The 72,089-nt window shown below is 35.3% G+C and overlaps 1 protein-coding gene across 1 annotated transcript; it reads left to right on the plus strand.

Moving 5' to 3' along the window:
- Positions 1 to 31,885: 31,885 nt before the first annotated feature.
- Positions 31,886 to 37,995, plus strand: LOC149224744 (transcription factor MYB1-like). The gene is made up of 3 exons (XM_089388273.1): positions 31,886 to 32,051; positions 32,141 to 32,291; positions 37,839 to 37,995. The coding sequence occupies exons 1-3, from the start codon at positions 31,886 to 31,888 to the stop codon at positions 37,993 to 37,995; spliced, it is 474 nt and encodes a 157-aa protein (XP_089244399.1).
- The last annotated feature ends 34,094 nt before the right edge of the window (positions 37,996 to 72,089 follow it).

Raw genomic sequence — 72,089 nt, forward strand, 5'->3', positions numbered from 1 at the left:
AATGAGATGGAATAGGATCCTGAGTGAGTTGTAAATATTAGCTTTACTTTCAAGTAGTTTATTAAGTTCTTGTATCATGGAACTCCATAGCCATGGCCTATTACAAATGTGTATATCACCTATAGGTTGGTTACAAGAGTCCTTGCAAGCCCATCTTGTGGCCAAGAGTATGGAGGACGAGAAAGAGTAGAGAGTTGTGAAGGATTGGATTTGTTGTTGATCTTGAGGTCGTGGCCAAGGGATTGAAGGCCATGATCTAAAAGTATATGGTAATTCCCATAATTAAATCGATTTCCAACATATAATGAGGTTCTAGAAACCACTGCCATGCTTGGATTTTTTCCCTCCAAACTATGGCTCCATTGGCAGAAATATCTCATCCTTGGGCTCTCCAACGTTTAATCTATAGTTTAGAGAATCTATATGAAATGTGAGGTCAACTCTCCAAATGATCAATACATATAAAAATTATCATACATATAGAAATGAGAAATACAATTAAAGTCCTAATTTAAACCCCCACTTAATTGTAAAAAAGTCATATTCAATTCGATGAAAATAACATGTTCTTCCCTAATTAAACTCACACTTCTAATAAGAAAAACTTATTTAGATGCACTCCTTTAGTTACTTATTGGGTGGGGGTAGAGGTAAAGCAATATATTCTTCCAAATATTAAGTTTAGTTATTAAAATATTGGAGCCTAATGTAGAAATTACTAAAATGGTGAGAGGAAAGAAAGTGCTCAGAAATCCTATTAACTTCGATTTGAAATTGAATCTCACCATCACACCTAGTTGGTTACCCCTCCTAATATATCTTTTACCAGGTCGGTCGCATATAGGAATTGTTAACACATCTAAACCTTAATTATAATAAATCATTATGAATGTTAGGGTTTGTGTTGTTCTGGTACTCTAACCCTGTCGAAGGACCCTTTGATTCCTACCATCAGACAAAAATTAGCAAAGGAAATGCTATAAGTGGATATTTATATTTAAAATGGAAATCAATATTTCCAAGGGCTCTACAACCCATGAAAAAGCAAATTATATTGGAAACATTGGAAAATGACTTACAAAATGGTTCTGCCACAAGTTTGCAATCATAAATTATGAGAAATGTGTCACAAAATGTGCATTAAAAGAATTGAATTTTATTTCCATGTAGCTGTGGAATGTAGAGGAATTTACAGCATCCTTAAGCTCCATTCCTAAAACTCAATTCATAATATTCTAATTGTGCCCTTGATATGATCTCTTCCCATGTTGGGGCATAGTAAAAAACTTCATCCTTCTTTGAAGTCCCCATCTTCTTAGGAAAAACCTTATTTGACCACCGCTCTAGAACTAGAAGCTCCATGACATTTGCATCGATGGAGTCTTGCTCCGCTTCAGCTCAGGTGGGGTGCAAAACTCGGACCTCCTCCATTCTACTCAGCATGTCCACCACAGTCTGCATTGTCAATCAAACAAACATAGACACAGCAAGAGATGCAAAATAGGAGACTTCGTGGAGGTCCCCGTTATTTAAAATACACAAGTTCCCACTCTGTTATAGACATTTTTGTGCCTAACAGCATGAAGCATGAAATGTCAATAATCTGAGGGATCCAAAGTCCCTAAACATGTTTTTCCTACCCCTAGAGGAACAAGGTCAGCAAACCACAGCACTAAATATCAGTTCTCCACCTGAAAACACTCAAAAACAAGCTAATTCTGGATCATGTCAACTGCTCCACTGAGCATCTGCGCTGAATGTCAACTGCTCCACTCTGTACCTGCACTGAATGTCAACTCTAATGAAGGCTACCTGCGCTGGGCGAGATTGGCCAAGTGGCACAGTCATTCTGCAAGGTGTCAAATGCCCAGGAAGCTTCCAAAATGACACTTGGATCAGGGATTTCGCCTTGTGATGAGTAAGAGGATCTAGATCTCCAAGTGGAAGCATGAACCTCCAAGTGGACTCAAGAACTGAAGAATAACTGAAGTGGGAGAGGACACTAGTCAGCTCCATGCCAAGCTCAAGCTGACTCATCCTTTCTCCAAATCTCCTATATATAGAGCTCTCTCATGAGGTCTAGGGAGGCTGGAATCTTGTGAATGTAAGGAAGTGATGTTGGTTTGAGTATAGAACTATTGGGTGATTGCTTTGAAGGAGGTGAAGAGGAGATTTCTTTCTGCTAGGAGGTGTTGCTGGATTGGGCCTCTTATGGTTGTAACACTCTCAGAACTTTACTTCTTCCATTAATAAAGCATTTGAGGTTCTTCTATATGCATGTGTCTCTGTGGCGTATTGATGCTTGTATATTTGATTTATTCTAATCCTTGAATCAATTATGGATGTATGGTTCTTGTAGTTTCCTTTTCTTGTGCTTTTGCAGGATCTTTGTGTAGCTGGGCCAGTGAAAGAGCAAGGAGCTGGGAGCAAGCAGCAAAGAGGGAAGATTGGATCAATCATTAGCGGAAGATAACGGTTAGTGGATCTCTTTCTCCTCTCTCTTACATCTCATAAAGAAGTAATCTTGAATAGCTTTGCTTTGATTGTTGCTGAGGTACTATCACCCTTAGAGTGGGATAGGGTCATTCCGTATTGGATACTTTTCCCAACAACAAATTGGCGACTCCACTGGGGACTGTATCTTGTTGGTTGTTTGTGTTTTTTGCTATTCATTTCATAAACACAGGGAGTACCGAATCGAACTGCATTTGGATCTTTCAAATGCAAAGTAGAGGGCAGCTACTCTAGCTCAGTTTCTGGGCAAGTTTATGATTTGAAGAGCTGATCCACAAGGACTCTAATAAGCTCTTAGTGATAGCTTTTCATCCTCCTTGTCATCCCTTAGTGTGTCCTTGACTGATAGCTTCTGATTTGGCCAAAAACTGTGATTTTTTGAGCAATCTGTGACCCGGAAACCAAGAGAAACGAAAGTTTCGTTCTTCAGTGCAGGCTGTGTGAAGGCTGTCTGCATTTCAGCGCAGTTCCCAAAGGGGCTACCTACGCTGAAGGTCAAACTGCCTGTGTACCACCTGTGCTGGACCAGTTTTGCCTTGTGCTACTGGGGTTTCCTGCTGTTTCTTGCCCTGTTTTCACTCTTGTTTTTTGCTGCCTGTTACCAGTCAATATGCCTATCTGAAACCAACTTTCCTTGCCACTATTCCGCCTCGGTTGTATAAAGAAACTGTGTTTGTTCTTTGTGTATTTCTTGTATCATTTACAGTTTCCCATAACGAAAGTGAACTAGTCTTGCTGTGGCCTCTTAGATCTAGACCTGTGATTAAGTGTCGTTTTGATCTTAAGAGTTAGTTTATTTGCTGTTCATAGCTGATTGAGCTTTCGCTTTCGTCATATGGTTTGAATTTATATATTTCTAGTATCGAAACAAGTAAATCTTAAGGTGTCTTTTGATTTTGGACAAGCTTGTTTTCTTTCACTTGAAATTGAATTCAAAGTTATACAACAGCTTTCTTTTTGTGTCGTACAAACATTAAGAAAGAGAAAAGAAATACCTGCATTGTGCATGTGCATTATGACAGTTTGCATGTTGATTTAGGGGAAAATGCATTAGTGTGTGCTCTATGATCTGTGTGAAAAGATGTTATCTTTCTTTTCCCTCAGTAGTTAAGATTTTCAAAGTTGAAAGATTGAAAAGCTTGCTTATCATCTTAGACTGCATTTAGGAGTGTTATCATACATCTCGTGGTGATCCATAAAGGCAAACTGCTAAACAAGATCAACCTTAAAATAAATTGAATTTACATAACAACGCATTGAAACATAACGCAAACACATAGAGGTCTAAGCTAGAGACGTGTTCCGGCGTCGTTAAACGTGATATCTTAGCGTTGAGTGGTTGGGTGATTCCTCCACGGTGAAGCAATAAGTATCAATACGGACTTGTGCTCCCACGTACCGTCGCGTATATATTGGGAGACCCCTATAGGAATAAAGCCTTTATCCAATAGGAAACCGTGTCGGCCGCCCTACTGATCGCAATGCAGTGAACACAGCATTCACGAAGATCGACCACTCGTACCGTAAAACGTATTCTGTGGTTTTGTGAAAAGTTTGGCACACCCTCTGCCTAGAACTCCAGAGCAGTTTCTTTTGGCCTTTTTCAAACTCTATAACTGAAAAAGTCCATCCGAGCATTTGTCACTTCGGGCTCGTTAAAACATCGAAGGAGACTAGAGTCATCTTTAGCTTTTTCTCGACTCTTAAAAAGTGAAAAAGCAAGTTGTGTCTAAGCGTCGTTATAAAATTTATTTTAAACGGAACATAATCACCTTCTATTCTCGCATTGATCTTAGGTTGAGAACATGGAACGCCCCAACCAAGGAATTCCACATGATGGAAATCCTAGTCCATTCTCCTCTTGGGGAGAAGTTGGTGCGCCCCACATGGCCACATTGTCACTTCCAGGACTGACAATTGGCCTGCCTATTTGGCTATTCTCAACCAATGTAGTTCAGACCACCATGGTTCCTGAACAGTCGAGTCAACAGTTAGATCAGTCTAGAGCTGCCCACCAGCCTTCTACTTCCTATAACTCTTCCTCCGATCCTTCATCTTCGCAAGGTAGAGCCGGCAAGAGCCAAGCTCCCATGAAGAAAAAGGAGAAGAAGGAGAGGGAGAAGAAGAAGAAGGAGCCTAAGGCGCCTGGGGGCAAGCAAAAGACATCTAACAAAAATCCACACACAGCACAGACCGGGCCTAAATCGCCATGTGTCATATGTAGAGGAGACCATTTCCATAGAGATTGTCCCTGTATTCCCCGGATACTAAGGGACTGGTCACCTCGTTTGCACAATTCGGGAGCATCAACCTCTGATAGCCATGTTGAATGCTTACCGTCAACCAGCGAAAGTGAAGGTTCAAGACAAAGAGGGGGAGCAATATCCCCCTGCAAACTGTGTAAAGGCGATCACGCCATCCACCTTTGTCCCTTCTTAGACGAAGCGAAGAGAGTTTTGGAAGATCGTCTGGTTTCACCGGTAATGCTTCCTCCTGGATACAAAAAACTCATGCCAAGTCCTTTGTTGGTTGAAAATACAGCTGGCCCGCTCAAGTGGTCAGCTGAAGAGTCAGTCATTGAAAAGGAACCTACTGAATCTAGACCAGACGAAAGTCTAAAGGTCGATACGGCAGTTGACCCGGTTCTTCCTTCAGAGGTTTCATCCTCAAATGACACCGTCACTGAAGATTCATCTTCAAGTGACACCCTCACCGAAGAGAATAAGGATGACACCATCCAGATTCTTTTCATCAACACAGATTCTGATGAGCATCAGGGAAATGCGCCCATTCCTTTATCGCAGGAAGGAACATCGTCAGGGTCATATCCAGCCGTATATTCGGTCCCACCACCAAGCAACCTGGTTGTGTCCTTTGATTGGAACCAACTAGGCAGACCCCGGTTACCAGCCAGTATACCATTCAGAATCATAGTCCAAATCTACAGAATGGTAATGGCTGGAACTATCATTGATGAAGGGGCATCTGTGAGTATCCTTTCCTCTATTGCTTGGAAAGCACTGGGTTCCCCGGAGCTTTTGCCTGAGATAAGAAATCTCTCGGGTTTTGATAAAGGAACCAGTCGACCATTAGGGATCCTCCCCAATGTACCTGTTACATTGAAAGGGAAGACCGTTTAGATGAACGTGATGGTTGTTCAAGGACCCTTGGATTATAACCTACTCCTTGGACGAGACTATATATATTGCATGGGAGCTATAGTCTCCTCACTCTTTAGAGTAATGTGTTTTCCACACGAAGGAAGAATGGTCAAGCTCGTAGACCAACTTTCATTTCCAGGATCACGCATCACAAATAGTCAAATACCAACCCTCAATGGTCTGTTCACTCAAGAAATGTCTCCACCCCCAATCCTCCTTCCCGATGAGTGCGAGTGATGCGGAAAGATGGGACTGGAACCCAGGGGGCATGCATCCTGGTCTGCTTCGGGCAGAAGAAACCTTGGGTATGAGGTGGAATTTCCGCGAAAGAATATGACTAGGCCGTACCCCGTCCGTGGATGGAAGAGGGGTTGTTCTAGAACAAGATTCTTCTGTTAAGGTTACTTGTTTGACAACAGTCATTCATCATTGTCTATTTCGGTAGACAGTGCCGAGGAAATGTTTTCGTTTGATGGTGTTAACAAAACAATCTTTGGGTAACCAGAAAGAGGCAAGCCTCACCCTTTAAAACAAATGTTTTATCGGATAAGTAGGGGCAGCCTTGAAATTGTACTTTATACCTGGGGGCATGCAAACCTTTTGGAGTGCAAGCTAGGAGCGGTTATTTATCTATTTTTGGGATTAGCCGTTTCCGAACTTGCATAAAGAAAGGATGAGAGGGAGCAAAGCTTAGTGAAGATGAAGCTCTATAAAAAATAGAGATCTCACAGGAGACATTTCTTATCTTATGACTGGTATTATCGAGCAGTTTTAGCATAAAGTTCATGCTCGTTAAAAAATAAACGCAAGATCCGAGCAGTTTTAACGCGGTCTTCATGCTCGTTAAAAAATAAATAAAAGCAGTGAGCAATGTTTCCCCCAGAGTTTAAGCTCATTTTTAAATAAAAAATGAACCTATTCCGGTAAATAACCATTGTGATCGTAAATTTATTAGCCATAAAAGCCTTGGTCGTGTTTTCACTTGCCACCTCCACTCCATTTGGCCAATCGTTCACCCCCATATGATTGTTTACCCATTTTGAGGAACAGCTGCGAAGAGTGATTTCACTTAGCCATCCTTGTGACACTGCCGTGATTGGAAAATTCCAACCTGTACCTGGAATCTGCTGCTATCCCTGTTTATCACTCGTTCCTCAAAAGACGAGTCTTCTTTGAGCTCTTTTCATCTGACTCGTAAAATATTAAAAGTTTGCCGAGTTTTGGCCTTCCAGCTCGTTAAATTGACCGGAAGAGCTATCCCTCCTCTAGATTTTAATCTTTTTGGACCTGAGGGATTATTGCACAAAAAGGTCGAGCGCTTGTTTTATTCGGCTCGTTAAAGTTATCGAAAACTCATCCCTTCTGTATTGTTTTATACTTTTTCGGACTTAAGGGATCAGATGACGAAAAAGGAATTTTGGAGTTAACTTTCTGTACCTTTTCAGACTCTCTAAAATGAAAAGGACCGAGTCTTCTTTGTCGTTAGACTCGTTAAAATGATTAAATAGCGACAAACTTGTCTTTAGACGAGAACGAGTTTCCCTATCGCTAGGCTCGTTAAAACATAGCAATGGGCTTGCACGAAGGGCAGGTTATAGAACAAGCATATGTTATCCTCCTCAAGCTTGACAAAAATAAAGAGGTACTGGTCAGAAATGACTGGGGAAAAATTGGGAGAACCTCAAAGCTTTAATGGTAGCAAGTCGCTCTTGAACATGACACTTTGTCCTCCGTATCACATCGGGTTGGGTTGTTTCATTCACCGGTCTCATCACCATGGTCCTCGCCAAACCATCCACATTTGGGGTAATGCTACCGATCCATCACATCAGTGTCGTTATATGTTCAAGAGATGTTGTTCAGAAAGAGTCAACCGTGTCCCATCCACTGCCATACATTATCCTTCATGCACCCATGATCGCCACCCTGAATCATATTTCACAGATTGTTTTCACCTCCACTAAAATCATTAGCTCCGTTCCGTGTCACTGATGTGGGATTCATTAAGGCCCTCCTTTGACGGATCGCTTCTTGTCGACTTCAGCTCATTATCCAAGAAGTTGATCTAGGGACAAACCCCCCAGTACTTTGAAGCTTGCATGCCTCAATGGCAAGTTTCTCACTTCCGGCGACAGGTATACATTAATGACCTTCGACCAGAAGATTTTGCGTGGTGTTCGACGCCAAGTCCTTTATTCACACCACGTGAATTGTACTGCAGTACCTTGAGGGTCATTGTCATTATTGGTGATTCCTCTCGCGCTTGTTAACGATTTACATTATTGACCGGTAATCAAGCGATGTCTTTCCATGTTCGACTTCAGCGCAATTCTCACATGGATCGACTTGTACTTAGAGTGAAGATCGAACGAGTTTGAAGACCCCGGATCTAGTTTCATCCATCCGGGCTGCGATATATATTCAGGAAAAATAAAGACATTTGATATGTACATTGTTACAGCAGATGATCATCCTACTCAAAGGATGATAATTTCAGCAGAGAATTATCTGTCTACCATCAGACGATCGTCTGTTCTATGTACCAAAATGAATTTATAAAGCTGAGCATGGGAATGCCCACCTCAGCTAGATCATGAAAGCAGAATGAAAAATAATGTATTGTATTGTATTTATTACAGGACACCTCTCAGCGATTGAATGAACTTCGGATCCTCCTGATAAATCATTTCACCCGATAAACGACCTCATACTTTAGGGGGCAACTGTTATAGACATTTTTGTGCCTAACAGCATGAAGCATGAAATGTCAATAATCTGAGGGATCCAAAGTCCCTAAACATGTTGTTCCTACCCCTAGAGGAACAAGGTCAGCAAACCACAACACTAAATATCAGTTCTCCACCTGAAAACACTCAAAAACAAGCTAATTCTGGATCATGTCAACTGCTCCACTGAGCATCTGTGCTGAATGTCAACTGCTCCACTCTGTACCTACGCTGAATGTCAACTCTAATGAAGGCTACCTGCGCTGGGCGAGATTGGCCAAGTGGCACAGTCATTCTGCAAGGTGTCAAATGCCCAGGAAGCTTCCAAAATGACACTTGGATCAGGGATTTCGCCTTGTGATGAGTAAGAGGATCTAGATCTCCAAGTGGAAGCATGAACCTCCAAGTGGACTCAAGAACTGAAGAATAACTAAAGTGGGAGAGGACACTAGTCAGCTCCATGCCAAGCTCAAGCTGACTCATCCTTTCTCCAAATCTCCTATATATAGAGCTCTCTCATGAGGTCTAGGGAGGCTGGAATCTTGTGAATGTAAGGAAGTGCTGTTGGTTTGAGTATAGAACTATTGGGTGATTGCTTTGAAGGAGGTGAAGAGGAGATTTATTTCTGCTGGGAGGTGTTGCTGGATTGGGCCTCTTATGGTTGTAACACTCTCAGAACTTTACTTCTTCCATTAATAAAGCATTTGAGGTTCTTCTATATGCATGTGTCTCTGTGGCGTATTGATGCTTGTATATTTGATTTATTCTAATCCTTGAATCAATTATGGATGTATGGTTCTTGTAGTTTCCTTTTCTTGTGCTTTTGCAGGATCTTTGTGTAGCTGGGCCAGTGAAAGAGCAAGGAGCTGGGAGCAAGCAGCAAAGAGGGAAGATTGGATCAATCATTAGCGGAAGATAACGGTTAGTGGATCTCTTTCTCCTCTCTCTTACATCTCATAAAGAAGTAATCTTGAATAGCTTTGCTTTGATTGTTGCTGAGGTACTATCACCCTTAGAGTGGGATAGGGTCATTCCGTATTGGATACTTTTCCCAACAACACACTCCTCCACACGGTCACATGGGTGTTGATCCAAACGTAATCTTGTTAACCTGGACAAGTCTCCACAACCAAACTGCCTCACACGTTGCTACACACATAACTTGATGCTTTGCTTCCACTGAAGACAAGGAAACTATGTTCTGTTTCTTGCTGCTCCATGTAATCACCCCAGATCTAATGCTGAATGCATAGCCTATTATGGAGTTGCGATCGTCTACATTTCTAGCCCAGTCTGAATATGTAAATCCTGTTAATCTATCATCAGAGGAATCAATATAAATAATAACATAATCTACAGTACCTTGTAGATACCTCAAAACACATTTCATTGCATTCCAATGAATTTCAAGTGGCTTGGACATGTATTGACTTAGCACACTGATTGCATAAGCCAAATTTGGTCTAGTAGTGGTCAGGTAGATTAGGCTCCCAACCAGCTGTCTGTAAAGTGTCGCATTTGCCTCTTTAGAGCCATCCTCACTCTGCAGTTTGATGTTCTGCTGTAATGGTACTACTGTAGCCTTACACTGATCCATCCTGAATCTTTCTAATAGTCCTTTGACATACTTTCCCTGGGACAGAAATGTTTGTCCTGAATCTCTCCAGATCTCAAGACCCAAACAGTATCTTAATTCACCAAGGTCGTTCATTTCGAACACCTGTGACATCTTTTGCTTGATGTCTTTGATTAGAATAGTAGCATCACCTGTAATAATTAAATCATCTACATACAAAGAAATCAACACTATGCGCCCTTGTTCATCTTGCATGGTATATAGATTAGGGTCGTTTTTACTTCTGTTGTAGCCAAATTGCAGAAAAAATGAATCAATCTTTTCATACCAAGACCTGGGTGCTTGCTTTAGTCCATAAAGAGCTTTCTTTAATCTATAGACTAAATCTTCTTTCCCTTTCTACACAAACTCTTCAGATTGCTCTAAATAAACCTCCTCTTTCAATTCTCCATTTAAAAATGTCGACTTTACATCTAGTTGATGAATCATCCAATGTTTCTTAGTAGCTAAAGCAATCAACATTCTAATGGTATTAAGTTTAGCTATAGGGGAAAAGGTTTCTTCATAATCAATGCCTTCTTTTTGTGAATACCCCTTTGCTACCAATCTAGATTTTAATTTATCTATGGTTCCACCTGCATTAATCTTGGGTTTATACAACCATTTACAACCTATGGTTTGTTTCCCTTTAGGAAGTTCAACTAGTTCCCAAGTGTTGTTCCTGATTATAGATTCATATTCTTATTCCATAGTTGTTTTCCATTCACTACATTCATTTGCTTCCTTCAAACTAGAAGGTTCAACAACATTCATCATACTAGTTATAAAAGCATTTTCCCTATATCTTGCAGGCAATTGAGCTTTCCTACCTGATCTCCTGAGTGGTCAGGTGGCTTCAAACCTTGTCTGATCATCATTTTATTTTTCTTCTCGTTGTTGTTGTTGTTGTTGCTGTATCTAATGTTGTTCATCTTCTGCCTTTGTCTGTTGTTGATCCTGATTGTTTCCTGTTTCTTCACTTTCTTCTTCCACCAAGAATGGAATATCCCATTCCTCATTATGCTTATCAGATTCTTCATGATCCTGCTCATGGAATATGACATCTCTACTAACAAAAATCTTGTGAGCAAAGGGATTAAATAATATATAAGCTTGATATTGTGAACAATACCCTATAAAGGTACATCTGATGGCTTTTGGATCTTGTTTTCTTCTGTCTTCCTTTGGAATATGGGCAAATGCTTTATACCCAAATACTCTTAAATGTTTTACTGCAAGCTTAAATCCATATAATGCTTCATAAGGATTTTTAAACTCAATACTCTTTGTAGGACTCCTATTTTTCAAATAAACCACAGTATTCAATACTTCAGCCCAGAAACCATTCGAAAGATTCCTACCTTTCAACATGCTTCTAGCACATTCCACCAATGTTCTGTTCTTTCTTTCCGTTACTACATTCTACCGAGGAGTATGGGGTACTGTGAATTGTTGTAATATCCCATGGTATTTACAATACTTGATAAGATCATCCTTCCTATATTCTCCCCCTTGATCGAAGTGGAGAATTTTTATCTGCTTCCCTGTTTTCTCTTCAATCATATTTCTGAAATGCTTAAAGTATTAAAAAGTGTGACTCTTCTTACTCAAAAAATATACCCAAGAAAAATTTATGCAGTCATCAATAAACAGTAAAAAATACAGTGCAACTCCTAATGATTTTGTTCGCATCGGTCCACAAAGATCTGTGTGCACTAATTCAAGTATATCTCTCTATTTCTTCTCTACTCGAATAGGGAATTCTTCTCTATCCATCTTTCCTAATGTACATGCATCACAATCATTATGCACTTGTTTTAACATAGAAAGATCTCTTACCATTTCCTTTTTCTGAAGTAACAACAAATCATTGTAGTTGATATGACCAAATCTTTGATGCCACTACTCTTCTATAGTCAAACCCGTTTTTGTTAAAGCTTGAACTAGTCCTGGTCTTACATCCAATTTGTACAGACCTCCTATTCGAATTCCTGTAGCAATAATCTTCATGCCATCTAGCAGATCTTTAATATAACAGTTAGATTTTAAAAATTCAACTTTAAGATCTTGATCTGTAATCATGGATACAGAAATCAAGTTCTTTGTTACATCGGGCACATACATGACATTATGAATTTGTCTTACATTACCATTAGGTAAAATGACAGAAATTTTCCCACACCCTTTGATTTGATGACTTCTATCATCACCTAGGTAGATTTGCGCTCCATCATTGATCTCTTTAAAATCTTCAAACCATTGCTTGTTCCCTACCCTATGGGTTGATGCTCTCGAATATACATACCAGATGTCTGCATCAACATTCTCATCAAAGTCTACCATGAACAATCTGAAATTCTACTCATGATTATCATTCGCGAGATGACTTGCATGTCGTTTATGCCTCTGCTATTCTTCATGATATTTCTTCTTCCTTCACTCCCTAGCTATATGACCAAGTTTTCTGCAATAAAAACATTTAATTACAGAGTTACTTCTATTCGAATTCATACCTTTGGTCGTATTTGGTCTTTTCTGTGAGCTTCCTCCATTTTGTTGTTGCAGATTTCCTTTTCCTTTGAAGAAGTTATTTTTTGCCATCAATGCAAGATCGGCACTCTGGGGCTTCAGAGTCGATCTTCTTTCTTCTTCTTGCAACAGTATTCCTATCAATTCTTCAAACTTCAGGATTTTCTATCTCGCATTTATCCCAATGATGAACATTTGGTAGTCATCAGTCACACCATTCATGGTAATTGTTACAAGATCTGTATCTGCAACTATTTTTCCAATGTCTAACAATTTATTCTTCAGATCCTTTATCCTTGCTATGAAGGAAGCAACTGTTTCATTCTCCTCCATCTTCAGGGATAAGATTTTGCTCTTCAGAGACAAAAGACGTTTTGTATTCCTGATCTCATACAAATCCTTCAATATTCCCCAGATTTTGCTTGTTGATTTGCATTCTATGATGTGTGGTATGATACAATATTTCACTGACATCTTCTGCAGTGTCCTTGTTTTACCTTCTCACTTCTCCCAATCTGGGACTGCAGCTAATCCAATTGTTGGCTTCTGCTCATCCCCATTTGCAATCGTCCAAGCACTCTGCACTTCTAGCAGAGTTTGCATCTTGAATTTACAATTCGTATAATTAGAGCCATAAATCTTGTTATGCTCATTCAAGCATGATTCAAACATTTGATTATTCCCCTTGGTGATTAAAAAAAATTGACAGGTAAAAAAAAATGTTAGATTTACCCCAGATTTGTGTTAAAGACAGAGATCGTTGATCTCCAATATTCTTTGATCTCACAGCACACACGCAGATCACCGTGGCTTCCTTCACGACCTCTACCACGACCTCCTCGAAAAATCGCCTCCAGGCAACCTTTTGTCATCAGCCACTGCCAGGATGCAACCTTCTCTCGGCCTCCACGCAGCCCCTCACTTGTTTGCACAGTCGGCACGAGTTAGCACCACGGACTCACGAAGGTCTTCACGATTGTACACTTCAAATCTCTGATGGTAGATTAAAAAAAAACATGGAAAAGGTCTACAGTGGGATCATCGCATTTGTGCACCTAAAACTAGCGATGATTTCGGCTCAGTCGCACCCTCCACTCAGCATACAGGTTCCTCAGCGTCGACGCTCTGATACCATGTTAAAAATGCAATGTTCTTTATTAAATAAAATGAAACCCACTGGTCAGCTCTACGAAAGAGAGTCTGAAGTAGGAGAGTCTAGCTCTACAAAATGCTCTACATTGTTCATGTACATCACACATTATATAGTAGTCACAGATTTAGGGAAGTTATAACCATAGCCTAAAAAATAGAAACTAATTCCTATCCTGAGGTGTCGTGAACCAACTCATTATTCTAAGATATTCTCCATTATCTCTAACAAATATATATGTACGGAATTCAAGAACACAAATCGAAAAGAAAAACTTCTCATTCCATTCAAAATTTTAAACCTTGCAGATATATAGAAAAGAAATAAGGCATTTTAAACTTTTTTTTTTTTTTAAACTAGTAGAAATAAAAAAAAATACATTTTTTTAAGGAGAAATTTTATCTCAGCATTTCTGGGACATGCTAGAGCCCTCTTGTCAGGTTGTGAGTGGATCAATTTTGAACCCTGGTCCCATGCAAGTCCAAGGTCCAGGGTTCCCATTACTAATTCCTTGTGCGTGTTTTGGAATGAATCAGATACTTGATTTTTCTCCACTCATAAAATTTGAGACAGGTATCCCTTACCACAATTATTAACGAATTTCATTTCAAACTCAAATTCATTCCTTCTCTACTACTTTAAACATTTTATTTTCTCCACGAACAGGTGAATGATATTATGTGAAGCCTTCAAATCAAACCATTATTTGTTAAGAGAATTAACACTTCATCCCAAGCTTAATCTAGGAATTCAAATGACCCAGCATGTAGAGATTTACAAACAAAAACGATTTACACACACATAGGTTCTCTCTTAAGAAATTTAATGTAGAATACTATAGAGTGTGCTAATACCCTCAGAGTGAATTTTCATTGTTCTCACTTGCACACTCGTGAGGTTTGTGGGTTACAAGTTTATATTTACAAAGAGAATAAAATATGTCAAACATAATGGGGAGGTTTCTTTCCAACCATGCCTCTACCGAAATTACATTTGGCTTTCCCTATGAGCCGTCTACTAAATAACTGGTGCAATTGTCCCGTAAGGGACACTTAAGAATAACAAAAAAATAGACATAGGTGCAACTATCCCATAAGGGACACATAAACATAATATAAAAACAATATATTTACAACGATTCTTTTCCCTTAAGAGGAAAACAAAATTTGGTAGGACACTCCTTCACGAGACTCCTTTGGAGCAAAAAAAATTTATGGACTCATGTCTATGAGTTCTTTCACAGTGCAACCATGTTTATGGATCTTTGTTGCATTCATTGAGGTTGCAATATCCCTTGGGAGTCCTTTCCATTTAGCGAAATACCCATAATGATCATTTTTCCTGGTCTTATTGACAAGCCTCTAGTCCAGGATCATTTCCATTTACATCTTTTGGGATATAAGTAATCAATCCTTTCATTTAATATTCTGTTTATTTTATCCATCTTATGCTTCAGATTCTCTATAGGGATATAAGTCTGAAACATTAAATATAGGATAAATTCTAATATCAGGTGGCAAATCAATTTCATAAGCATTGGTCGAAAACTTCCTCAAGATTTTATAAGGTCCTACCATCTTCAGCTTGAATTTTCTATATTCATTTATTGGGAATCTCTCTTTCCTCAAATGAGCTAGCACCATATCACCAACTTCAAAATTTACTTCTCTTTTCTTGAGGTCTACCCTTTTCTTATACTTCTGGTTGCTACCTTGAAGCTGATCATTAACTTGTTCATGCAAATATTGCATTGTTGTAGTAAATTCTTATGCATCCACACTTATCAATTTCTCTTTTCCCAAATCCCTATGTTTAATAATGCCTCTTGAGTGCATTGCACATAAAAATTGGAATGTTATCCTTCCAATGTTTCCATCAGGTGAATCATTTTAGGTAAATTCATCTTGTGGGAGAACTTGGTCCCACTGATTTTTGTGTTCATTTACTAAAATCCTCAATAGATTTCCTAAATTTTTGTTAACAATTTTAATTTGTGGATTTGGTTGAGAATGATTAGATGAACTATATAAAATGTTTGTTCCAAGATTTGTCCATAATGTCCTCCAAAAGTTGCCAATAAATTTTGTGTCTCGGACTCAGACTATGCTATTAGGCAGCCCATGTAGTCTCATGATTTCTATGAAAAATAAATTTTCAATGTCTATGTCATCACTTGCTTTTGAACACAGAATAAAGTGTGCCATATTTGAGAATCTATCCGCCACTACGAAAACTTAATCATTCTATCTATGGGTTCTATGGAAACCAAGAACAAAATCCATACTAATGGCCTCTCATGGTCTATTTGGTATGGAAAGTGATTGACGTAACCCAACATTTTGTTGTTTTCCCTTAGCATATTGAAAAATCCTACATTTGTCCACAAATCTCTTAACATAAATCCCCATTCTTTTCCAATAATAAAAAACAAATTGTTGGGCATGTCTTATCATGGACAAAGTGGCTAGCAAGTCTTCCATAATATTTTTCTTTCAGTAGACTGTCTCTCATTAAACACTTTGGAATGAAAAAATTGATTTTCTTAAACAAAAATCCCTTATAAATCATATATTTTATCCAAGGAGTCTTGTCTCTCAAAAATGGGTTCTCACATGCTCCATAGGCTTCTTTAAATTCTAGATCCTCCTTGTACATCTATTTGAGATTTACAAATCCCAAAGTGCCCACTTATAATATTTTGCAAAACCAAATACCTCCTCAAAGAATTTGCAACCTTTCTAGCATTCCCACTGATATGTTTAAGAAAGAAAAAGTAAAAATTTTCATAAACCCAACCTATTTGTGATTCTTCTAATTTAACTTCTCCTGTATGGATATAAACTGCAAGGCATGATTTTTAGTATATAAAATAAATTCCCTAGGAATTAGATAATATCTCCATATTTTTAGAGATTGTATCATTGCATAAAATTCTTTATGATAAGTGGAGTATTCATATTTGGCTTCATTTAACTTACTGAAATAAGTGACATTTTTTTCTCTTGACTTAGAAAAATTCACCAACGGCCATTCCACTTGCATCACACTGGACTTGGAAAGGTTTTGAAAATTAGACAGAGCTAAAATCAATTTCTCTATTATCTTATCTTTTAATAATTCAATTTCTTTATCAATTGTAGTAGTCCATTTAAATGCTTATTGTTCCCTTGTAATGGTCTCAAATATAGGTGCACATATATAGCTGAAATTTCTAATAAACTTTCTATAAAAGCTAGCTAATGTGTGAAAACTTATTACGTTGTGAATATTCCTTGGGTAGGCCATTATTTGAGGTTTCACCTTTTTAGGTTGCATCTACAGTCCTTCTGGAGATATTATAAAACCCAAGTAGGTTAACTTTGTCTTCATGAAGGAACATTTTCGTAATTTTATTAGGAGTTTCTTCTACTCCAACCTCTTCAACACCAACTTGAGGAACCTCAAGTATTCTTCTCTGGTTTTACTAAACACAAGAATATCATCCAAATATACAATTACAAATTTCCCAATAAAATCCTTAAAGACCTCATTCATGAGCCTTGTGAATGTACTAATTTCATTGGTCGAGCCAAAAGTCATAACCAACCACTCATATTAACCATCATTGGTTTTGAAGGTAGTCTTCCATTCATCTCCCTCTCTCATCCTAGTTTAATGATATCCATTCTTTAAAACTGTCTTAGAAAAGAAATTTTCTCCACTTAAGCAATCCATTAGATCATCCATATGAGGTAAAGGGAAGCTATACCTTATTGTTATCTTCTTTATTTCACCGGAGTCTGTATACATTCTCCAACCTCCATCCTTCTTTGGACTCAATACTGCTAGTACAATGGAAGGGATTAAGCTTTCCCGGATAAATCCTTTATCTAACAACTCTTGGACTTGGTTTATAATTTCTTCATTCTCCTTGGGGCTCATCCTGTAGGATGATTTATTTGGTAGGCTTGCACCTGGTATCATATCTATGTGGTGACTAATGATTCTTAGAGGTAGTGAAGTTTTTGGCAACTCATCCACAATGACATCAACAAAATCATATAATAATGCTTGAATTGTAGCAGTAAATTCACTCAAATTTGTATGTTTAAAGACAATTCTAGGCTTATTGATCAAAGAAAATTGTACATCTTCTCTTTTCTTGGCTTCTTGTGTTGGAAATAATACTAAGATGAGGGGGGTGAATCAGTATTAGCAAGTCAATAATATTTCATTTCCATATTCTGATTTATATACGCTACTTCAGTTAATGAAACCTGTGTGTCTACGCAACTGTATATAAGGAAACTAGCGTATACCCTGTAAACTTATAATTTAGTTAATTCTTCATATGTTGATCTTTAATCTGTGCATCAGAACCATATAAATAGTAACCAGGAGCAGTAAAAACAAAACAGACAGTCACACACATGAACACAAGATATAAGGTGGAAACCCAATGTGGGTGAAAACCACCTGCTGTAATCGTCTCTATCTTTCTTTTAATAAGAAAATTCTTTTTACAATATTTTGTACTGGTGCAGTCTTATACCAGTACGCAGGCTTCTACCTGCAGAAGGCTACAACCTTCTCTCGTTCTCCAGCTTCTCCTAGAAGGGAGCTACAACCCCCTAGATCTTGTACTAGCTGATGTACTAGTACGTAGGTGTTGACCTACAGAAGGCTACAACCTTCTCTTTTCTTCCAGGGACCACGTTTCATAAATTTTCAGACTAGATCCATCAATAACATCAATCAAACATCAAATATATCTGCATCAACCAATCTCCTTTGCACCAACCAAAACTAAATCAAACAATCACTTCTCTGAATGTTGTAACCAGAATACAGTAATAGTAACCAGAACCCAAGCCAGAACCCAGAACACTGTAACAACAATTAGAAGTAGCTAAAGCATATTTTATGAGGTGTATGCTACTTCAATGTGACGAACCTGCGTGCATACACACTTGTATCAAGGCAAACCTGCATATACACACTTTTGAAATGTCGAACCGACGTGTATACGCGCCTTTTCTATAATGAACCTTCGTACAGATCTGTAAATGATGATTTTAACCTTTACAATTATTCAGACATCAGTTATACCTAGATCATCATATTTACAGATTACAACATGGGCAAATTATTCAGATAAAATATCAAAACCACACAAAGATACTTCTCTTCAAGCCTTAAGATCTTGACCCATCAATAGAACTTATCCTTCCTCAAGGGCTCAGGTTCATCCTTGATTCAGATCTAGCTGTGCACCATAACCTAGTCACCTATATTCTAGATCTTGCTCTTCATTAGATACTCAATCCATGAGTACCTTTGCCTAATGATCCTCTCCTCCTTTTATAGTCTCAGGCCTTACTCAATACCATGGTCCAAAACCACTTAGAACCAATACCTTGGACCAAATACCTAGGGTCAAAACGTCGGACAAGATACGTCGGACGAATACCATGGATCACAATACCATGGACCAAATACCCTGGACTAAAACCAATTTTTCCATCATATACGTGCCTTTCCTTTCGTGAAAGTGCGTGTGTACACATACGCACCATTTGGTCTGCGAACCAGCGTGTACACGCGTCTTGGTCAACGGGAACCTCCATATACATCTCTTTCTTCATTCTGTGAGCCTGAACTGAGATCTATCATCTGAGTGAGTTGCCATCAAGGATAACACTTGTGTCATAGCGTTAAATCTGAGTCATAATGCCAGCAATCTCCCCCTTTGGACTTGATGGCAACCCCAAGTCACTCTCCCCCTTTGTCATCAAGGGCAAAGGGTTATGCTCCCCCTGAGTACATGCTGAATTCTCTGATATGCTGAAGAGTGTTGTCCATGCTCCCCCTGACTGCAAGCAAGGTCTACAAAAATATGTTCTACAAGAAGAACATGACTCTATACATCATAAATGACCTTCCTATCACCAAAGACTCATACATACATCCATCTCCCAACCAAGTGGGGATATACCAAGATTGAATCATCCACCCAACCAAGTGGGGATATACCAAATGTTTATACATGACAAAACAAGAACATTACATCATCCATCCCATGCATAGTGGGGAAACAAAATAGGTCATTTCATGACCTTGATAATAAAAGATATACATGACATAGAGACAAAATATCTAAAACAAGACTATGATAGTTATCAGCAACTATCATCTACCAATCACCATCTAGACTAGTAACCATGATCTCCCTCTGCACCTGTTCCACCTGAATAAAAAACAACTGTGAATTTGTACCAAGATCTTCTAAGATAATGCCAACAATGCATTATTAGAAGTATGTGCTCCCCCTGAACCTGTGCCAGATGATCACTATCAGACCCATATTAGACTCTTTTCATCCTGAGTCTGGCCCACTGTTTTTTTTCTTCAAACCAAAATATACACGGCTGTATCCACAGAAACTGGTGTATGTACGTGGATATGCTTCATGAAACTCGCGTACAACCACTTTTATCTGAAACAGATAAGTTTCAACAGCAAGATGATGCATCAACTACTCCCAGCTTCTGTCTAAGATATTCAAATGTTTCTCTGGGCAGTGGTTTGGTGAATATATCAGCAACCTGTTCTTTGGAGGGAACATAGTCCAACTTGACCTTTTGTTCAAGCAGTTGTCCACGGAGAAAATGATATTTGATAGGTATGTGCTTGGTCTTGGAATGCATGACTGGGTTCTTTGAAATCCTGATTGCACTTGTATTATCACATAGAATGGAGATGGGTGGAGTACATGTGATGTGAATGTCTTGCAATGTTTGCATCATCCAAAGGAGTTGTGTGTAGCAAGATGCAGCAACCACATATTCTGCTTCAACTGTATATAATGCAATTTAACTTTGTTTCTTGCTGAACCAAGACACTAATCTAGAGCCCATATAGAATGCACCACCACTAGTGCTTTTTCTATCATCCATGCTTCCTGCCCAATCTGCATCTATGTATGCATGAAGTGTAAGATCTGTGTCCCTAGGATATCATAAACCAAAATTCTAAGTTCCTTGAAGATATTTGAAGATCCTTTTGACTGCCTGAAGGTGTGATTCCTTTGGATTTGCTTGCAATCTTCCAACTATTCCCACTGCATGCATGATGTATGGTCGGGTACCTGTTAGATAAAGCAAATTTCCAATCATGGATCTGTAGGTTGGGTTATGTACTGTTGTTGATTCATCATTTGAGCTGAGACTGCATCCTATTACCATAGGGGTACATACTGGTTTAGATTCTTCCATGCCATATTTCTTCAAGATCTGCTTAAGGTACTTGGTTTTTGATAAAAATATACCATCTTTATTTTGTTCAACTTGTAAACCAAGAAAATATGTGAGCTCACCAAGTAGGGACATTTCAAATTCTTTCTGCATTACCAAAGCAAAGTTTTGACTCATGGCTTCTTCATTACTACCAAAAAAGATATCATCAACATACACAGCAAGTATTAGCAATTTATCATTGTCAATCTTTGTATATAAATTGCTATCAGCTGATCCTTTTGAAAAACCTTGTTGATGGAGATATTTGTCGAGACAGTAATACCAGGCCCTTGGAGCTTGTTTTAGACCATAGAGAGCTTTTTTGAGTCTGCATACAAGTTTTGGATCATTTCCAAGGATGAATCCATCTAGTTGCTCAATATATACTTCTTCTTCTAAGTCTCCGTTAAGAAAGGCGGATTTTACATCTATTTGGTATACTTTGAAGTTTTGAAAGCTAGAAAGAGCAAGGAACATTCTTATGGCTTCAAGTCTAGCAACAAGTGCAAAAGTTTCTTCAAAATCTATACCTTCTTGTTGAGCATATCCTTTACAAACAAGTCTAGCCTTGTTTCTAACAACTTCTCCATTTTCATTCAGCTTGTTTTTGAATATCCATTTGGTTCCAATGATATTCTTATCATGAGGTCTAGGAACTAATTCCCAAGTATTATTCTTTTCAATTTTCTCAAGCTCTTCATTCCTGGGCTTGACCCAACATTCATCTTTGCATGCTTCATGTACATTTTGAGGTTCGATGGTGGAAAGCAATGCTAGATAACTTGAAGCTTCTGTAATATTTCTTCTTGTCTGCACCCCTGCCTCTTTCTGTCCCAAAATTTGAGTCTCTGGATGATTTTTCTGAACATACCTGGATGGAGTATTTTCTTCTACCGTTATCTGTTCTTCTGGTGCTTCATTGGTTTCTTCTTCCGAATTAGTCTGATTTGATGTGGAAGGATAATCCTCATCTTATTCATAATCTTCAGTTTTTACCAGTTTTTTATTTTTGCCTGCTTCATCAACCACAACATCAATACTTTCAACAATTTTCCTTAGTCTTTTATTATAACACTTATATCCTTTACTTCGGGAAGAGTAACTGAGGACAATGCCTTCATCTGCTCTAGGTTCAAACTTTCCAAGCTTTTCATTAGTCCTTTTGATGTAACATTTGCTTCCAAAAACTTTGAAGTATTTCATAGTAGGAGTCTTACCATACCACAGTTCATGTGGAGTTTGAGTGTTATTTAACCGAACGTTTGTTTTGTTGAGAATAGTGATGACAGAAAATGCAGCTTCACCCCAGAAGGTTGCAAGAGTTCCAAACTCATCTAGCATGGCACAAGCCATTTGTTGAATAGTTCTGTTCATCCTTTCTACCACTCCATTTTTCTGAGGAGTCCTTGCGGTAGATAATTCCCTTTTTATTCCATGTTCTTCACAAAAGTCAAAGAATTCATCTAAGGTAAATTCCCATTCTCGAACAGACTTGAGGCATTTGATTTTGCGATCTGACTCATTTTCAACCAATGCTTTGAAGGCTTTGAACTTTTCAAATGCTTCATCTTTATGCTTTAGAAGTCCTGTCCAACACATTCTGGAAAAGTCGTCAATGAACAATATAAATTATTCTTCTCCACGAGGTGACTTTTTCGTTGATGGACCACATAAATCAGTATGAACAAGTTCAAGAGGCTTACTAGCTGATCCTTCCTTCTTTGGGAAATGAGCTCTAGTTTGCTTACTAAATTGACATGATTTGCATATTGTGTTTTCTGGAATGCTAATATCCGAAAGATCATGAACAGCCTGGTATCTGCATGCTTTTCTTATTTGAGAGAAGCTTAGATGCCCCAATCTTCTATGCCATAGCCAGTGTTCATAATTTTTTCTTAGGTAACATTTTTGTTGTCCTCCCTTGAGTATGTATAGGTTATTTGGAGTTCTTACTCCTTTAATCATTGTTTCTTCTGTATTAGTCTCACGAACAACACATCCATTTGATCGGAATACCACTTCATTTCCTTGATCACACATTTGACTAACACTCAATAGATTATGCTTTAGACCATCGACATACATAACATTCCCAGCATTAACCTTTTCTTTTAAGAGAACAGAACCTTTACCTTTTATGATAGCAGGAGTGTCATTTCCAAATGAGACCTTCTTTTCTTTTTCTAAGGCATTATATGACTGAAGTTTTTCTTTATCACCTGTCATGTGTTTCGAGCATCCACTATCGATGTACCACTAATTTTCTTGTCCTTCTACATATAAAGCTTTACCACATATTTCTGGTTGCAGTTCTTTCTTTCTCTAAGTTTTGGGACCCAATGAAGTTTGCTCCTTCTGAGATGTTTGCTGAAATTTACTCCTACATTCAGAATCTTCATGACCAAATTTGTTACAGATAGAGCATTCTATTTCATTTTCAAGAAGCGAGAAGTTATTGTAGGTCCTTTTCATGATCCCTGTCACATTCTTTTGATTTCGTGCTTCTCTAGTCATGATGGTCTTATAAGCAACACATTGAGCTGCTTTGTGTCCAAAGTTATGACATGAAAAACATTGACCATTAAAGAAATTCCTGCGATTATCAAACCTACTGACCTGGTGATAGTAGTTTCCATTGTCATTCATTCTTGAAGCAAACTGAGTATGATTTACCTGAGGTTGGTTGTATCTTCTGTTTATCCTTGAAGTAGATTGGCCCCGATTTACTTGGTGATCTGCTTTATGCCTTTGCTGACGATTGTCGAACTATTCACTTCTCTTTACTGCATCAAGATAGCTTTTAGTGGAGGTGGACGGTTTCTGTGCTTCTTCAGTATATCCCAGACTTGTCTTTATCAGAGGAGAATGCTGCACTTTGATAATTTCATTTAGGGTCTCTGATCCTTTAGCAAATCTAAGATTAAGAGATTTTGTTTTCTCAATATCCTTTCTTACACCCAAAATTTCACATTCTAATTTTTCATTGTGTTTTTCCCTTTCAGCAAGTTGGAATGTCAGAGTATCTATAATCATATTCTTTTCTTCTAAACAAATTTCAAGTTTAGAGATTTCTTCATAAAGACCATCTTCATCTAATGCATCCAAGAAATCTTCATCTTCAAAAGCCATCAGAAGTCTATAATCATTACTATTTTCATCTTCATCACTATTTGATAAACCATCACTATCTTCATGCATATAGTAGCTCATTTTACTTACACTTTGTTTTATATTCCATTTTGCTGATTCCTTACCTTTATCAAGCTTATCCTTGTGAGGACATTTGGCAGCATAGTGACCGACTCTTCCACAAGCAAAACATTTGAAAGGTAGTTTACCTTTGAATCTTCCAGAAGCCCGTTGAAGGTTCTTGACAAAGTTTGCTTCTTCCTCTCCTTCTGAAATATGTCCTGATCCATTGAGTTCTTCTCTTCCTGAAGCTTTGAATGCGGCTTCTCTCATATCTGATGGGCCTCCTTTTCTCATTTCAAAAGCAGTTAAGATTCCATGCAGCCGTGTCATAATAAGACTATGAATATTTTGCTTTTCTTCTATAGCAGAAACATTTGATTCAAACATAGTAGACAAAGATCTTAAAACCTTTTCAACTAAAGTAACTTCTTTTATGTCTTCACCCAAGTTTTTCATGCAATTAACAATCTCATCTATATGTAGGAAGTAATTAGCTATACTTTCATCATTGTGCATTTTGAGAGTTTCATATTGAATTATGAGAGATTGTAGTTTTGCACGTTTTACCTAAACATCTCCTTTATAGCTTAGAATGATCTTGTCCCATATTTCTTTGGAGGTTTTGAGCTGCATAACCTTGACAAATTCTGATTGTGACAGACTCCCCAATAATGTATTGACGGCCTTGGAATTTGTTTCATATTGTTTCTTGCCAGTCGTATCTGTAGATATTGTTGATGGAAATGTATATCCTCCTTCCATAATTTCCCAAACATCTGTTCCAAGAGATTGAAGATAGGTTGTAGTTCTTACCTTCCAATAAACGAAGTTGCTCCCATCAAAGATCGGTGGTCTAATGGATGCCTCTCTTTCGTAGTTACTCATGATGATAGATCTTCCTTCAAGCGATCAAGCTTCTTCTAAAGGACCTGCTCTGATACCAATTGTTGGAAATAATACTGAGGGGGGGGCGGTGGTGAATCAGTATTAGCAAGTCAATAATATTTCATTTCCATATTCTGATTCATATACGCTACTTTAGTTAATGAAACCCGTGTGTATACGCAACCGTACATAAGGAAACTAGTGTATACCCTGTAAACTTATAATTTAGTTAATTCTTCATATGTTGATCTTTAATCTATGCATCAGAACCATATAAATAGTAACCAGGAGCAGTAAAAAAAAAACAAACAGTCACACACATGAACACAAGATATAAGGTGGAAACCTAATGTGGGTAAAAACCACCTGATGCAATCGCCTCTATCTTTCTTTTAATAAGAAGCTTCTTTTTACAATATTTTGTACTGGTGCAGTCTTACACCAGTACGCAGGATTCTACCTGCAGAAGGCTACAACCTTCTCTCGTTCTCCAGCTTCTCCTGGAAGGGAGCTACAACCCCCTAGCTCTTGTACTAGCTGATGTACTAGTACGTAGGTGCTGACCTACAGAAGGCTACAACCTTCTGTTTTCTTCCAGGGACCACATTTCATAAATTTTCAGACTGGATTTATCAATAACATCAATCAATAATCAAATATATCTGCATCAACCAATCTTCTTTGCACCAACCAAAACTAAATCAAACAATCACTTTTCTGAATGTTGTAACTAGAATATAGTAACAGTAACTAGAACCCAAGCCAGAACCCAGAACACTGTAATAGCAATCAGAAGTAGCTAAAGCATGTTTTATGAGGTGTACGCTACTTCAATGTGATGAACCTATGTGCATATGCACTTGTATCAAGGCAAAACTGCGTATACACACTTTTGAAATGTCGAACTGGCGTGTATACGCGCCTTTGCTATAATGAACCTGCGTGCAGATTTGTAAATGATGATTTTAACCTTTACAATTATTCAGACATCAGTTATACCCAGATCATCATATTTACAGATTACGACATCCACCAATTATTCAGATAAAAGATCAAAACCAAACAAAGATACTTCTCTTCAAGCCTTAATATCTTGACCCATCAATAGAACTTATCCTTCCTCAAGCGCTCAGGTTCATCCTTGATTCAGATCCAGCTGTGCACCATAACCTAGTCACCTGTATTCTAGATCTTGCTCTTCATTAGATATTAAATCCATGAGTGCCTTTGCCTAATGATCTTCTCCTCCTTTTATAGTCTTAGGCCTTACTCAATACCACTGTCCAAAACCACTTAGAACCAATACCTTGGACCAAAAACTTGGGGTCAACACGTTGGACAAGATACCTTGGACCAATACCATGGATCACAATACCATGGACCAAATACCATGGACAAAAACCAAGTTTTCCATCATGTACGCGCCTTTCCTTTCGTGAAATTACATGTGTACGCATACGCGCCTTTTGGTCTGCGAACCCGTGTGTACACACGGCTTGGTCAACGGGAACCTACGTATACCTCTCTTTCTTCATTCTGTGAGCCTGAACTGAGATCTGTCATCTGAGTGAGTTGCCATCAAGGACAACACCTGTGTCATAGCGCCAAATCTGAGTCATAATGCCAACATCTTGTAGTAGCTATTTCCTTCTCATCATTAGTATGGTTGGTCGTGCTTCACTTTGATTCCCTTCTCTCTTAGAGGCATCAATACATATTTACAATTGTATTTTTCAAAGGTATAAGTATTTATCCTTCCATTATTAGCAACTTCTCTATCATATTTCCATGATCTTCCCAAGAATATGTAACAAACATCCATGGGAATGATGTCACACAACACTTCATCTTTGTAGCTACCATGGAATTCAAATCTACTTTGTTTACTCACCAAGATATGATGTCCTTTTTGCAACAACGACACTCAATATGGAATAGGATATTCCAGTATTTGCAATCCTTGCTTCTCCACCATCCATGTATTTACCGTTGAGATTACCAATTCTACTATTGTGTAAAACTATTTTGTAACATTGAATCCCTTTTCACTTGCACATTGTCCTGGACAAACTTCTCCTTTGAGTTCGTTCATGGGGTTCCTTCTCAGCTTTAACCAAGATTCTCTTCATAATTAATGATTCACCCTTTTGAGGAGTATGTTTTCTTACCTCTATCGTTGTTGCCTCATCTTTATCTTCTGCAATATGTTCTCCTCTTTTATTTGGTGATTTATTCTTAGGAAAATCCCATGATATATGTCATGTTTTCCCAAATATGTAGCTCCTGATTTATCTTCCTCTTCCTCTACCTCCTTAGAAACATCTTGTTCCCATTCCTTCACCTCCTCTAGGAGATTGGCTACTAGAGCTCCTTGTCTATTCCCTTAAAGCTTGGAATCTTCCTCTGATGGAAGGTCCTTGTCCTCTTGTTGGAATCCTTCCTCTAGTCCTTTATCTTTCTTTTCTAGCTAACTTCTCTTCTTCTCTTAATGTTTCTTGATAGGCATCCTCTAATCTCTCCAGGGAAAAGAGTTCAATTTCATCTTTAATCTCATATCTCAGAATCTTCCTCTATGTGGCCAGCTCTTATGTTCAACCTATGAAATTCTTCAATTTACTCCTTCACTGTCATAAACTTCTGTTATAGGCTTTGTAGTTTCCTAAATAAATTCAACTGATGATCCTTTGGGCATAAACTTACTCTTAAACTTGGCTACCATTCAGTCCTAACTCTTAAAATTTTCATTTTCTTTCTTCCTTCGATTTGCTTATAACTCACCCCAACATAATGTTGCATGCCCCCATAGCCTAGTCACTACGTATTTGACTTTTTGGTCATCCTCCACATATTCATAGTCAAAATACTTATTTAATGAGATGATCCAATCGAGAAGATCTTCCACATTGAAGTTGCAACTAGATAATGGCACCCCCATCTTTTACCTAGACCCTACTTTCGAAACCAACTTTATTGGTTGTTCCTCCATTTTTTCTCTTCTTAGAGATACTTCCATCTTCTCTTCTAAGATTGTATTCTCACTTTTTCTAAAGTCTCCCACATTAGTCTCTCTTCTCTAGTTTGTCTCCATGGCTTCTATTCTTTTCTATATGCATCTCAACTCTAGACTCAAATCCTTGTCCATCCTACTTCTTTCTCGACCTTCTCTTCTAGGTGGCAGTACCCATAGTAGTAGTTGTTTGACAATCTTCTCAAACTTATTTTTATTCAATCTTTATTTATCGAGCTTCCTACTCTAATACCATGAGATTGAAAACTTTGTTTCACTCCTTGGGTCCAGGGGTTTAATGGAAAACACACCATGTGGATGTTGTTAAAACCAAAGGCTTAGCACTAAGGAATATATCTTGTCCCTCCATCAGTCCACTCTTTTTTTGTTATAAACGCTAAAGCATTTAAAACCACAAAATCGTATGTTATCACTTACTTGCCTTGAGCTCCAATGATCTAGGCTATAGGAGGATCTGAATGTTGTATCTTTTCCCAAAGCCCAAATATCTCTAGATACGGATGGAGACTTTCCAATGTTGGATTTCTATGGGTGTTTCAAGTTGAATATGATAAATTCAGTTGCCACTGGACCAAATTTTCATAAAGAACACCTCTCCCAAATAAAATTTAATAAAATGTAACTTATCCACAATGGGTTCCATGATAAACTTATGGATCTAGATGTATCTAGGTGTTTAGGTTAATACGATGGTCTAGAGGTCTTTTATGGGTGTTAACTTCTAGATGTGGGAACTCCACTGTATTGTTCCCACACTAGTCCAGGGTCCAAGTTCATGGTACTAATTCCTTGTGTGCATTTTTCTATCGGTCATATACGAAATTTTTATGCATTGATATACATGGCATACATCTTGAGAATATCATGTTCGTCAAGTCTACACGATACCAATTTTTTTTAAATGTAAGGGAGCTCTAACTACATGTTTTGCTCGATGAGATATTTGTTTAAAGTTGCACTACAAGTTCCAATCAACAGGTGCAAAGAGTAAAAAATTGAGATGGATATGTCATGTATCTAGACGACTTTTGTAGAGAACTCATGAGTATAGTGAATGCAACCCATGTATCTTGGTGGATAGAAGTAGGTCCATATGATGATTAGTTACTCAGCCCTCATGGTTGGATTGATGTTAGGCCCTCATTTAAACCAATTTCTTGATTGATTTGAGGTATCAATGATATTATTGGATTCTAGATAGTACATGGTAATTTTTCCTTAGGTGAAGGGGAGGAGCATGGATACTTTTTGAGGTGTAAGTGAGTTTCATTATTCGTTCTTGAGAAAACAACATTGATTGCAAACTTACTTTATGAAGAGGAATGGTGATTTTGTAGTAGGAACAATTGAGAGGTCCTGGATAAGGTAGAGGGGTATTTAGAGTTTTGTCGAAGGAAAGCAAGTTTAAGTTCCTTTAGAAACACAATGGTGGTATATGATATTAGTTATGTTAACATAAAATTGACTCTAAGGAATATTGTAACTCTACATTGATCATGCCTAGAGAAGGATCAAATTCCTAGGTGAAGGCGTTTTTGGAATAAAATAAAAGACACCAGGAAATGTTTATACCTTGAGGGATTTGATAAATCTAAACTTCTAATCCATAAATGAAATATTTCAATGCCTACCTTAGTTATACTAATTTCATATCAACTTTAAAGAGAGATACCACACACACACACACACACACACATATATAAATTTCAATGCTTGCCTTAATTAAACTAATTTCATATCAACTTTAAATAGAGATACCACACACACACACACACACACACACACACAACATTTTCCTTCAATGGTTGGGAAAAATGTTGTTATCCTCCCCACGTAGGTTCAATTCTTGCATCTGGTATGTTGAGGTCATAATGAGTACTTCTTGTAATGGCTTCAGGTCTTATTGTCTAGACAATGCCTCAAGGACTAAAATATGTATATTCCTAGAATGAAATATAAAGATATTATCCTTCCCACACATTTTCAATTTATTACACTGTAAGGCGTTCCCTCTGAGAACAACTTTCCTCCCATGTCACCTATTCCATAGTGAGCCATTGATTTTGGTGTTAGACGATTGAAATAGTGTATGCCATGAGATAAAAAATAAGTATTAGTTAGTTACAATTCAACCTGATACTCAATTACAATTCATTCCCAATGGTTGACATATGAGTGTTGTTTCTTTTTATGTGCAGTGTTGATAGAAAACATACTAAAAATGCATTAAAGAGATTGATGAATGAAGTAAGATGAGTATTATTTTTAGTAGAATTGAGATTTGTATATTGAGAAGGTCTTCAGCGATAATCACATCAATATTCATTGGTCAACGCATTTCGAACTAGCAAGTGTGGTTCATCGTCAGGACAAGATGAAGAACTAGAACGTGGTAACAAGTTAAATAGAGAGATCCATCATTCAACGGCTAGAAAGGAACGACTACATTTGACCAAGGAACTGACTGGGCAACGGCTACATTTGACAAGGCCAAGAGATAGGAATAATATCAATTAGATAATTGATAAATAATTAGTTAGTTTGTTAAATTTATTTAATATTATTTTTATTTGTAACTAAATAAATGCTATCTCTAACTAATTTTTATTAAAAATAAATTATTTGGCTATCTTATTTATTATTAATATTAATCAAATAATTGCACATGACGTGCATGGTGTAATGGTAGGGGCCGAGGCTGTCACTCCCCCCACCCAGGTTCGAGTCCTGCAGAGGCAGGTGATTGATGTAATAAAAAAAAAATCAGAAAAATGTAAAGGTAATTAATAACTAAGTAGTTAGTTTGTTAAATTTATTTATTATTATATTTATTTGTAACTAAATAAATCTAATCTTTAACTAATATTTATGAATTTAAATTAGGAATTTGAATTTTTTTTGGCTACCCTCTTTATTATCTAAAACTAAAAAAATTATATAAAAATTATATTATTATAGGAAAGAATAAATAATTATTAGTTAATTATTTAATTCATTTATTTTTTATTTTATATTTAAGTTATATGTAACTAAATTAAAAATCCGTTCTTCTAATAAATTTGTTTATAATCACTTAGTTTATTTTAATTAAATTTGTTTATAATCACTTAGTTTATTTTAGTTTATTTTAATTAATCACTTAGTTTATTTTAATTATTAGAAATATTTATTTTCTTTAACTAAAAGAAAAAAAAACCAAGGGTTTAAAAATAATCCACTAAATAACCAATCTATCAGAATTGAGATTACTGGTTTCCCAATCTATTTATTGTGTAGAGCAATCTATTTTGACAGGTTGATAACCCAGTTTTATGCGATGCTGAGTTCGCCTTTTCTGAAAATTGGTAACACCGAGTTATTCAACGGGTTCGATCTCTTGGGTTTTGCAAATGTAAGAAAAATGCTTTTTGCACATGTTCCTATACAAAAGGGCATTTTGCACATTCTATACCTATAAGGAAGCGAACATGGACCTAAGCTACTTGCATGATTTTGTTGTTTATTTTTATTTTTTTTCTTTCTGGGATGGGGATGAGGATGGCCATGGGATCAGATTGTACGCAATTTTTATGGCGTTGTTGTGTTTTTGTATAAACACTCATTAATCCAGTTCCGTGTTTGTTTGTTTATTTTTATTTTTTTTCTTTCTGGGGATGGAGATGGGATTGGATTGGATTGGATTGTACGCAGTTTTCATGGCGTTGCTGTGTTTTTGTATATATACTCATTAAGCCAGTACTGTGCTTGTTTGGAGGAGAGAGATTCGATGTTTTCTTAGTCTTTACATATTTACATAAAAGAAATATCGATGATGTGTAAATCTCCGTGGTCCAGAAAAGAAAGATTCAACCGGGAGTCGTGGACTGCCGAGGAGGATATGATTCTGACGGTGGAATACATTCAAATTCATGGCGACGGTGGATGGAGAAAAGTCCCCAACAAGCAGGTGAATCTCAAAAAGTGGCCGAAATGCAGACGTAAATATTACTATGCTGTAATATAGTAATGCAATGCAGACGTCAATATTATCAACAGGCTAACTAAAGTGACAAAAAATGTTTTGCAGTTCTTGAGCGGTGTGGACAGAGTTGTGGATTACGTTGGGTGAAGTATCTTCGTGCCGACATTAAACTGGGAAAAAATTCGTTCGACGAGGAGGAGCTAATTCTTAAAACCATAACTATGGCTAGCTCTTTAACGATCGTGCTGCCGCTTTTGTGTTGATGGTAACAAAATTTTAAATTCTTGTATGACGTATGGCCCAATGGTCATTTTGAGTCTTCCTTTAGTTTTGCGTAATGCATAATTATAAGTGTGTTAAAAAATTCAGCATAAGTATAGCAATGGGGAAATCAGTGAATTTACACTAAGGGGTTTTTAGGGAAAGTTGCTCTCTGGACTGTTTTCTTTGGACTCCTTTTTTTTGGGTCAGTTTGTTTTCCATTGACAAGTACGGTGGACTGAGACGGTACATCTCTCGGTTATTTTTAGTTGAAGCATAATTTTCAGTACGCTGAAAACTGTCAGCTAAGTATAGAAATCCGGAAATTAGTTATAAGAGGAACTTAGATTTTGAGTTTTTTTTAAGAGTTCTATTCACTTCTAGCAATATGTCATGTGTTTGGGCTTTCTTGTCATTTATTTTTATAGTGTAAGGCCGTTAACATTGCAATTTACAAATTGATCAAATTGACACCAGAAACGGGGGAGGAGCCTGCGTGATGATGTCCACTGCCTTGTGCATGCTTAATAATTTATTTATTTTTGTGTCACTCGAAACCGACATTGAAAATAGACCTCGGAAATGAGGATGCCGAGAATGGGTGGTTGGAGCTGCAAAAGTGCCCACCAAAAAATAAAACCATTTGACATTTAAACTATGCCATTCTAAATTATAATTACGGGTGGACGCTGGAAAAATACCCACCAAAAAATGAAAATCATTTGACAGTATGCCATTTTAATTATAATTACAGGGAAGGTAATAGAAATGATTTATTCATTTAATTAATTTTTAATTTTTAAATATTTATTATTAGTGTATAATTTAAATATATATTTAATTTAAAAAAACATAATATTATATAAATCACAATTATAATATAAAATTATATTTCAATATTTTTTTATTTAAATTATTTATTTCATTTATAATTTAATCTTTTACTTATAAAAAATAATAATAAAATAACATGTTTTCAAATTTATGAAAATATATCAAAACAATTAGCTCATAATACATTTAATATTAAAAAAATTAAATCATAAAAATGAACTAAATTATAACTTCATTTTAAATTGTTATTATTAATTATGAAAAGAATTAATATCTAAATTAATATATTAAAAAAATACATGTAATCATATTTTTTAATTGATTCTGTAAAAGACATTCCACGGAACCATAGTTTTGTTGTTGCACCAACTCTCAACTCTCATTGTAATAGAGGTCAACCCTTAAGCTAAAACTATGAATCCACAAAGATGATTTACCTATGGTTGACTTAAGCTCTCTTCATATAGTCTAATTCCTTTATTCACAATCAATTTTTCACCTACAACAACCCCAATCCATAGCACTCTTTCACATCATCTTGTAATCTAAAGAATCGGTTTCACAAATCAACAATCCATTAGGCTCATGCACTTTCCTTCAGGGCTCCAACATACAATAGTCGGGTTTCACAAATCAACAATCCACTAGGCTCATGCACATTCCTTCAGGGCTCCAACATACGATGACCAACAATTTTCACTGTTAGAATTCCAAATATTCTGAGCTATAGATAACTTTCACAATGATAACAATTGTCATTATAGACAATCTTCATTACATTCATAAATATTGCACTATAGCTCAACATAATTTCTAAATCAATTCTATGGCTAGTAGCATAGTCAATTTGTTGTGTCCTTAAGTGAATATACTCTATATAGTATCTATAATGACTTTAGGCTACAAAAAACCAATTTTTTTTTACAAACAATTCTCCAAACCTAAAATTTATTTTTAAATTAAATATTTCATATTTTTAATTTAAATATTCAATTAAATGGCATAACATATCACATCTTCTTTCTTCTATGCTACTCTCTCATATGCTACAACTTTACGTGTTTCCTTTGCGACATGTGGTGCAATTGCTAGTACATATGGTATGTTGAACTCATAATGAGTATTTCTTGTAATGGAATAAAACCTTATTATCTAAATAGTCCCTCAAGGACTAAAACATGTGTATTCCTATGAAATATAAAAATATTTCTAAACTCATCTTAAACTTAGAACTTATCATGAATCGAGAAAGACATTTAAGCACATTTCAAAATTCATATCAGATTATAATCCATACATAGTTTATATGATAAAATAGATAGTGAAATTTATCTTTATGATAACAAATATTGATAATTTAATTTTTAATTAAATAATTTAGTTAATAATAATAAAAAATTACAACTAAAATATAATAATATTATTTTTAATATCATTTTTAATATTTTAATATAATTTTAATAATTTTTTAAATATCAATTTTAATATTTTATTTCTTTACATATTCCAAATTAATATTTTGAAATTTTTATATTTTTATATTAATCAATTTTGTTGGCTAGTTCAACAAAAAAATTAATAATTTATGTAAAATTTATTTTAATTTCTAATTTATTGTGTAATTTTAAAAATTAAATTTTGGAAAATATAAACCTTAATTACATATATATGTATTCCATTTTAAATATGGAAAAAACTTAACACTATAATTTAAATTTTTCTATGTAGGTACATATCTTCCTAATTTTAAAAAGTCAAAACAAGTTATCAACAACATATAAAATTCAATTATCTTTTCACATTATTAATTTTATATATATAATTTCTTAGAAAGACAAATCACTTAAGGAACCAAAAAAATCTCTATAAATTATATATTTATTAATCACATTGGTGAATAGCATTAAACCTATTTAATATAAATTTATAAAAAGTTTTAAAGGAACCAAAAAAATCTCTATAAATTATATATTTATTAATCACATTGGTGAATAGCATTAAACCTATTTAATATAAATTTATAAAAATATAAAACTTTTACGGAAACAAAATTTAAAGATTTTAAAAATATTTATCTAGTCAAACCGAACCAAACCGTCCGAACATATTTCAGGAAACTTTCTTTTTTAGTGTACCTATAGACATTTTTTTTATTAAACTGTGATATTAAATTTTTTTTAAATATTCAGCTAGTCACGGTAACTCATTCGACTATAATCCTTATAAGAGATCAGGAAACTCCTCTTTTTCAGTGTAACCATGTACATTATACCGCATAAGCTAGCGGATAATCTTAGGAGTTTTTTAAGTAGAACCATATAGAATGACTTAACCGATGATCGAGAAAATCTTAGAAATACTTGAGAGTCGTAATACCTATAATCACCATCCATGTGAAATCTAAGACCTACAATTTAAAGAAATTGAGTAGATCAAAGAAGACTTAACGAGAAACGAGGATTATTTCCGTTTCGTTTCGTTTTATATGGTTACATCATTAAAATATACTAAATATCCTCAAATAAGAATGCCGCTTCAACTCTGACCCAGAACAATTTGCTACCTGCATCGAGTCTATGAATTATCGCTTTCGACCATCAGCGTAGTCGGCTTATTGATTTAAAGGTCAAATTATCTATCGCAACGTACTGTACATCGATAACAAGCGATCTTGGATGGAGACAATATTGCTGTATGTCCGTCCGTTCGTGGTTGAAGCCCTAGACGATTATAACACTTTTTTACCGTATTTGACCTCTGAGTAAATGTGAAGCACTATGCGGTAGTTAATGATTGGCTCATTGTCCAGTTGAATCAGCATGAATTGATATTCAATGGAAATGATGGAAAGACGGTAAACTATTCATTGTTTTGTATATGGTATTTTTGAATTATTAGTGATTTTTTTCTCAAAAATTGTTTGTACTATAGTTATTTTTAAATATTAAATATTAGACGGTAAACTAAGCCAATAATGATTGGTTTACTGTTTTTTCATTATATGCATTGAATATAACTCTATTGTCTTTTTATTATATGTATTGAATATAACTTTATTTTCATTTAAGAGAGTAAGATATAAAGACAGTGAGCTAATCATTGACTTGGTATATAAATTTTAATAATACTGAAATTAATACAAATGGAAACTCACTTCTTCCTCCAACATAAAACTAATACAAAAACGTCACTTTTGTCTCCCAATTTCAAGTATAACAAGCCCTGCATGGCAGCATAGTCCGTGTCACTTTTCAAGTATAACAAGCGCTGCGATGTTATGCATTTGTAAAAATTGCAAATTGATATATGAAGTAGAAAAGTCAATTGCCTACTAAGAGATATGGATTTTCATAAGTTTTTGGTGAGTAGTAACCACTACTAAGTTGGCCTATTTACACTTTTACTCTTACATGTTAAACAATTGAAGAAAACATAAATAATAGTGGGTAGTAACCCGGCCTAGTATATTTATTTTCATCTTATTTCTATTCATTTTTTTATGGAAAGACTTGCTTTAATGATGGTGGGCTGTAAATGATGATAAATAGGTTATTTAAGTGAATTATGATCTATTTTAAAAAAAAGATCATGATATAATATTGCAGCTACATCTAAAAATTATACCAAAAAAATCTGAAACAATTATCACATGGCACAAAGCTATATCTTCAAAATTATAATGTAATCAAATATTTGAAATATATTTATCGTAATAATATTAAAAAATAATTTTTTATTTCTCAAAATTAAACATTCAAGATCAATATTAAACTAATAAAAAATAATCTATTACTATACTCCTACCATAATAAATACTAATGCTATTCCTAACTATACATTGATCATTAGAATGGATGACTTTACCGCTTTACGTTTGTATCACAACCTTGACGAAATTATGTTAATGATTGTTGTGCCAGTATATCAGGGAGACGATGCAACAATTTGAGAAGGAGGTGATGCGGTGGATGGACTAACATGTGCAAATCTAGGAGTGGAGAAAGGTTATTGAAAAGAACCTTAGCCCCTTACCCACGGTTAAAAAATTAGTGGTAAGTATATTATTTTTTTCCTTTAGATTTAACTTAATATCAATATAGTTCTATCCTCTCAAACTTTTTTATTTATTTATTTCAATTTTCGTTGCCTGCTCTCTAATATTTGATATTCAGAATGTATTCATTACTGTAATATCTATTAGTTAATTAATTAAGAAGTTATTTATTTAAATTAATGTGTAGTCGATATATTCTTTTAATATAGTCTTTTTGTCTTAATATTTAACTTGTAAAAATATGTGATATTGTAATTAGGCCGATAGGCTTTTCTATACATCAACAATTGTCAACATTTTTATCCTCCTCCATTCGATCAGGTCAGACACTTTCAACCATTAATTTGAAGTGTCACTACTTTTTCTAAATATCAGTTGAGTTGCTTTCTTGACATGGCAAGATATTTTTACTGTTTTTTCCCATTCTTTTATGTCACTCTTAAGATATTTTTGCTACTTCTTCCATATATACATCTTCCATATATACATCAGCCTGGGTGTTTCTATTATAAAGCACTTGTCAAAGAGCTTTGCTGTTTCTATTATAAAGCACTGGTCAAAGAGCTTTCCATTATAAAGTTCTGGGCATCCATTGGCAGATGCTCCAGGTTTCCGGTGGCGTTGAAGACTTACCTTCTATGTTTATGCCGTTAGGCGACAGGGCAGCATTGGATTCGCCAGGGCCGAGGATTTAAAGGCAGTGCTGCAGAGCGTCGTAGCGCTTAAAGACTTCATGTATCATACGGCCATGCTTGCTACTCCTAACCAGAGGACTATCAGCTACTCAGCACACATGGCTGTCGCGCACTGAACAAAATACAAACAAGAACATCATGACAATTTTCCGAGGGCAACAATTCCTTCTTTATCGATCTTTTTCCAGTCTTTGTAGCATATCAAAGTAAAGTACAGTCGAGGGGAATCGATCGTGTGTAGATCTTATAACCTTCTCTCCTATTAATTCTTAGATTTCTGTTGATCTGTTTGAAAGAATGATGTCCATAATTCTGCATCATTCATGCATTCTTGTCGCTGTCGCGTCTTTCTTCTTGTTGTCTATAGAATCCGAGAGAGTAACAAAAGGGACTTTAAATTTTCTTCTTCTTCTGTAAGCACCGCAATATGGTTAATTACAGTTAGAACAAAGGCTAGCCTCTAGGTTCATCTGTGTTTTTCGTTCTTTCCTGTTGTTAATGTATTGAATTGAATTGAATTGGAAAACCATGGACTGGTGCCAATGGTGATTCCATCTCGCGACGAGATGAATTTACTATTTAGTTTTCGATCTCGTGACAAAACCCTGATTGTTACCTGTGCGAGTTAGCGTTTACCGTTTAGTTATAAGCAAGTGGAAGGAATGATGATTTTTGCTTTGCAGTACCCATAAATGGTGGAATAATAAGATATTATGTTTTGCTTGCAAAGTTGTCATCTACTAGTTGACTCAAAGAGTGGTGAAGTTGAAACGGCATCTTTGCTTGTTTTCTTGCATATGATTGTAGTTGCCTCTTGGGACAAGAAAGATTCGTAACTATAAGCAATCAAGCCAACCCAATCAAAACCATTTCAACAAGAAAGGGATCACATGTTTGCGTTATTTTTGAAATTTACACGCTTTAAATGTTTGTCATTGGCCATTTTGTACTGCAATCAATTTTGGGATTTAAATATAATCAAATTTGTAAAGACATTACACTCATGTTAAAGCATTTTCCACATTCCAATGCTGAATTACCGTAACAACCATTGAAAACATGTGAACGCACTATGCAAATCCTAAAGCTCAATTTCGGTTGAAAACATGTGAACGCACTATGCAAATCCCAAAGCTCAATTTCGGTTTTGATGAAAGCACATCTTATATGGTAGAAACTCATTTTATATATACAAGATTTAACACGTAAATCATTTAAAATTACCGGTACTTTTTAAAAAGGTTGTGGTAAGTTTTATAAAAGTAATGACATCTTTATCGATGAACCTAAGTACTTTTTAAATATGTGGAGGTATGTTCAGAAAAGTAATGGATATCTTTATCAAAACATTGTAAGTACTTTTAAGAAAATATTGTGGCAATTCATAAAAAAAATTGTGATGTAGACTTGGGTATATAGAATGTGAAGGGAATGATTATCATATCTTTTCCATTAGAGGGAAATGCCTCGTGAACCCTCCACAAATAGAACCTACTTTGAAGTGATAGGTAACTCGTAGAAATGGAATATCAAGAATATTATTAAAATGTCAAGTTAATCTTTCACAAATATAACTTACCTACTTTGAAGTGTTAGGTCACCCATAGATATAGAATATAACTTTATGAAAAAATATATTATGAATGTTACATATTATATTTATTTTAAATAAATAAATTTGAATTTTTTATGGAATTCTAATGCAAATCAAGTATGGTTTGTTTTTAATATTTTTAAAGATTACTATACACAAAAATATTTGTTTTTTTTAAGTGGATTAGCATTGTGATTAGTGATTTCATACATAAGGTGTGAGACATAATGCCTATCACATCATGAGATGGGAGCAATGATAGTTAGTTAGTTGTAGAGGATGGCACACAGCACATGTTAATCCCCAAACCCCCAAAGTCGTGATCTGGTGCATCTTGAAGTTGTGCTTTTAAGCTCTATAGCTGCATGGGTCGTTCATTATCGTATTTGAACTAAATTGATAGAGTATTTCTCAAATTTTGGATTTGAATGTCTCATTTTAGGCAAAATCTCGAATTTCAGGTTGTTTGAGAGGAAGCGAAGCCCAGCTAATCTGCACATTTAAATTATAGTATCACGCATCGTTTTGTTAAAAAGTTTTCAGCACTTTCGAGTCGACAAGAGATAGTCAGTGACTTTATGCGCATCAAATCCCTTATTTTTCTACTCAGAGTTGAGTGTCGAGTTGTAGGTGTATTCGTGCATTTATTTCACAAGGCCAAAGTCGGATTCGTTGTATTCCTTTTCGGGAGAAGTTGTCTTTGGCTGTATGATAGGGCCCTTGTAAATCTTGTGTACTCCAACAAAACACTTCAAGGCTATTGAAGTTGGTGCTCAAATAAATTTCACCCCTAGCTTAAGGTCTAGAACTATAGACTTCGAGGAGGCTAAGAGTTTGGAATAAATTGTGATATTCAAAGTGGTGGATTGTCTTTCTTCTTCATTTCCCCGTTATTTCATATTGTGGAGTTTAAATATGCCTGGCTGTCTTTTTAGTACTTGCATGAGACTACAAGCCTTTCACTTTTTACAAGTCAAGCTAAATTTGGAAATTCAAGCAAAAATGGAGTTTCAAATGCCCTCAGTTTTGAAATTCAAAGGCCCCTCATATTTGGAACCGAAAGATTTAATCGTTGTAGAGGAGAGAAAAATACAATAGAGTTAATTATAAACTTTCCAATAGGAAGATTTAAGGCAGGTAGGCCTTTCAGGGTTAAATGCCAGATGGATTTTGATTCTGAATCAGTTAAAGATCCTGAAGTTGTCACTGCTCCTTTGAAAATGGTTGGAGGAGATCTAAGCCTATCTCAGTCAAGAATAGGAAATAGTGCGGATATTAAAGAAGATGGTTCAAATGCTGATAATGGTGGTGACGGAGGATGCTTTGGAGGGAATGACAATGGAAACTTTAGAGGAGGAGAAGGGGGAAAAGGTGGTGGTAGGGACAATGAGGGTGATCAAGGTGGGAATGATGGTGAAGATGAATTTGGACCCATTTTAAATGCAGAGGAAGTATTCGAAAAGGCAGAGGCTCGAGGGGCTGTTCTTCCATCTGATATGGCAAAAGCTGCCAAAGCTGTTGGTTTATGCCAATTGCTCCTTTCTAGATACTTGGATTTACAAGTATGCTCGTGTGTTTAAATCATACTTAATATTATATTTGTGGTACTTGGATTTTTTTTGCCTTTATTACTAGCATAATGATGCCTTTTTTTTCTCAGCTATATTCTAATTCGATTGTATAGGAAGCGGCGTGGCCTCTAGGGATAGCCATTCGAGGAAGTGCTTCTTTACACAACCGCATGCTAGCTGACCCAAGTTTTCTGTTTAAAGTTTTTGTAGAGGTCTTGCTACACCCATTGGATCATTTCTTGTATGTAGACAATATAAAACAAATTTTTTTATTGAAAACTGCATGCTATTCTTTTTTGACCGCACTGCATAATTTGCCATGGTGTTTCATTATGCATGCAGATAATGATTGATTCTTGTTGTGCGACATTTAATTTAGTCAAATATTATTAACACAATAGCATGTGCTATGAACCAGTCTCCAACACGATCGTGTTCATGTTTAGATGGCCGTCTTCAGGTATGGTTGTCCTCAGGCGAGCGTGCGTGTTCATGTTTAGATGGTCGTCTTCAGGCATGGTCGTCTTCAGGCGAGCGTGAGATCACAATCAGGAAGGCATCCATGGGGATGAAGTGCTTCTTTTATTCTTGCTACATGTAATGTTAGCAACGATTTGGTATTTTCTTATTTTTGTTTTTGCCTTCCGGCCTCCTAATTTGGCATTGACCATGGTTCTCTATAGACATGGTCTTCGGAATGGCTGTGGTAATTTAATTTCCAACTTCTAAGTTCTCCCTTTGACATTTAAGGTTTGTAATTTCATATTTAGCATGGTTTTGAATATTATATTTTGACTTTCTAATCACAATATACAATTATGGTTTTCAATGTAGTATCATTCTATATATGTATATTATTCTTTATAAAATATAATAATAATATCATGGTTTCTAATGGAATTAACTTTTTAATAGCAATATATCAACATGTTTTCTAATATTATGTTTTGACTTTCTAAATGCAATATACAATTATGGTTTTCAATGAAATATATTGGTAGGGGATAGTCATGGTGGTTATTGCCTTGGTCACTAGCAAGCTTCGTATATGCTTGGCCATCCATAGAGGTTTCTTCATTTTGGGTAATTAACTTAACCTCTTGATTTTGGGTAATTAACTTAGTCTAAAATGAAATAAGACATGCAATGTGTTCCTTGTAATATAGATATAAACAAAACATTTAAAGAAAAGTAATTGTACAATGATCCAGTCCAAGAAAACAAGATTTTCCACAAACCAATTAACTCTTCTAAAAAAATTCAACAATTCCAATTTAATAATCCTATCGGCCTCTCTTTGTACCTTTTGGGACAATTGCTAGTAATAGTAATATAAATAAAACAGTTGTGTTATAATTTCTATCTTGGTATCGACAACCAATGTATTCCCTTATAGAGGGACCAAAAATATATAAAAGTTTTAAGGTTAATTTAATGTAATTAAATTACTATAGGTCTATGAATTATTTTTATATATGTGTGAGGTCCATCCTCGGAGCCAACCGATACACATCATGAACTATTGTTATCCTTGGTTACGTTAAGACGAGCACATAGAGCGAGATTAGACGAGATTGGAACCACTTTAATTGATCTTCCGCCTTGGCTCTGTTGCGGGAATCAATTAAGAACTGCGACAGCAACATTTCAGGAATTTCACGCATTTATTTAGCGCATGTATAGTGGAGAAGGAGGAGGAGGTACCAGCTTTGCAAAATGGTATTTATTGAATGAAGGTGTTTTTAGTGTGATTTTTTTGGTTTTTTTGGGTGTTAGAATCCGTGGAAAAATTTAAGATGAAATCTTGATTTTTATTATTTACACTGTTCTTTTTACTGTATATATGGATTCAGTGTCCTCAAAAATCTTTACTGAACTTAGATTCTATAGGAGTTACTCATCAAGCTTGTGATTTTAATAAATTCCTACTAGATATTAGAGAAATTAAATTTCAATAAATTCCTGTTAACTCAAAAAACTTTCCAAAAAATCTTACTAAAAACAACTCTTTATTGAACCATTTTCTCTATCGAAATATATTACTAAATAAGTAATGGTGAAATGATATGAGCAGTCATCTGCTTTCTTGATTGTTTAAACTTTTTCCTACTCAAGCCTTTGGTTTGTTGTGAGTCGCATTTCGGGAATTTCACGCATTTATTTACCCTAGGTATAGCCACTAAGAGGACGAGAAGGAGATGAAAGCTTTGCAAAGGGGTCTTTTATTGAGCCAGAGGGGTGTTTTATTGAGCCATCTTTTCTTCACGAAATATATTGCTTAATGAGTAATGGTGAAATGATGTAATTATCAGTGAAGTGCTTTCTCCCTTTTAAGGGTGCATTGATTATTTAAACTTTTTCGTACTCCAGCGAGCGGGTCAGTAGTCACGAGTGAGTGAGAGTGTGAGAGAGTGTCGTATTAAGCGTATTTACGAATGAAGCGTTTGAACCATGATTATGACATTGTTGGTGGTTGTTTAGTGAAATGATGTAAATGTGCTTTCTCTTTTTTTAAGGTGCATTGATTATTTAATGTTTATTTTTTGAGTTAGTGAGTGTGTTATTAAGCGTATTTATGAATGAAGTGTTTGAATCATGATTAAGATATTGTTGGTGGTGGTTTAGTTAATTTATTTTTTATTATTTATTTATTTATTATTAAATAAAGATGAATTATAAAAACTAAATTAAGGTTACGTTGTTAGATTGATTTTGGATGGATTTAGTGTTTAAATAGATTTTTTTAAGAGAATTAGTGATACTATGGTGGGTCATGTATTTCGGATGAAAGCATTTCTATAAAATACTAGTAATTAAATTATTATAAATAGTAAATTTGGTAATATGAAGCAATTCGATTATTAAAAATAATGAATCCACTATAGTAATTCAATTATTACAAATAGTGAATTTAGTACTTTAGAGAAAATGTATTTTCAAGGGATCAAGTGGAAGTATAACCTAGTATGGATAGCTGGAGATCAATTTAATGAATTTCAATAATGGATAAAGATGGTTAATGAAGAGGTTATTTGTTAAAACTCCTAAATTATTGTGTAGTTGGGCTTATTTGTGTGGCTAAGATAATCAATTTACTTTAATACAAAAATTGTTGTATAAATATATCATATGATAATAATAACAATTATAATTATATGCTTAAAATAATTTATCGTATACAAATAATTTCTATCTAAATTTATAAGTATGACAATCCTCACCTTAATGCCAAATATGATATGAATTGAACATCTCTTTAAAAACAACACATTATTAAGATAATCTAATTTTACCAAAAAAATACCCAAAAATACATAGTAATGAAATATAAGTAAAACTAAAATGTTATATATCTATATATATATATATATATATATATATATGAGACATGTAAAAGAAAGAGTTGTACAAGTCCATAAAAAAAGTGTCTTTCCTACAAATAACTTAAATTCATTTTAAATTTGAATTTAGTTTCAATAAGTCTTTTTTTAATTTCATAAAGGCTTTCACTTAGGAATTTGATCTTTTTCTATTTATGATGAGTCCATAATTACAATAGACTTATGTTGATTTCTTAGTATCAACTCCATATATATATATATGTATATCACATTTTCTTTATAAATAGTAAAATGATTTATTTATAATTAAAATAATATGTCAAAATAACATAAATGTAATTTCCCAAAACTTTTATCCAACAAAAATATCACTGTGAACTATTATTTAAATTAAGGCACTTGAATGAGTGGTAAACATTGTAATAAATATTGTAGACAATCTTACTTCAGGAATAATAAATAAACACATATACATTGATGAGAGATGTTAATGAGTGTGAATTGTGATTTTAAAGAAGGGTTTTCATTTGACTCGTGACAATTGTGAAAGTGAACTCGTGACAAGTTTTGAAAGTCAAATGATAAGCCCATAAAATATGATTCCATTAAAATGAAATTTAGATGGGGGACACATAATATATTTGAAGAGCCTCCTATCGCAGAAGGGATATTGGCTTGATGCTAGAATAATTCCTAGGCATTAGATACTTGATAGTGGAGGTTTTCCTAGACACTATGATGTTGGGAGGGGTCAGGTTGAGCACATAATTACCCGAGGAAAAAGGGTAGGAGTCTCAAGTTGTGTCAACACTAGTTGAGGTTGAAATTGTGATTTCCACCATCTGTTACTTGAAAATATAATTTGTAGAACTAAGAATAAGAAGGCAAGAGAGAATCGTTTCTATAAAATCACAACACAAACTTCGCGAAGTCTCAATAAAGAAGTTTGGCTTATCAATCGACTATGGACAAGTGGAATGTCCCTCATCAATCTGTATTACCATTTGGTCGCAAGTTCATCTAATTCTTAATGCATGTGCTCTAGTAGTAAGCGTTAATTAGTTATTATTCACGTTCGTGTAAGATATCTAATATTGTGTACTAAGTCATTGAGTTATGTTATCTTGTTATCACCAATACTTCATATAAGATAGCTGGAATATACTACTGAAAATGTTATTGCTTGTTTGGATAAAAATTGATTAACTTGTAGGTCGATTACAAGAATTATTATTATTATTATTATTATTATAAGCGAGGATAAATATTTTTCTGAAATATTATATCCATACCAACTCTTATTGTTTCCTAGGTGGAAAATATGTAAAGTATCGAAATCTTTTTTAGAAAATGTCAAATTTCTAAACCACTAATAATTAAAGCAATGCTACCAATTCGATAAATGGGAAGGCCCAAAGCAGAGTACACATTGTTGAGAGGAAGATTTACCTCTTATACCATAGGGAGTGCCTAGATAAGTTAAAACGAGGAAGTCAATGTGACGGTTGTAGCCCTTCAAATATTACCTTCCCCACTTACCATGAAGAATATCATAGGGATAGAGCATGATGCCAAGGGAGAAGATAAGAGGAAAAAATTACAATGTTCTCTTTAATACTTCACGATTGGTTTTATAAACTGATAAATAACTTAGTCGAAGCCTTCGACACCAAGGAAAGCACATGGGTTCGAAAATGTTGAAATCCCTTTGTGCTAGCAACGTATTGGCTCTTCTTTTCTTCTGTCATATATCCCCTATGAACAAATATGAAAAACTGTGGGAGGTAACTATACCTACCATGAATTAAAGAAAACCATTATGAATAGAGAAAATATTAGTAAACCTGATGCAAGGTAACATTGCAGATTAATCGACAAGTATGGAAGGGAGTAAATTGTCAAAATTCGTAGTACATAATAGACAGATAGCTATAACCTACATAGAAAAATAAAGGGAACTAATCATAAATGAGGAAAAATGAGAAATATCATAAATGAATTCGAGACCCTGAATCTGATTACCCCTATTAAGGGAAAGTCACAAACCACAAGGTTAGAAGTTCCCTGGAAGGGCTAACATCTTGTGGGTTATGTTGCATCGATTGAAAAAAAAAAGGAAAAGGTGGTGAGGGAGAAATTAGAGTGTACTTAACCTTCCAAAGAAAAAAAAAATTACTTACAATGCTCACTGAGAATCCTAGTTATGAGGGAGAAGGACTTACAGTGTAGTACGAAAAGGAGATTAGGACCAGAGTTGGTCTAAATACAATAACCCGAAATGGAAAAACCCCAAATTCAAGGGTTCATATAGCAATTAGAGTTTGTATGCTTTTTACATCAAGAGTTTCATACATTTTAAGCACCATAAACAAAATTGAAAAATACCAAATCGCAAAATCACACAAACCTTCATATAAAAAGTTCAGACACCATACATAAAAGTCAATAACATGGAGCTGTGGAATAATGAGGTTATGGGATAATACCCATACCGTATTCAGCTGAAAGAATTCACAAAAGGAGAAGAGCCATAAATTAAATAACCATCGATAAACGTTAAATAGTAATGTTCTTCCATTAAACCCAGAGCGGAAATTGTTAAATAACTTTTACAATTGCCATGAATAGGGCTCCTAGGGTGCTAATTCTCTCTCAGATATTACAACAAAAAAGTTTGTCAAACTTCCAATAACCATTTAAAAATGCAAATACAATAAGAAATATGCTACAAGAAGCCAACACACAATATAAACATGCAAGGAGATGAGCAAGATAAGGGAGTAGCATCCTCTTATCATCGTGCTAAGGGAGAAGAATACGGGGAGAGGGATTGGCCCATGAGACAACTTACTTCCTCATCTCAGCATCCCGCAAAGCATCCCCATAATCCTGCTTAATAATGGTAACCCTCCTATCTAACCATACCAAGTAGAAGTAAATGTCTTAGAAAGGAAGTAATGAAAATGGAAAAAAAATAAAAAAATCATTAAATGGAAATGAGAGCAGAGCTTACCTGTATCATCATTCATCTCCTTCGAACCCTCTATACATTTGTAATAATTACTTTCAAAATGAGCCACATTCCATATAAATATACCAAGACAACATGACTAACCCTCGATGATGACACTCACAACTACAAAGTGCAGGAAGGGGAGGGGAAGAATGACAAACAAGAATGGAGGACAATAAAGTAGAAGGCTAGTTTCAGAGTGAAATACACAGAGCCAAAGAAAAATGCAAATAAAAATATTGAATCGTAACTCCGATTGGGAATATATCTAAACCCCAAACCCATAAGTGCCACCAAACAAATCCATCAACCATCCACCTATCAATTAAGCTTGTCGAAACATTGGATCGGCTTGGTTAGGCTTTGAAACAAGCCTCTACTACACCCCCAGTAAACTCTATGTTAGGGAGACAGAGTTATTCCATCCAACGGCCTACATGAGTCTAAGCATGTGAGTGGGCGCGAGGTAAGAAGCATTTAAAACCAAGCGACATATCAGAAAATCCCCATCATGTCGAGATGTGGATAATCCATGTGGATGTGGGGTTACCATAAAATGTGTCTTAACGTGGCTTGACGAACCACGAGTTGACTCGGCGGTCTATGTGGCTTGTCCACCGCCACAAGGAAACGCGAGTCAATCCCTCTTAACAATGACTCGTGTGAGAACATGCATGGGAAAGTTAAGGGTTATATTCAAAACCAAATAAAATGTATTTATAGCGATATTCACACTTTGTTTGAGAATTTTCATGGTGTATGATCCCAATAATGGGGATACATGTCAAATTATATATAGCAGAAATTTCTTGTAGATTCAAACTGCAGATTGTAATATGCTAAAACAATTGAATTGAATCTACTCTACTCTCAGCGGAAACAATAAATGATCGTTGAAATCACGAAGAATAAAAGAGAGAATTCAATCACACATAACACAATAATTTTATGGGGAATTTTCTACCCCTATAATCCATCTCTCTAGAAAGTGGATTTAAATATATTGGGTATTTTCTAAAACCTAATGGTTACCATATAGGATACTGGAAATGCCTGAATAGTAAGGTGGAGTAGAAAATCAACCTATGGTGCTATAACTCACTATCAATAGGGGGCATAATGATTCTATTCAAATCGGTTATGGAAAACATCCTTGTATATTGGTTATCCCTAGCCAAGATTCCCACTTCCATTGTCAATGTTATAAAACAATTGATGTTCATATTTTTATGGATTGGGAAAAAAACAAAGCCAAGCCTTCATCTTGCCTCCTAGAAATTACTATCTTTTCCCAAACATCTTAGAGGATGGGGATTCAAGAATCTTACCTATTTTTCCAAAGCCTTATCTCTAAAAAATATGTGGAGAGCCTTATTTGGGAAGGGTCTATGGAGTCAAAATATAAAAAGAAATATCTTAGACCAAAGACAGTGGTTGATCATATCAGAGGATTTGCAAATAAACCATCTAAAGGAGGCTTGTAGCATGGAAAGCCCTCAATACAACTTTCCCACTCCTCTATAGTTGGCTAGCTTGGAATGTCGGGGATGACAAAAAAATTATCCTTGGCAAGGATCCCTTCATAGGATGGTCTCAATTCTATGATTTCTCCTCTAAAATATCCACTAAGCTCGTTTCAAAAGGTTTGGTCCACTTACATGACATCAGAGCTAGAGACTCAACTAGTGCTGCCAGCGATTACTAGATTTCAGTAACAAAGTTGGGACTCGATAGCAAGTGGACTAAGGAATGGATGAATTTTATAACAGAGATAACCATGAATGGAGTCAAGATTTGCAACACTCCAGAAAAATTGGTATGGAGTTGGGACATTGCTTCAGGGGAAGTTAAAGCTTTCTTTGCATATGAAGCTATAACTTGTAAATAGAACCAAATAAAAGTTTGTGAAATATGTATATTTGGAAATGGCACATCCCAACCAAACTAAAGTGCTTCTCTTGGCTGAGCCTCCATAATAAAATATTGACATGGGAGAATCTACAAAAAAGAGGCTTCATTCGACCAAATTGTTGTAGTATGTGCAATCAACATGAAGAAATTGTAGATCACATGTTCACAAATTTCCATATTGCTTGGCAAATAGGGGACAACATCATCAGGTCTATGGGCACAAATGCTTACAATAGATGGTTTGCTTTTGAAGCAGCACTGCACTACTGGTCCAAGAAAACAAAACATTATGGTCCTCTTCCCATCTTTGTGGCACGGGTCATCATCTTAAGGAATAAAAGAGTTGTGACTCTTTCACAATCATCCAGGATAGTCGCACACTTAAGAGAATATATCCATGAAACCCACAATAAAGGATCAATAAAGAAAAATCTACCTGTGATCCCCATTGATATCACTATTGGTTTTTTCAATGGGGTTGCACAAAGAAATTTGTTTGGTGGAGGGGGTTTGATCAAACTATCTGAGTACATGTCCATTCAATTTAGAATTGGTATCGGTAATGGAACAAACACCAAAGTATAACTCATAGGAGCTTGGACCCTCATGTTTTTAGAAAAACTCAGAAACATTAAAAATATCAAGTTTTTGGGGGATTCAAAATGTGTTATTCACGGGCTTAATGGTGTGGCCAGGCTTGAAGTACTGAATTTAGCTACCTGGAAACTAAGGATTCGAGAGATTAGATGTTATTTCTAGGAGATCCACTATCAACATATTTATGGGTAATTCAACAATTGTGCTGAGAGATTATCTAAGAGTGCTCTATCTCTAGAGCCTGGACAAATTCAAATTGAGGAACTATTAGGCGATCAGATACAAAACTCTATCCATACTTATGTAGAATAAATGGACCACCTCCCAACAATCCTACAGGAATAAAGGTTGGTACCAGATAAAGGAAATAAACAATCAGTTATCAAGACACTATAAAAAATACAATTAAGTATATCGGAATACAAACACTTCATTTTTATGTCATAATTCAGTAAAGATTCAACATTAATTTAATTTTTGATGTAATCACGAAGGATGTAATCAGTTACAGCATTATCAAGTCTAGAAGAGTAATTATAGGTCTCAGAGAAAGTTCAAAGAATGTAAATTTTTGCACAACTGCAATTCGATTTACAATAGGAGGAGAAATCAGTCCTGCTATCATCCAAATGTATTTTTTTTATTTAGAAAAATAATAAAAAATAACTTTATATATATATATATAAAATTATAATTTCGTAGAAAGACAAATCACTTACGGAACCAAAAAACACTGTATAAATTATATATTTATTAATCACCTTTGTTAATTGCATTAAACATATTAATATAATTTATAAAAATATAGGACTTTTACCAAAACAAAATTATTTAAAGACTTCAAAATATTTATCTAATCAAACCAAACCGTGACGACATATTACAGGAAACGTTCTTTTTCGTGTGCCTATAGACATTCTCTTATTAGCCTTTGATATTATTATTTATTTTAAATATTCAGCCAGCCATTGTAGCTCACTCGACTATAATCCTTACAAGATATCAGAAACTCTCTTTCTCAGCGTAACCATGTACATTATATCGCATAAACTAATTGATAATCTTAGGAGTTTTTTAAGTAGAATCATATAGAATGACTAAACCGGTGATCTAGAAAATCTTTGACATACTTGACAGTCGTATGTCAAAGATATTGAAAATCAGCATCCATGTGAAATGTAAGGCCTGCAATTTAAAGAAATTGAGTAGATCAAGGCAGAGTTAACTCGAAACGATAATTATTCCATGTGCTCTGGTTGATTATTTCTGTTTCGTTTCGTTTCGTTTTATATGGTTACGTCCTCAACATGTACTAAATATCATCAAGTAAGAATGCCGCTTCAACTATGGCCCCATAACAATTTGCTCCCTGCAATATATATTTCGACTGGTACCTAGGCATCGAGCCTGTGAATTATCGCTTTCGACTGTCAACATGGTCGGGTGATTGAATTAAAGGTCAAATTATCTATCGAACGGAGTGTACGTCGATAAAAAGCGATCATGGATGGAGACAATATTGCTGTCTGTCAGTCCGTTCGTGGTTGAAACCCTAGACGAATAATTATAATATTTTTTTATTATATTTTTCCTCTGAGTAAATGTGAAGCGAAGCACTGTGCGGTAATTAATGATTGGCTTATTTTCCAGTTGAACCCGTATGAATTGATATTCAATGGAAATGATCGAAAGACAATAAACCAATCATGGTCTTTGTATATGATGTTTTTGAATTATTAGTGAACTCAATCCCAAAAACTTTGTCAAAAACTTTGTCAATAGTTATTTTCAAATATTAAATACAAAGCTCTAAGCCAATAATGATTGGTTTACTGTCTTTTCTTTATATGCATTGAATATAATTTTATTCTCATCTAAGAGAACAAGATATAAACACAGTGAACTAATCATGGACTTACTACATAAATTTCAATAATACTGAAATTAATACAAATGGAAACTCACTTCTTCCTTCAACATAAAACTAACACAAAAACACCACCTTTGCCTCCCAATTTCAAGTATAACAGCATTGCAAAGGGGATGTTATGCATTTAGAAAAATTGCAAATTGATATATGAAGTAGAAAAGTCAATTGCCTACTAAGGGATATGGATTTGCATAAATTTTTTGTGGGTATAACACTACTAAGTTGGCACATTTACACTTCTACTCCTGCATGTTAAACAATTGAAGAAAACATAAATAATAGTGGATAGTAACTCCGGGTAAGTATATTTATTTTAATCTTATTTCTATTCATTTTTTATGGAAAGACCTTAACTTATGGTGGGCGGTAAATGATCGTAAATAGGTTATTTAAGTGAGTATGATCTATTTTCAATGAAAAACCATGACATTAATATTGCACCTACATCTAAAAATTATGCTAAAAAACTCTGAGACAGTTATCACATGGCACAAAGACTATACCTTCAAAATTATAGTATAATCAAATGTTTAAAAAATACTTTTTAATAATTTTTTAAAAACAAATATCTATTTTTCAAAATTAAACATTACAACTTAAATTAATCAATACTAAATTAATAAAAATAAATCTATTACTATATTCCTACCATAGTAAATACTCCTAATGTCATTCCTAACTATTCCTAACTATATATTGATCATCAAAATGAATGACTTTACCATAGTAAATACTTTTAATGTCATTCCTAACTATTCCTGACCATAACTATTCCTAACCATATATTGATCATTAGAATGAATGACTTTACCGTTGCATGTTCCTATCACAACCTTGACGAAATTATGTTAATGATTGTTGTGCCAGTATACCATGGAGACGATGCAACATATTGAAAAGGAGATCGTGCGATGAATGGACTAAGATTGGGAATAACATGTGGAAATCTTGGAGTAGATGGAAGTAACATGAGGAAATCTAGGAGTGGAGAAAGGTTATTTAAAAGAACCGTGGGACCTTAGCCACGGTTAAAATATTAGTGGTAAGCATGTTAGTTTCTTCCTTTAAATTTAATTTAAGATCAATATGGTTACATCATTTCCTTTAAATTTAATTTAAGATCAATATGGTTACATCATTTCCTTTACATTTAATTTAAGATCAATATAGTTACATCATCTAAATATCAATATAGTTCTATCATCTCTTTTTTTAATTTATTTCAATTTTCCTTCTCTTCTCTAACAATATTCAAAATTATTTATTATTATAATATCTATAAGTTATTTAATTAAAATGTTATATATTAGTTTTTAAATTGATATATATTCTTTTAATATAATCTATTTATTTTAATATCTAACTTGTAAAAATATGTAATATTGTAATAGTAATATAAATAAAACAATTGTGCTATAATTTCTATCCTGGTATCCTTTTTGGATGTATTTCCCTGATAGAGGGATAAAAATATATAAAAATTATAAGATTAATTTAATGTAATTAAATTACGATAGGGCTATGAATTGCTTTTTATGTATGTATGAGATCCATCCTCGGAGCCAACCGATACCCATCATGAACTATTGTTATCCTTGGTTATGTTAAGACAAGCACATAGAGCGAGATTAAACAAGATTGGAACCACTTTAATTGATCTTCAGCATTGGCTCTGTTGTTGGAATCAATTAAGAACTGCAACGATTACATTTCAGAAATTTGACGCATTTATTTAGAGGAGAGGAGAGGAGAGGAGAGGAGAGGAGAGGAGAGTAGAGTAGAGTAGAGTAGAGTAGAGTAGAGTAGAGTAGAGTAGAGTAGAGTAGAGTAGAGTATTACATGAGGGTGTTTATTGAATGGAATTGTTTTTAGTGTGATTTTTTTATTTTTAGGCATCTAAATTTGGTGGAAATTTTTGAGGTGAAATCTTGATTTTTGTTATTTAAACTCATTTTTTGACTATATATATGGATTTAGTGCCCTCAAAAATCCTTGGGAACTTCAATTCTGTAGGGGTTACCCATCAAGCTTGTGATTTCAATAAATTCCTGCTAGATTTTGGATAAATTAGATTTCAATAAATTCCTGCCAAATTTAAGAGAAATTAGACCCGAAAACTCTCCAAACAAACTTCCAAAAAATCTTATTAAAAATAATTCGTTATTAAACCATTTTATCATTATTAAATATATTGCTAAATGAGTAATGGTGAAATCATGTAAGTAGCAGTCATGTGCTTTCTTCCTTTTAAGGAGTGCATTGATTATTTAAGCATTTTCCAACTCAAGTCTTTCGTTTGTTGTGAGTTACATTTCGGAAATTTCAAGCATTTATTTACCCTAGGTATAACCACTAGGAGGGAGATGAAAGCTTTGCAAAAGAGTGTTTTATTGAGCCATCTTTTCTTGAAGAAATATATTGCTTAATGAATAATGGTGAAATGATGTTAATCGGAGTCAACTGCTTTCTCTCTTTTAAGGGTGCATTGATTATAGTGCTTTCTCTGTTGGAAGTAATGGAGAAAGCTAAACTTAGATTATTGTTATGATGATGATAGGTTTGAGACTCTAATCTTAGAACTCATATCCTAATATCTACAGAGTGGTTGAAACCATCCTGTTAGTGTGAAAGCCTATATATTTGAGGCTCATTTGACTCAATGTAAGTGGGCTTGTATGAGTATTTGTACACTCTCCATGTATCTCACCTAGAGAGTGATTTAGCCATTTAGTTAGTATATTCAGTTTTTAACATGGTATCATAGCGACAGGGTTGAGAAACCTATTCGTTGAGTGAAGGATTTTCCCGTCGCGCCTGAGGAGAAATCGTCGCATGTTTTGGGGAAAAAATCGTGCTGAACCCATTGTGAGACTTCCCGCATTTTATTTTGGACTACCGTCATGAATCCGTGTTGGATAATCACGCCGACCGTCATGAATCCATGTTGGCTAATCACGCTGGCCATGCAAACAAAAACAAAGAGGTGGTTGCGCATCTCTGTTTGGGTATTGGCTGTGGTAACAAGTTGTGGGATCAACCTGCCCAGAGGTTGCTTGGAGTAAGTCTGCTATGATCATGGAGGAGCCCTGAGGTTGAAAGAAGCGCAATGGCAGCGTGGTGTTGGAGGCATTCAGCCTGAGGAGGAGGCATTCAGGCTGCGTGGAGGCCGAAGACCAGTCTGCTGCTTGGCGTGGTCGTGGAGGAGACCAAGGCTACATGAAAGGCATTCAGGCCGCGAGGAGGAGGACACTACAACATCTAATGTTGTAACATGCAAGAGGCCAGGGTTGTGGCTTGGTGAGGAGGATTGCCACGGAGGCCGCAAGAGTGGTAACACAGAAGACCGTTTTGTAGAGCCAGACTCTCCTGGTTCAGACTCTCTGTCGTAGAGCTGACCAGTGGGTGTTTTTTATTAATTCAAACATCGTTTTTTAACATGGTACTTATGCATCTACTGTGAAGATATCACAGGAGGCGGGACTTGCCCGGAGGCCACGAGGAGGAGGCCGAGGAGGCTGGATCTCTATTTTTTGTTTGTAGGCCGCGAGGAGATCGACAACATCTTGGATCGTTGGATTGCTAGATCAGGTCGTTGCATGGAATTCCATGGAGGCGTGCAGGAGGCCCCAAAATCATCGGAGGCTGCAGAATGTTGCTGCGTTGAATCAAAGAAAAACCTTAAACATCTACCATAAGTGGTGTGGAGGATTGCGTTGAAGTGGTGAATGCCATTCAAGGTGATTTTCTCCCAGTTCTAAGCGTTAATTCTTGAGGGGCGGAATTATATAATCAGCTTGAGAGGATGAATTCTCTGCCTGGTTTCGAACCGAATCATCATCCAGGCCATAGATCTAGTATTGTTGTCAGCGTCATCTAACAGATTTGTCCTGGAAATTTAATTGTTTGAGAAACTCAAGTTGTAGGTTGAGGAGATTCCAAAACCTACTGGGTAAATTTTCTTCTAAGTTATTATATTCCACTATGAAAATGAGAAAGTTCTTGCTGATTTGAACCCATCTTCAAAAATATGTGTTATCAGAAAATGCTAATTACATACATTAGAATTAGATATTGAGAGCATTTCCATCTTATGAAAGGTCGTTTTTTTGCTCATCGCCAAAACCGAGGGCACTGAGACCTGTGTGGCACAAAAGCCACAGTTTACAAGGTTATATACTTGAAGAGCTACCAAAGGGACAAGTTTCCCGCCTACGTGGTAACGGGGTTGCTGGAGATCATTAGAGGACCGTGTGGAGTCAAAAAGAAATCTTGAAGCAGGATAAAGCGAGATAAGATGGAGTTTAACAACATGTCTATATTTTTAGATATTTTTGATTCTGATGATGATGTTTTTCTCATGTGGGAATTTGGAGTCATTAACATGAGTAGTATGTTCAAGTCAGAAGAAATTTCATTAAAATAATGTCGTTCTGTTGATGACCACGAGAATCAAGAGGAACAGTTTGTTGTGCAAGATCCTGATATTGAAGGCACACAAGGTGATCTTCAGGAAGGGTGTAAATAGGAACAAAGTGTTGAAGATCAATTGGACGAGCCACATGAAGTTGATTGCAAAGACATGGCAGAAGAAGACAAAGATGGAGAGAATTTAAATTGTGATGATCTCATTAATATTTTTGTGTGTGGAAATGTTACATCAATGAATGATGAAGACATCATAGCTAACATTCAGATGGTTGACACCAGAAATAGTGAGAGGGAAAATTCTCATATTTCCAATGTTAACCATCTAAACATCAACTATGATGTCTTCATCATTCATTGATGTAACCTCTGCAAACACAGAAATATTAGTGAGATCGTCACAATTTAAATTCAAAATGAGATCATCAACATTTTCTTCAATGAGTGAGTGTGGTTATTAAGCGTATTTATGAATGAAGTGTTTGAATCCTGATTAAGATATTGTTGGTGGTGGTTTAGTTAATTTATTTTTAATTGAATTTTATTTATTTATTTATTGCTAAATAAAGATGAATTATAAAAATTAAAGTAAATTTGTAAGATTGATTTTGGATGGATTGAGTGTTTAAATAGTTTTTCCTAGAGAATTAGTGAATATTATGGTGGGTCATGTATTTTTTTTGGTACATGAAAGCACTTTCATAGAATACTAGTAATTAAATTATTACAAATAGTAAATTTAGTAATATGAAGCAATTGTACCTTCAAGAGATAGTAATTCAATTATTACGAACGATGAATTTAGAGATAGTAATTCAATTATTAGAAATAGTGAATTTAGTACTCTAAATAAAATGGATCTTCAAGCGATCAAGTGGAAGTATAACTTAGTATGGATAGTCGTGATGGAGCTCAATTTAATGAATTTCAAAACTCCATAAAGATGATTAATGAAGAGGTTATTTGTTAAAGCACCTAAATTATTGTGTAGCTGGTGTTATTTGTGTGGCTAAGATAATAAAAAATTGTTGTATAAATATATCCTATGACAATAATAACAATTATAACTATATGATTAAAATAATTTATCATATACAAATAATCTCTATATAAATTTATATGTATGACGATTGTCACCTTCATGCCAAATATGATATGAATTGAACATTTCTTTAAAAAAAACAGGTTATTAAGATCATCTAATTTTACCAAAAAAAAAACCAAAAATCTAATTTTACAACAAAAAAAACAAAAATACTTAGTAATGAAATGTAAGTAAGTGTCCTTCTTCCAAATAGATTAAATTCATTTTAAATTCGAATTTAGTTTCCGTAAGTCTTTTTCTAATTTCATAAAGGCTTTCACTTAGGAATTTGATTTTTTTTTTCTATTTATGATGAGTCCATAATTACAATAGACTTACGTTTATTCGTTAGTGTCAACTCCATATTAAATATATATATATATATATATATATATATATATATATATATATATATATATAAATATCACATTTTCTTTATAAATAGTAAAATGTTTTATTTATAATTAAAATAATATGTCAAAATAACAGAAATGTAATGTCCCGAAACTTTTAACCAAAAAAATATCACTGTGAACTATTATTTAAATTAAGGCACTTGAATGAGTGACAAACATTGTAATAAATATTGTAGACACTCTTCACGAATAATAAATAAACACATATAGGGTTATGTGAGATGTCAATGAGCATGAACTGTGATTTTAAAGAAGGGTTTTCATTTAACTCGTGATAAGTTGTGAAAGACAAATGATAAGCCCATGAAATATGATTCCATTAAAATGAAATTCAGATCAGGGACACATAATATATTTTAAGGGCCTCCTAGCATTGAAGGGATATGGCCTGATGTTAGAAAAAGTCCTAGGCATTAAATACTTGATAGTGGAGGTTTTCCTAGATGCTATGAGGTTGGGAGGGGTCAGGTTGAGCACATAATTACCCGAGGTAAAAGGGCAGGAGTTTCAAGTTGTGTGAGCAGTAGTTGATGTGCTAAGTTGATGTTGAAACTGTGATTTCCACCATCTATTACTTGAAAATATAATTTGTAGAACTAAAAATAAGAAGGAAAGAGGGAATGGTTTCTATAAAATCACAACACACACTTGGCGGTGTCTCAATAAATAAGTTTGGCTTATCAATTGACTATGGATGGGTGGAATGTCCCTCATTAATCTGTATTGCCCATTTGGTCGCAGGTTCATCTAATCCTTAATACATGTGCTCTAGTAGTAGGTGTTAATTTGTTATTATTCACATTCATGTAAGATATCCAAGATCATGTACTAAATCATTGAGTTATGTTATCTCGTTATCATCAATACTTCATATAAGATAGCTAGAATATACTCTTGAAAATGTTATTGTTTTTTTAGATAAAAATTGATTGTAGGTTGATTACAAGAATAATAATAATAATTATTATTATTATTATTATTATACGTAGGGATAAATATTCTTTTGAAATATCATATCCATACCAACTCTTATTGTTTCCTAGGTGGAAAATATGTAAAGTGTCGAAATCCTTTTCATATAATGTCAAATTTCTAAACCACTAATCATTAAAGTAATGCTACCAATTCCATAAATGGGAAGGGACAAAGCAAAGTATACATTGTTGAGAAGAAGATTTACCTCTTATACCATAGGGAGTGCTTAGATAGGTTAAAAGGAGGGGGTCAATGTGAAGGTTGTAGCCCTTCAAATATTATCTTCCCCACTTACCTTGAAGAATATCACAGGGATAGAGCATGACGCCAAGGGAGAAGATAAGAGGAAAATCTTACAACGTTCTCTTTAATACCTGAGGAATAGTTTTATAAATTGATAAATAACTTAGTGGAAGCCTTCGACACCGAGGAAAGCACATGGGTTTGAAAATGTTGAAACCCCTTTATGCTAGCCGCATATTGGCTCTTCTTTTCTTTCGTCATATACCCCCTACGAGCGAATATGAAAAACCATGGGAGGTACGTATACCTGCCATGAATTAAATAAAACCATTGTGAATAGAGAAAATATTAGTAACATGATGCAAGGTAAGGTTGCAGATTAATCGACAAGTATGGAAGGGAGTAAATTATCAAAATTTGTAGTACATAATAGACGGATAGCTATAAGCTACATAGAAAATTAAAGGGAACTAATCATGAATGATGAAAAATGAGAAGTAACCTACAGGAATTCGAGACCCTGAATCTGATTACCCCTAGTAAAGGGGAAGTCACAAACCACAAAGTGAAAAGTTCCTTGGAAGGGCTAACTTCTCGAGGGTTATGCTGCGTTGATTGAAAAAAAAGGAAAAGGTGGTGAGGGAAAAATTAGAGTGTACTTAACCTTCCCATGAAAAAAAAAAAAAAAAAAAATACTTACAATTCTCACTCAGAATCGCAGTTATGAGGGAAAAGAGCATACAGTGTGGTATGAAAAGGAGATTAGGACTAGTTGGTCTAAATACAAAAACCCAAAATAGAAAAACCCTGAATTCGACGGTCCATATACCAATTAGAGTTTGTATACTTTTTACATCAATAGTACATTTTAAGCACCATAAACAAAAGTAAAAAAATACCAAATGGAAAAATCACATAAACCTTCATATGAAAAGTTCAGTCACCAGACGTTGAAGTCAATAACATGGAGTTGTGGAATAACAAGGTTATAGGATAATACCCATACCCTATCTGGTTGAAAGAATTGTTAGAAATCTGCAGTTTCTAAATCTTAATGTGACCCGATTAAAGCATTAAAGCGTTAAAAGCGTTAAAAGCATTAAAGCATTAAAGCATTAAAGCGTTGAATTGGTATATGATGGACGTACCAGATTTAGTGTTAAATAATATAAAAAGGATTGGGTCCTCTCTCCCCCTGCCAGGAGTTGCATTCTTCTCCATCAAGAAGCGCATAAAGAAACAGGGCTAGAAAGAGAAACCGAATTCTGAGAAGAAGAATAGGAGTCAAATGAAAGTAGATGGCAGCCATTACATCTTCCGCTGTTAATCAAGGTATGTCATCTTAAACAATAGATCATATTAAGTTTTGTTTGTGAAATATTCGGTATTGATGATCTTTGGGCTGTTAATTTGAATTGTTCATAATTAATCAAGAAAGATTTACATTTGGTATCGGAGCCACCAATCAATAACTGAATATTTCCTATGATTGCAATTGATCTATTCTGTGCTTTACTCATGATGTTAATCAAATCCTCCGCATGCCCACAATTTTCTGATCAAGTGATTTGCTTTCTTCGCGTATCTGCTTTAATTGATCCACCATCCACTGCTTTATTACTGAGTAAAATAATTCTGTCATTCCGTGATAAAATATAATAACGAATATGATACCGGCGATTGCCCATATCCGATTCGTTGGTGAAATGTAGAGCTCAGGAATTTTTTCGGTGGAATTTTGATTCATAATTCGATTCATAATTCTCCACGTATTCGCAACCTATTGCGATCAATTTAGTTTGAATATGCGGGCATGAATATTATCTCGAAAGTCTCTTTTAATAGAGGGATGAATCACTTTGTGCTTGTAGTATACCGGAATGCCGCCACTACGGTTGTGCTTGCTCCTTTCGCCTTCCTCATTGAAAGGAAAGTGCGAGTGAAACTCACTTTTCCCATATTCTGCCAGATTTTTGCATTGAGTTTGTTGGGGCCTGTAATCGACCAGAATTTTTACTTCGTGGGATTGAAATTGTTTTGCATAAAGTATGTGTTATAAATCATTTATGCACATGAGATTTATGATTTTGTTAATCACCAAAGTGGTCAAAATCAGAATAGTCATTTAGTGCATAAGTGACATAATGATTATTGATAGAAATTGCCAGTTATAATAATACCAATTAACACTGGCGTCACTAATGATAGAACCTGAGAGCTTACCCAAAGGAAAGTCTTGTTCTATAACTAGTTGACATGATGAGGTTTAATAGATATTTTGATTAAATAAATATTGATCATCCAAAGATGTCAGTTCTATTTAATTGAATATATTTATTACCTACTTATGTTTTGGTATTTAATTATGTTAAGTATAAGATAGTATCTACCCAAAGGAGTGCTATATTATGCTATTATGTCTACATCTGAATCGCGTTAGTTATGAGCTTACAGTTATTTCATTTTTTTTAATTTGCAGGAGTTCCCATGAATACGCATGCTTCATCTGTTACATTGTTCACTGGTGTTAATTTTTCTGAATGGAGAGAACAAGTCAATTTCCATTTAGGTGTTCAGGATCTTGACTTGGCACTCCTTGAGGATAAACCTGCTACTCTTACAAAAGATAGTACTGAGGCAGAAAAATCACACCATAAAGCATGGGAACGCAGTAACAGATTGAGCCTTATGTTTATTAAGATGACTGTTGCTAACAACATCAAGTCAACAATTCCACAAACAGAAAGTGCTAAGGAATATATGCAGTCTGTGGAAGAGCGTTTTCGTTCAGCTGATAAGTCACTCGCTGGTACTCTTATGGCAGAACTCACGACCATGAAGTTTGATGGGTCGCAAACTATGCAAGAGCACATTATAGAGATGACTAATCTTGCAGCAAGGTTAAACTCCCTGGGACTTACAGTAGAGGATTCTTTTCTTGTCCAGTTCATCTTGAACTCGCTACCTTCTGAATATGGACCTTTTCAGATTAACTATAACACTATAAAGGATAAGTGGAATGTTAATGAATTGGCCAGTAGACTTGTTAAGGAAGAAGGACGTTTGAAAAATCAAGTGAATCACTCAGTAAGTTTTGTGAGTAATAAAGCTGGTAAAGAAAAGAAAGGAAAATCAAGTCATTTCAAGAAGAAAAAGGCACCTGCTAAGAATGGGCAGGATAAGGAAAAGAAGGAACTAAAGGATGTTCAATGTCATTTCTGTAAAAAGAAAGGACATTATCAAAGTGACTGTCCGAAAAGGAAAGCTTGGTTCGAAAAGAAAGGTAATTATCTATCTTTCGTATGTTTTGAATCAAATTTAGTTGAAGTTCCCATTAATACATGGTGGCTTGATACTGGTGCTACAACTCATGTTTCCAATAATATGCAGGGATTTCTTATGATCCGAACCATAAATCCAAATGAAGATCGTTTTCTCTTTATGGGAAACGGAATGAAATCTTCAATTGAAGGCATTGGGACTTATCGTCTAATTCTAGAAAGTGGATATGTATTAGACTTATACAGTACCCTTTATGTACCTTCATTATCTAGAAACCTTATTTCCGTAAGTAAGTTGGATAATTCTGGTTTTAGATGTATGATTGGATCTGGATGTTTTGATTTGTATAAGAATACTGATAATGTTGGTTCTGGTATTCTAATTGATGGTTTATATAAATTGAAACTGAATGACACTTATGCGAATTCCTTGTTGAATGTAGTAAATAATGTTGGATGTAAACGTAGCATGGTGAATGAAAATTCTGCTTTCTTGTGGCATAAAAGACTAGGTCATATATCCAAAGAAAGAATGATGAGACTAGTAAGTAATGAAATTTTGTCAAATTTGGACTTTAGTGATCTAGAATTATGTGTGGATTGTATTAAAGGTAAACAAACCAAACATAATAAGAAAGGAGCCACCAGAAGCAGCCAGCTTCTTGAAATAATACACACTGATATTTGCGGACCTATGGACACTCCAGCCTTTAATGGAGAAAAGTATTTCATCACTTTTATTGACGATTTTTCCCGTTATGGTTATGTCTATTTGCTTCATGAAAAATCTCAATCTGTGAATGTCCTTGAGACGTTTGTAAAGGAAGTTGAGAGGCAATTAGATAAAAAGGTGAAAATCATAAGGTATGATAGAGGTGGTGAATATTATGGTAAATATAATGAGTCAGGCCAGTGTCCAGGTCCATTTGCAAAATTCCTCGAAAGTCATGGCATATGTGCGCAATACACAATGCCAGGTACACCACAGCAAAATGGTGTAGCAGAAAGGCGTAATAGGACGTTAATGGATATGATTAGGAGTATGATGTCAGATTCTACACTACCTAAGAATTTGTGGTCGTATGCTCTCAAAACCGCTAATTATTTGTTGAATAGGGTTCCTAGTAAAGCTATTCAAAAGACTCCTTTTGAGTTATGGACTAACAGGAAACCTAGCTTAAGACACCTGCATGTTTGGGGTTGTCCAGCGGAAGCGAGAATTTATAATCCACATGAAAAGAAATTAGATTCTCGAACGATCAGTGGGTATTTTTTAGGTTACCTTGAGAAATCTAAAGGGTACGTGTTTTACGGTCCTAATCATAGTCCAAGAATTGTAGAAACTGGTAATGCAAGGTTCATTGAGAATGGTGAAGTCAGTGGGAGTACTCGAAGAGAAATAGTAGAAATAAAGGAAACAAGGGTAAATGTTACATTGCCTAGAATAGTTCCTCCATCTACTATTACTCCAAATGTTGTTCCAGCTGTTGTAGAACAGCATGATGATAATGAACAACATATAAATGAAGAAGTACTTCCTGAAGGAAATGACTTACATAATGCTGATATGCATGAACCACAACAAGTAGCATTAAGAAGACCTCAAAGAAATCGTAGGTCAGCTATTTCGGATGATTATGTGGTTTATATGCAAGAATCAGATTATGATATTGGAATCAATAAGGATCCAGTTTCGTTTTCACATGCTGTAGAAAGTAAAGAGTCAAAGGAATGGATTAATGCCATGAAAGAAGAACTGAAATCCATGCAACAGAATGAAGTTTGGGATCTCGTTGAGTTACCACATGGCTGTAAAAGAGTCGGATGCAAATGGGTTTTTAAAACCAAACACGACTCTAGTGGTAATATCGAACGGTATAAAGCTAGACTTGTTGCTAAGGGTTACACTCAGAAAGATGGTGTTGATTACAAGGAGACATTTTCTCCTGTTTCGAAAAAGGACTCACTAAGAATAATAATGGCATTAGTAGCTCATTATGATTTGGAGTTGCATCAAATGGATGTGAAAACAGCCTTTCTGAATGGAGATCTTGATGAGGATGTTTACATGGATCAACCTGAGGGTTTTTCTATAGAAGGTAAAGAACAATTGGTGTGTAAACTTAAGAAGTCAATATATGGGCTTAAACAAGCATCCCGACAATGGTATATTAAGTTCAATACCATTATTACATCCTTTGGTTTTAAGGAAAATACGGTTGATCACTGTATATACCAAAAGATCAGTGGGAGCAAGTTTATTTATCTGGTCCTTTATGTTGATGACATCTTGCTTGCTGCAAATAATTTAAGTATATTGCATGAGACTAAGGAATTTCTCTCAACGAACTTTGAAATGAAAGATATGGGAGAGGCATCCTATGTGATTGGAATAGAAATATTCCGTGATCGATCACAAGGAATATTGGGATTGTCTCAGAAAGGATATGTCGAAAGGATTCTAGAGAGATTTGGAATGAGTAAATGTTCACCTGGGACAGTTCCTGTACAGAAAGGTGATAAATTCAGTCTCATGCAATGTCCTAAGAATGATGTTGAACGAAAGGAAATGGAATCAATTCCATATGCATCTGTTGTTGGTAGCCTGATGTATGCTCAAACCTGTACTAGACCGGATATCAGCTTTGCGGTCGGTATGTTAGGGAGGTATCAAAGTAATCTAGGAAGGGAACATTGGCAAGCTACAAAGAAAGTTTTGAGGTACTTACAAGGCACGAAAGATTACATGCTCATGTATAGAAGATCCAATGAATCGGAGGTGATCGGATATAGCGATTCAGATTTTGCTGGATGCATCGATACTAGAAAATCGACCTTTGGTTACCTGTTTATGTTTGCTCAAGGTGCCATATCATGGAAAAGTGCGAAACAGACTATCGTTGCTTCATCCACTATGGAGGCAGAATTTGTGGCATGTTTTGAAGCCACAATTCATGCATTATGGTTGCGGAACTTTATTTCAGGACTTGCGGTTGTCGACACCATTAGCAAGCCGCTGAAAATTTATTGTGATAACTCTACAGCAGTGTTTTTCTAAAAGAACGACAAGTACTCTAAAGGTGCCAAACACATAGATCTGAAGTATCTTGTTGTGAAAGATGAGGTTCAGAAACAAAGAGTGTCAATCATGCACATCAGGACAGAACTTATGATTGCAGACCCTTTGACGAAAGGGTTGCAACCAAGACAATTTAAGGAACATGTTCAAAGAATGGGTCTTGGTTGTATTAATAATAATTGATGTGTGACATTCTGAGCTCTTTTATGTGTTTCTGATATACAATTATGTGTCTCTTGTTTTAATATAGTAGTACGTATTTTATGTAATTTTAAACAAGAAAGAGTCTTATAAAGATATTATGTTTAATCATTATGATATAAGACATTATGTGGACCATTATGCTGTTTTATATAAATTATGAGTATGAATTGATGGTTTGCTGGTATTGTAGTATATGGAAGGAAATGCATTGAATTAATAGTGCACAACCGCCATAACTCTCAGCAATTTATCATAGTATGATGTTCAACACTTAATATTATGAATAGTCGAGTCAAGTGGGAGAATGTTAGAAATCTGCAGTTTCTAAATCTTAATGTGACCCGATTAAAGCATTAAAGCGTTAAAAGCATTAAAGCGTTGAATTGGTATATGATGGACGTACCAGATTTAGTGTTAAATAATATAAAAAGGATTGGGTCCTCTCTCCCCCTGCCAGGAGTCGCATTCTTCTCCATCAAGAAGCGCATAAAGAAACAGGGCTAGAAAGAGAAACCAAATTCTGAGAAGAAGAATAGGAGTCAGAAGAAAGTAGATGGCAACCATTACATCTTCCGTTGTTAATCAAGGTATGTCATCTTAAACAATAGATCATATTAAGTTTTGTTTGTGAAATATTCGGTATTGATGATCTTTGGGCTGTTAATTTGAATTGTTCATAATTAATCAAGAAAGATTTACAAGAATTCACAAAAAGAGAAGAGTCATGAATTAAATAACCATCGATAAATGTTAAATAGTAATGTTCTTCCATTAAACCCAGAGGGGAAACTGTTAAATAAATTTACAATTTCCATGAATAGGGGTCCTAGGGTGCCAACCCTCTCTCGTATATTACAACAAAAAAGTTTTTCATAATTCCAATAACGATTTTAAAATACAATAAGAAATATGCTACAAGCAGCCAACACGAAATAGAAACGTGCAAGGAGATGAGCAAGATAAGGGAGTAGCATCCTCTTATCATCGTGCTAAGGGAGAAGAGTACGGTGAGAGGGATTGGCCCAGGAGATAACTTACCTCCTCGTCTCAGCATCCCGCAAAGCATCCCCATAATCCTGCATCATAATGGTAACCCTCTTATCCAACCATACCAAGTAGAAGTAAATGTCCCATAAAGGAAGGAATGAAAACGGGAAAAAAATAAAAATAAATAAATAGATGGAAATGTGAGCAGAGCTTACTTGTATCATCATCCATCTACTTCTAAACCTCCATATATTTCTAATAATTACTTTCAAAATTAGCTACATTCCATATAAAGAGACAAAGACAATACGAGTAACCCTCGATGATGACACTCAGAGCTATAGAGTGTAGGAAGGGGATGGGAAGAATGACAAACAAGAATGGAGGAAAATAAACTAGAAGGTTACTTTCAGAGTGAAAAACACGAAGCCAAAGCAAAATCCGAGCAAAAATATTGAACCATAACTCCGATGGGGAATATATTTGAACCCCAGACCCAAAAGTGCCACCACACAAATTCATCCACCATCCACCTATCTAGTAAGCTTGTCCAAACATTGGATCGGCTTGGTTAGGCTTGGAAACAAACCCCTGTTACACCCATAGTAAACTCTACATTAGAGAGAAAGAGGGATTTCCATTAGTGTTTCCATCAAACGGTCTACATGAGTCTAAGCATGTGAGTGGGCGCGAGGTAAGGATGATTTAAAACCAAGACACATGTCAGAAAATCCCCATCGTGTCGAGATGTGGATAATCCATGTGGAGTAGAGTTACCATAAAATGTGTCTTAACGTGGCTTGAAGAATCACCAATTGAATCAGCGGTCCGTGTGGGTTTTCCACTACCACAAGGGAACGAGAGTCAATCTCTCTTAACAATGACTCGGGTCATAACATGCATCGGCAAGTTAAGGGTTATATTTAAAACAAAAAAAGAGGTATTTATAGTGATATTGAGACTTTGTTTGAGCATTTGCATGGTGTACGAGCCCAATACTGGGGATACATGTCAGATTATATATATATATAGATATATATATATATATATATATATATATATATATATATATATATATATATATATATATATATATATATATATATATATATATATATATATATATATATATATATTTAGTAGAAACTTCTTGTAGATTCAAACTGCAGATTGTAATATGCTAAAACAAATGATTTGAATCTACTCTACTCATCAATAGAAACAATAAATTATCATCAAAATCATGAATCATAAAAGAGAGAATTCAAACACGCATAACACAATAATTTTCTAGGGAATTTTCTACCCCTGCAATCCATCTCTCTAAAAAGTGGATTTAAGTATCTTGGTATTTTTTAACACCTAATGATTACCATATAGGATATTGGAAATGGTTGATTAGTAAGGTGGAGCAGAAAATCAACCTATTGTGTTATAACTCACTATCATTAGGGAGCAGAATGATTCCATTCAAATCTGTTATGGAAAACATCCCTGTATATTGGTTATCCCTAGCCATGATTCCCACTTCCACTCTCAATGTTATTAGACAATTGATGTCCAAATTTTCATGGACTAGGAAAAACACGAAGCCAAGCCTTCATCTTGCCTCCTGCAAATTACTATCTTCTCCCAAGCATCTTGGAGGATGGGGATTCAAGAATCTTCCTTGTTTTGCCAAAGCCTTATCTCTAAAATATCTGTGGAGAGCCTTATTTGGGAAGGGTCTATGGAGTCATACTATAAGAAGGAAATATATTAGGCAAAGGACAGTTGTGGATTGGATCAAAGGATTTGCAAATAAACCATCTAAAGGAGGCTCTATAGCATGGAAATCTCTCACTACATCTTTCCCATTCCTCTATAGTTGGCTATCCTGGAGTTTCGGGGATGGGAGACAGATTATCCTTAGCAAGGATCCCTTCATAGGATGGGCTTAGGTCTATGAGTTCTCCTCTAAACTATCCACTAAACTCATCTCAAAAGGTTTGGTCCACTTACATGAAATCAGAGCTAGAGACTCAACTAGGGTTTCCAACTATTATTGGCTTTTAGCAACAATGTTCGGACTGGATAGCAAGTTGATTGAGGAATGAATGAATTTTATAATAGAGATAACCATAAATGGAGTCAAGCTTTGCAACACTTTGCACAAATTGGTATGGAGTTGGGACACTGCTTCAAGGGAAGTTAAAGCTTGCCTGGCATATGAAGCTATAACTTACTCAGAAATAGAACCAAATAAAAGATTGTGTAATATGTATATTTGGCAATGGCACATCCCAACCAAACTGAAGTGCTTCTCTTGGCTGACCCTCCAAAATAAAATATTGACCCGGGAGAATCTACAAAAAAGAGGCTTCTTTGGACCAAATTGTTGTAGTATGTGCAATGAGCATGAATAAATTGTAGATAACATGTTCACAAATTTCCATTATTCTCAGGAAATATGGGACAACGTCATTAGGTCTATGGTCGGAAACACTTACAGCAGATGGTTTGCTTTTGAAGCAACACTTCACTAACTGTGGGCCAAGAAAACAAAACATTATGGTCCTCTTCCATCTTTGTGGTCTGGGGCATTTGGATCCTCAGAAATGGTATCAGCTTCAGGAATGAAAGATTTGGGACTCTTTCACAATCATCCATGATAGTTGCACACTTCAGAGAATATATCCATGAAACCCACAATAAAATATCAATGTGGAAAGATCTACCTGTGATCCCCATTGATATCCCTGTTGGTTTTTTTGATGTGGCTGCACAAAGAAATTTGTGTGGTCGAGGGGGGTTGATCAAACTATCTAAGTACATGTCCATTTAATTTAGAATTGGCACCGGTATTGGAACAAACACCAAAGCATAACTCATAGCATCTTTGACCCTCATGTCTTTAGCAAAACTCAAAAACATTAAAAATATTAGGGTTTTGGGGGATTCAAAATGTGTTATTGACTGGCTTAATGGTGTGGCCAAGCTTGAAGCATTGAATTTAGCTACCTCGAAACTAAGGATTAGAGAGATTAGATGCTATTTCCAAGAGATCGACTATCAACATATCTACAGATAATTCAGCAATTGTGCTGAGAGATTATCTAAGAGTGCTCTATCTCTAGAGCCTGGACAAATTCAAATTAAGGAACTGTTAGGCGTTCAGATACAAAACAATATCCATACTTCTGTAGAACAAATGGAACACCACTCAACGGTCCCACGGGAATAAAGGTTGGTACTAGATAAAGGAAATCAACAATTAGCTATCAAAGCACTACAAAAAATAGAATTAAGTATATCAGCGTACATACACTTTATTTTTATGTCATAATTCAGTAAACAATCAACATTTTTTTTTTTAAATGTAATCACTAACAGCATTATCAAATCTGGAAGAGTAATTAAATGTCTCTATACATTTATTAATCATACACAGAACGAAAAAAATATCTATAAATTATATATTTATTAATCACCTTTGTGAATTGCAATAAACATATTTAATATATTTTATCTATAAATTATATATTTATTAACCACCTTTGTGAATTGCATTAAACATATTTAATATAATCTATAAAAATATAGAACTTTTACTGAAACAAAATTATTTAAAGATTTTTAAAATATTTATCTAGACAAACCAAACCGTGATGACATATTTCAGGAAACTTTCTTTTTTAGAGTGACTATAGACATTTTTTGTTGGAGTTAATGCTTACATTCCATATTTAAGAAGTTGGTTTGTGATGGTTGAGAAATTCTCTCAACCTCTCTATCTAATTTAGGAATAAGTTGGATCTCAGAAACTCTATTTAAAAGAGTAATCTGAATGTAATCGTGTGTGAGTGTCTTTGCACATACACCATTTGTACATAATATATGATTGAGTTTCAATACTTGTGTTGTTTTAGCTATTTTTATCATGGTATCAGAGCTAGATCTGAACCTGTGTTGTGAGGAGGTGCATCTGGATGTTAACCGGGCTGTTGCAACCTGAGTATTCTGGACGGAATCGAAAACGACCCCGTGGATCGGCGTACCGATGAAATCTTGCGGCGGATCGGAAGTCGGCGTGGAACCTTGCGCTACGTTCTTGAAAAGTGGTGCGAGGGTTTTTCTCAGCTATGCTCTATTCTAGAAACCAGCGAACAAAATTCACCGGAACCCTACGCTGCTGTTCAGCAGTGGTGTCGTGACGTAGGAAACCTAAAGGGAATTAATGATAATAACCGTGGGATGGCATCTTTTCTTGTCCAATACTAGTATTTATCTCTGGGATTTATAGGGTTTATCTTGACTGGCCATAGTTAGAAATTAAATGCAGATCAATATATAACGCCAGCAGATTTTTGGGTTTTATATGTTGGCGAGTGTAAAGACCTGAGCAGTGAACTGTTGCGGTGTCAGCAGTCTTCTCGAACTTCAGGGATCCAATGCTATGGCTTCATAAAAACGAGGCTTAACAATCGCGTTGCGTACCAGTTCATGGCTCTCTTCGGGAGCTCATCGATAGGGTCAGGTATCTGGTTTGGTGTCTCTGATCGCGGCAGCAATTTAAAAAAAATGGAGAATACGCTGGTCAGGTATCTGGTCTGGTGTCTCTGAATGCTGGTTGAACGCTTTGTCAAATAAGCCCTGTTTCATTAACTATCAATGCACAGATTTTATCATTTTTCTTTTATCAGTAGAATAAAGCTTCGATAGGTTTGGGATTATACAGCTTGGGGCCGTGATTAGTATTGGCTTGGTAATGAGCGCTAGAGAATTTCCATCCACACGATAGGGAATGGGTCGATATTCGAAGGAAGTTTTTAAATAAAAGGAGTTCAACGCCGGAAGATAGATGCCGCTTCTAATGGGAGATGATGATGAATTCAATGAAGAGAGTGAACCTATTAAACTCTTTTAAAAATAACCAACAGTTCAACTATGTGTCTGATGCTAGTACTTAAAGATCAAGTAGCAGTAAGGCTCAATATGGATGGTTGTCCAGATAGTATGGCAGTTGCGGATCTAGGGAAGGATCCCTCATTAGTGGTAGACGTGGAAGTGGTTTCCTAATGAGGTTATGCGACAAATTGGGATGTTGTCCAGTAATTGACTTCGGGAGGTCCTTGATTCGGGAGTTGGGGAAGGGAACTCGGGAATCCAACTTGCCAACTACACCTTTCCGAGGGTTATGAGGCAACTTGATGGAGCATCTACTGATAAGCTTGATTATTTTATTATTTTCATGTAATGTAATCATTAAGGGGGGATGTTGGAGTTAATGCTTACATTCCATATTTAAGAAGTTGGTTTGTGATGGTTGAGAAATTCTCTCAATCTCTCTATCTAATTTAGGAATAAGTTGGATCTCAGAAACTCTATTTAAAAGAGTAATCTGAATGTAATCGTGTGTGAGTGTCTTTGCACATACACCATTTGTGCATAATATATGATTGAGTTTCAGTAATTGTGTTGTTTTAGCTATTTTTATCATTTTTTTATTAAACAAAGATATTAATTTTTTTTTAAATATTCAGCTAGTCATTGTAAGTCGCTCGAACTCTCATTTTATGT

This window comes from Pinus tabuliformis, chromosome Q (genome assembly GCF_031772625.1).
Source record: "Pinus tabuliformis cultivar Carrire ecotype Pingquan chromosome Q, CPIR1, whole genome shotgun sequence".
Lineage (NCBI taxonomy): Eukaryota > Viridiplantae > Streptophyta > Pinopsida > Pinales > Pinaceae > Pinus > Pinus tabuliformis.

Coding starts and splice junctions, on each gene's coding strand:
- LOC149224744 (XM_089388273.1), top strand. CDS start 31,886: ATGTGTAAATCTCCGTGGTCCAGAAAAGAAAGATTCAACCGGGAGTCG. Junction 32,052..32,140: donor AAAGTGGCCGAAATGCAGAC/GTAAATATTACT, acceptor AATGTTTTGCAG/TTCTTGAGCGGTGTGGACAG. Junction 32,292..37,838: donor ACGATCGTGCTGCCGCTTTT/GTGTTGATGGTA, acceptor TTATGCCGTTAG/GCGACAGGGCAGCATTGGAT.